Raw genomic sequence first — 70,238 nt, 5'->3', positions numbered from 1 at the left:
GACGAATCACCACGTCATTTTCCTAGTCGCCATACAACCCCAGCGTTGTGTCTAGCTTTCTCCCCCATCGAATGCAACTCATTGAGAGGCCAGGACACCCTGTTCGGAGTGTTTGACTCGACCGATTGAGAACACTGATCTCCTCCAGCATCAATCAACCATGAGCATCATGTATGACCGTCTCCCTGTTCAAATTTGCTTTCGGATAGTTCAGACCATGCACCTGAAGTGTCCGATACCACAAATTAGATCACCGGTCGCTTATGTCGCATTCCCAAACACAACATATGGTCATCTCCTTATTGATCGTAGCCGATCAATTAGTTCATGCCACCATATGAAGTGTCCAACTCCATCGATCAAATCCTGTTGATCACCGTCATAGTCCACCTTGCATCAATGTCCTTCCCTAGACATCATGTGCAGCAGATGTGATCTGAAGCATCTCCATCGCATCTCTATCGATGGATCTTCCAACAACGCCAAACTCTAATACCACTTGGTATAAAACTTTTCTTGAAATCTCCATTGGAAAATGAACGCAAAAGTGTGTAATAGAATATTCAAAATTGACAACGACACCGAGGCATGACATTTATAGTGCATCAGGGTAACCTAATCCCCAAGACACTGACTGTGGGTGTTCCTACTCGATCTAGTATATTTATAGCATATCAGGGTAACCATAACTATTGACTGGCAACACCACCGACCAGTCGTACCCTCAATTATGCTAAGGTTATTTTATTCATTGCGCGGTTATAATTTATGCATCTCTATTTAAAAGAGACCATAGGATAGAGTTTAACTTAGCTAATATCCTAACACATGTTACAACTCTAAGTCATATACTGTAATCGATTACGTACATATATTTGACACACATTTTTTGTTAAAAAAAAGCAACACAAAAGCAATTTTTCGATTCCTCTTCTATCTTCACTTATGGTCATTTGTGGAAGTAGATTTTTATCCTTTAAGGGGATATGTCTCCTTGTTCATTGCATCATGCAAAAATAATGTTTAAAAAGTTTAGAATTCTGAAAAAAAGATTACCATTTCGTGTCCCTTGACAAAATATGTAAGATCAAATTTGATCCATAGATCGATGACAGAGAAAACGATGATGGACATAATTATAACTGTATTTATAAGATATATATTTTTAGGGAAATAGGGATGATTGGCAGTATATATTTACCAACGTTAGCAAAAGAGGATGGATATATATAGAGCAGGAGAGAGATATAGGAGGGCTGCCACTGGGTATGCATTACCCATCCTTATATCCATACCCACACTCTTGGTACGGTATGAATAAAAAATAATTACCGATATAAATTTTAGGTATGGGAAAGATATTGCCTACTTTAGCTACTTTATCTATACTACACATTTAGTATGTATAAACTCAGATCTAAAACTTTTTAACTCATGTTCACATTAAAAGATTTGGAGTGATAATTTATTACGTTCCAGAGCAATTTTGTATAAATCTCGATCCATTTATACACGTGGGATTCACATATATCCATTATCTTGCCCATTAAATTACTCACTCATGTGATTTGAGTATGGATAATAATATCTTTAATTATCTGTATGGAAGGCCTATATGAGTGGAAAAGGTATATGAGTGGAAAAGGAAGGAGACGATGGAGAAATTAAAATAAAGTCTCGTCAACATGCATGTATTGAGGTTGAGGCTGCGTGCGAAGTGCAAAAAAAAGGTTGCGACAGTTGACACCAGATTAGGGCACATAAAAAGGACTATTATTGTTGTCTCTATCACTATATGCTCGCTGACGTAGAATAGAGACAATAGGAGAGAGAAATGCATTGTTTTGTATGAAATCAGCAAAACATCAACTCTTGACGCATAAAACGAGGAGACAACTAGAAAATCTGCTTTGTACGTGTGCTGACTCTAATAAGAGACGGCGACTAGATGGAATGCGAACAGAAAATTAATTAGTCTATAATTATTAAGACTCGGCTTGAGAGGTTGTTATTTGTATAAAGAATTTTTTTTCTGACTTGACTTAAGATAGAGCCCATAATAAACGATCTACCATTAGACATGCCCTTAGGATATATAGATCCCTATCTCTCATGGACACCGGAGTTATATATTTCAGTACTACAACAACAAGCGCAAAAAAATTATTACTGCTGCATAAATTACAACAATATTAAATTCATTTTCTTCCAAAGATTACAGAAAGCCGGCCAGCGACGTCCTAATGAAATGGGAAACACTAGCACTACCACGCCCGGCCCAGCACGGACAACCAGATATGGTCCAGCACGGGACTTTCATCCCCTCATCCGAACCCACGAGCCATCCTAGCTTGTAATAAGTATAACTGAAACGGTTAATTAATGATTAAAAAATAATTTATAAATAAAATTTGTATGTATGTGTTCTTATATCATTGAAAAACCGAGTTAGGAAAATAAATTATAATTAAAAACTCTTTAAATTTAAGTTTTTAAATTTTAATTTTAGTTTATAAGTGTAAGCGAAAAGACGAGACCCACTGCCTCAGCGCGGTAGGTTCCTTGTTCCATCCATGCTGAAATGCAGCAGATAGTGAGATAGATGCTTCCTGAGTGCCTCATCATATACGGTACTCCATCCGTTCTATATTATATGGAATTTTGATTTTCTGTTTGCAATCTTTGACTACTTGTTTTATTTAAAAATTTTGAAAGTATTATTTATTTTGTTTATTATTTTCTTTATTGTTAAAAGTAGTTTAAGTATTACTTATAAATTTTTATATTCATACTAAATTTTTAAATAAGACGAATAGTCAAAAATTATAAATGAATAGTCATGTTATGGGACAGGTAGTACCTATGTTTGGTCCACTCATACATGTACATGCACCCCAGCTGCAGGTTCAGTGCCCACCCCCTCCTGCTACTGGCTAATGGTACATATAGTGTACCATAGATTGCATGCCTGCCCAACCACTTGTATGTAAGTGGAAACTTAACACAGACGCTAGCTGAATGTTTTGTGCTTTAGAAAGGATAAAACATATTATGTTATTTTTAGAATAAATAGAAAAATATTTTTCATGAAACATGTGACCATCTTTTTTATATAGGAAATATCCATATCAATTTGATTTTATGTTGATATCCATATAAATTTGATTGATTTTTAATATTACGAAGTTAATGGGGGTAAATTGTAAAAAATACAATGGAAGTAGGTGGTGGTGACAGCCCGCCACCACTAGAGGCTTTTATAGCTGTAAAGATATATAGCTTGTTTTGGACGATAAATGGCATGTTTGGAACACATGAAAATTCGTGATATTTTAGTGCTGTGTTTTCTATTGGAAACATGATGATAGTTGTTATTCGTAAAGACGGTAACCTTCTCCTATATTTCAGCGCCATGTTTAAGATAGATGGTTGAGAGAATTATTATCGATGGTTATTTATTTGATAATAGGATAAATTTAAACATTTTTTAAAAAGTAAACATAATAAACAGATTAAAACAATGGTCTACAAAATGCAGTAAAGGGAAGGTTTTTTTTCAAAAACGATTTTTTCGAAACACAATCAAATAATCAGTTTCAATAACTGAATAAATGAGCCAAAAAGAACCATGCCTAGATAAACAAAAGGGGATGACTTTTCGATAGCTACACCAAAATGTGTGGAGTGAGGAGAGTTATTTACAGGCGGCTAAGCTAGCTGCTTGGTGGGCTAAGGGCTAGCTGTAGTACTACCAGGGTTGGAGTCTAGCGAGAGCCACCCTCTTTCCACGTAGCTGCAGTGTGCCATGTGTGTAAGTGCTGGCATTGCCCCTTCGATTGGACACTCCCTTTGGTTGGAGTGGAGGTGACCATCTTCTAGAAGGGTGGTATGTGCTGTACTTGCACTTAACTGTAAACTATATACACACACCCACTCTATTAACTTCACGAGTCATAATTACTTTTACTAGTGTAGCTCTGTGTTATTTTAAGTTCGGTTGGTAACTATCGTGAAAAATCAATTGATATTATTTATAAAACAACTTTTTTATAGACAATATTTTAAAAAAATATTTAAAAAAACTTACTGTTCAGCGGTTTAGAAAATAAACACGTGGAAAATGAGAAAATATAAGTTGAGAAGGAGTTACAAGTTACTAGCATGCAAACGAGAACACAGAATTGCAAAATAGGAGGGGGAAAGGGGGATCATGGTAACTCTCATACATTTTTATCTTTTTTTTTGGGTTTTTGGGTTGTATAGGAATGAGGTTAAAGGTCTGAATCTTCTTATATATATAGTTGAGTAATTGACAGCGGCTTTCTATGTCTACAACAGCTAGTATATCCCTTAATTAAAAAAACAGCTCGATCCTCTTGATAATAAATATTTTCAATAAAATATATATTCTTCCGATCCATCTTGCAAAAATACAGTATGTACCAGTGGTATTTCGAGGCATGCATTTGGACACATGTATCATGAGCTTGTGTTGCTGTAAAAAAAAAAGAAAAAAAAAGCTATCAAGTGGTTCACTTCAGATCTATCCTTCCTACGCTTGACTCTCAAGTCCAAATCAATGAAAGCTCTCTGCCTTAAAAAAAAAAAGGGTCTTATTTTCTCCCTTTTAGTGATGCTTTCAGGTTGCATTCGCTGGTTGCTAACAAAAAGAATGTTAAGACCACTCTGTCATAACAACCTCAAAAATCTTGATTAGGACAGTTAACCGCGTCAACACAAACACTCAACCTTCCCCAAAAGCGGCAATCAAACCACCAATCCAGAGCCAAATTACACAGATCACACCACACAAAACTCCGGCTATGAAACTAATAAAAAATAAAAAATATTTCTGCCCCTTTTTGCCATCTCATTTCAGTTATTTGTAACTGTAACTAACATGAGCATATGTTATCTTCTTCTTTCTCTCCGAATCAATAATGTAATCCACTATATATCCTTTTCAGTTTTTCTCCCGACATGTTAATTGGAAGTTTCTTTGGAGGCCCCTCCATTAGTGTCCAGGGAAAGGACTGCAGGTTGATAGATTTGGCTCACCAACTGCTGCTGCTGCTGAATTATGTACTTTCAATTATTCGCAGCTTTTTGCTGGCGATCAAGCTTATATGGTTATCACTACTGTATGGGGGAAGAACAGGACGGCTCTGTTCCAGCTAGGCTGCTTCTTTGCGTGCCTATGGACTATGGTGAGTGAACCTAACCAAAGTGTTGACTCTAACCAACGACTTAATATTGCAGCTTGTTTGTAGCAAGAAAAACTTTGCAAGGTTGGGATGGCATATACGATAATTGTAAAATCTCGGGTGTCTCGTAACGTGTCACAGACACAGACATATAAGACCTGAATATCGATCAAGCGAATGATCATGATATTTTTGGATTGTGAATAAGGGGTTGCATTTCTCTTTGCTTACATTGTGAAAGGGTTGCTTGTGTTTTTTTTCCTTGACAATTTTATGGTATCTTATACTACTAGCGGTACAGTAGTTTAGTAAATTTAAATCTAACTTTGTATTTTTAATAAGTATATTAAATATTTTATTTAAAACTTTGGTAATATATCTTACCAATTTATTTATTTTAACATGATATATAACTTATATATTTTAGTTTCAATTTTACCCTATAAAATTTATACTACACCTACTACCGGTGTAGTATAATAAAATCAGATCCCTTGGATCTAAAGCAATGTATGCTCACAATCATTTAAGGGTATGTTAAAAAATATTTCTTCTGGTGTATCAAATATATTGGGGTTGCACCCTTGAAATTTTTTTATTTTTAAAATTTTTTTAATAAATAATTTTATTACTAAACCTTCCGGAAAAATATTTTCAAAACTGAACATTTTGGCCACGCCATTGCTGGTGGCGTGGCAAGACAACGCTGTCACGCCGCATGTTCGGACATTGTCAATAGCATGGCAAGACAATGTTGTCACGCCACCGACAATGGCGTGGCAAGCCGTTTGGCCACGCCAATGTTGGTGGTATGGCCAAAAGGTTTATGGGGTGAAAATATTTTCTCCGGGGGTTTAGTAATAAAATTATTTTAAAAAAAAGTTTTTTAGTAATAAAATTATTTTAAAAAAGGTTTAAAAAATAAAAAAGTTTGTGTACCCTTCTAAATGGGCTGAGAAGATCAGAGAAAAGCATAAGTAAACAGAGAGTGTACCTACCACTGTCTTGCTCGGCACTAGCCGTTGAGTTGCTGGCAGTAGTTTGTCTTCGATTCAGTATTAATATATTTGACAGTGTCTTCCATACTAGAGTAATCAAGTATCTAATCAGTACATTTGCAATTTGCAAATAATAAAATGGGATGCGCACCTTTTTTTCCCGGCCTCCGCAATATTTGCAGCATGTGATGTGCTCTGGAATCTTGTGATTGTGCCAGAAAGTGTTTGCAGCCAGCCAATGCATGTTCCTCTGATCTTATATCCTCGCCTCTGAGCACTGGATCAGCATGCGTTAGGTTGACCCCTCACATGCATGCACAAAATTAATAAATTTTGCAGACTCTTTTTTTAGTTGAGAAGAAGTACTAATTAATTAATCTGTGCTTAGGAAACAATATATGGTCAGTTTTCTGCCAACTTGGTTTGATTAGTTTGCACTTCCAATATTTGGAAAACGTATCTCTTTAATTTACTTGTGAATAAGAATTACTAGTTGCTTTCAACTTTGAAATGATTTCATATTGAATGGGTTTTGGCACGTCGATGACCACAGATATCACCTTGTTTGACTAATGTTAAATCTCTATCCAAACTCCCTCTGCTGCAGGAGGAGAAAAATAAATACTTGAGGCGTGCTTGCATGTGTATGGGTCTTCCAAACCGTGTCATGGTTGGACAAGCATCTGATGCTTTTCTTCCTCTTCTTCTTCTTAACAGCATTAGTCCTATATATATATAGCCTGGCATGACGATTTTAGCCAAGACTCTTTTTTTTTTGAAGAATAGTGAGTACTTTTTCTCTCTCTAACGCATCCATCTTCAATTCTTCATATATAGGATGCCCGTAGTCTGATCATTTTTTTTTCGCAACAAAATTAAGTAAAATAACAAGAAACTAGCTAAAATCTGAAAAAGAAGAAAGAGAATCTTCTCCCAACCTTTTCATTCTAGAACTGAAAAACAGTCCTTTACAAATAACAGTTAGTTACAGGAGCAACCGACATTTGCCTCTGTCCTCTAGCAACTCAAATTAAGCAGAGAATCCATGCATGCATAAATATTTTTAATCTGAGAGTGGCACGTCCTACCAACTCGTTTGCTCCTCCATTATATGCAAGCATTCAGTACGTTCGGCCACATATATGAACAGAAGCTGATAAGTGACACTCCTATATGGAGTATGTGGCTACAAAACTAGCTTAGCTTGGGGATGCATTTGCAGTTGCAGCAGCGTGTTGGCCAACGCGGCCAACTAACAGTAATGGCTCAACAACCTTCAGCGCGTTAGCTGCTTTTAATGGCTCTAGCCATTTTGTGCTCGTCATCTTTTTCTTGGGTTGGAGCTAACTAGCTAGCAGCATGAAGTTGCATGACATTTTCTGATAATTTTTCTACTTCCTCCACAAGGGTTATAGATGCATAACCCTGTTCACTCGAGGTTAATTTCATTGTCTATAATAGAATTAGTTGTATATATCCGACTAGTTGGTATAAAGACCATAGGTCATGCCTTTATATTGAAAAAAAATACTCCATCATGTAATTAGTTTTATCTAGTTAACCGGTGAAAGCACGAGCACTTGTATATTTTCGTTTTTTATTATACTTATATACCAAATATTTAATTTTTAACCTTAAATTTAAAGTTGATTTTTGGGTTTTTTCACCGAAGCGTAATTTCCCGCATTAATTTTTAGATAGCTAAGAATATATATATATATATATATATAAGTTTTATTCATAAATTATTTTTCTATACAAATATATCATTTGGTTTTTTTATGAAAAACTAAACAATCACCCCCCTGGAGAGGTTGCACTTAAAAGCATGGATGCCATTGAATGGACAGTTGAACAAGCAGGGCACTAGAGAAAAGGCAAAGGAGCCAGCCGGCCGGCCGGGGCAGAGCAACACAACCGATAAAAGCGGCCATTTTTTTCCCCGGCGTGAAAAGCCGGCCGGCCGGCACCGATCGAGCTGAAGGTGAACCTGGTTGGCGCAGGTACAGATCCAGTTAATAATGGTGCAAGATCGCAGAAAAGAGAGGAGAAAAACAGCATCTCATTATGATCCATCATCTACCCCAGGAATGTAGAGTGTGACTATGCTCCTGTTTGCATCAAGTGGTGGTAGGCCAGGAGCTGCAGGACTTTTGCATTCAGACAAAACCGGCCGGGTAAGGGAATTCTAACCGGTTATTATAATCTAAACAGTATTACAATTTGGCCTATCAGAGTCAGCTGAAACAAATAGATAGATGATTGTAACAGATTATTATAATCTAAAGCCCATATTACTATCATACGGCAAGCTCGTCTAAAGGTGTTTTTTTAGATTATTGTATGGTTAAAGACTCATCTTTCTTGGATACTTTAAAATAGTTACACATATTTGTCATTCTTTTCTACTTTAGCTAATAATAATCCAGCTTACAGTAATCTGACTCAATAATGCAGATTATAATAATCTCTAGCTGAAACAAACAAACAGGCCTTAACCCATACTTGCTAGTGTTTTTCCATGATCAATAATTTTATTTTTTTAGACATTGACAATGGTTTATAGTGAAGGCGACGGTAGCGGCGGAGCTCAAGTAGTTGCGTAACCTGCCAAGGAACTAGATCAATCACTGACTACAACAGTGAAATGGGGCTACACCTAAGAACCTACACCAGAGAAGAAGAAATTAAAACCATCTAAAAACACCAAGACATAAGAACATGATTCATGTCAAGCTTAAGACAGTACAGTCAACTTATAAGGGCATGAGCAATAGAAGTCTCTCAGAAGTTATCTCAAGAAGAGAGTGTGGATAATCTTGGTTATATTACCTCATAATATACAATGGTTTTGGCTATGTCAAGATGGCTTAACATTTCAGTCCTCTATTTCTTCAAATCAGCCTACAAACTTTACCAAAATATGATACTAAATATGCAAAATAACCTATAGGACCAACAAAATTTATATCCATGATCTTGTCTGACGAGTCAACCCCATTCCCTATCCTAACGACGCCACTGCCCTTGCAACCTTCCTCTTTAGCCACCATCGCGTAACTTTGCCTCCTTGCCACCAAAGACATGGAGGCACCTCCACTAAGGCAATCATCGACTCAAGCTACCCCTTTAGGAGCAACAAACATCTCCTCCTCCTCCTCTTTTGGATTCAACGGTAGAGTTTCACGATCGGCGTGGATCGAGGTAGTGGCGCTAGGTCCGTCTTTGGGATGCCACCGTTGGCAACCACAACGAGGTCGGTCATCTTCCCTATAACCCGCGAAGTGATCGTATTCACTGGCAACCAACCCTTGAGGGGATGGTACACTCACCCAATGCAATTTCTAATCATGGTTCACACGCAGGCCAGAATGGCTTCTGAAAGGCACACAGCCCTGTAAAGCCATTGCTCTAACTAAGCTAGTGGCTTGCGAACAACATGAAGTTCTAAGGGTATTCGCTAGCACACAATTCTTACATGTAGTTTTTAGCGACCTCGAGCACTCCCCTTATGAGTTTTAATGACATGGACTAGCCTATTCTTACATGTAGTTTTTAGCTACCAATAAGCTTTTATAGTATACTCTTCATCGAAAAGATAATGAGAAAAATCCCTACATACCCTTAAAAACTTGCTCAATCCCTTCCATACCCCTAAATTTTACCTCATCCCTTACATGCCCATAAGTTTTCGTTTCAATCCTCTCTATACTCATTTATGATATTTGATAATTAGTTTACCGTTAAATATTTTTAAAATAACTATATCACCCCTATATGCTTATGTGCTACATACTCTATAAATTTTCATGTGAAAAAAATAATTACTAAAATAAAAGGGATATAATCATTTAATACCAAAATTGAAAAACAAATTTTGAAATTTCTTAAAAATTATGATTAAATCCATACATTAGTTTCACCAGAAAATTATGAACTAAAACTATATGTTATTTAGGTAGGTTGAATTTTGGGGAAGATGTACAAAATTCATTAAATTTGATTTGAAGTTTATTTAAAAAATTAAAAAAAATTAATGTGATAAAATAATTTCATCCCCTTTGTTTTATATAATGAATCTTGTTCTATTACATATTCATTGAAAAGTAATTTCTAGATTTGATGCAAAGCTTAGTTTTTTGCAATAAATATTTTTAAAAATTTTAATGAAATTATGTTTTATTTTTCTAAAAATTATACCAAATATTTATTCATCTATCCCTTATTGTGTTTCACAACCTAAGTAATTTATACATAAAACATTTCTAGCTTTTAGCAATATAATAAGGACAATAAAATCATGGTCAAACTAATGGTCAACTAACGGAATGATCAAATAAAAACTCAAGGATATATAAGAGATCAAGTAAATCTCAGGGGTGTAGAAAGGATTAGATGAAATTATAGAAGCATACATGGAATTGGCCCAAAAAATACAAGCACTGTCCTATGATTTTATAAAAATGTGTTCTCGGTTTATGAAAGATAAAACATTTTATGATTTTATAGCTATTTAATATGCCTATGCTATTTTTCAAATCTCAAAAATAAAATTTAGTTTATTTATTTGAACTAGAGCCGGCTACCGATTACGCGTGGACCGACCATGCACATCTCTACTATTTAATAGTAAAAATGATAAAATTAAGTAATTTCATGAACCTCTATATATAAACATGTTTTTTTAAAAAAAATATTCTCTTCGTTCTATATTATAAGACTTTTTAGCGTTACCTAGATTTATGTGTGTACTAATGAATCTAGACACATACATAAAAATATACATTAATACATAAATAAATCTAGTCAAACCTAAAAAATATTATAATATAAAACGAAGAGAGTACAATTTAGCTAGTTAAAAAATATACAAGTAAAACTAAAGAAGTAATGCGAACTAAGTAGAATAGAATAGACGAGTAGTTGCGGAACAGCGCTCACTTCATTTAATAGGTTTTAATACGGAGGGCCCTTCCTCCCTAGCGTGCAATATCCACCGGATTCCCGCGGCAGTTTACCACAGAGAAGAAATTGCTACCGCTGCACTGCACTGGATCCATCCCAACCACAGCGCCAAACCACACCACCTCACCCTGCATTGCAGCAACTACCCGCCACAAGCACCACCTCCTCACTGTCTCCCTGCACTGCACTGCCACTGCCACGCCGCAGTTTATATAAAGCAAGCAGCAAGCCGCCTCGCTAGAGCTTCCCCCGTCTCTCTCTCTCTTTCTCTCTCTCTCACCGCACATGCGCGGCATTGCCGTCGTCGCCTCCTCCTCCTGCTGCCGACACCCGCAACACCGCCAGCACCAGCAAAGGCTGCCGCCAGCAATGGCGCCCGGCCGGCTGCAGCTGGCCGTCGCCGTCGTGGCGGCGCTCTGCCTCCTCGCGGCGGCGCCGGCTAGGTGCCTGGCTGCCCGGAGCAAGAAGTCGTACGAGGCCATCTTCAGCTTCGGGGACTCGCTCTCCGACGCCGGGAACCTCATCGCTGACGGCGTCCCCAAGGCGCTCACCACCGCGCGCCCGCCCTACGGGATGACCTTCTTCGGCCGCCCCACCGGCCGCTGCTCCAACGGCCGCCTCGTCGTCGACTTCCTCGGTACTGCACTGTACTACATGCATTCCGGCTTCCACCTTAGCTTTTAGCTGCTCATCCATGGCGTATGTCTTCTTCCTCCTCCTCCCTTGGCCTCGTCGCCTCACGTATTATTCTTTAATGGACTGATTCGCAATAACCAATAGAAATGTCTCCGTTACTATTAAAAAGTGCCAATTTTGGGGGTGTGAGAGTGAGATGAGACCTTGCTCTGACCTTGGTCATCATGCAATTGACCTTTCTTTCCTTTATTTATTTTACTCTCAACTAATCAAATTTCTCTTCAACCTTTTTTATGTTCAGTCTTTGAAGCCTAAAAAAGATGCAGTTTTTTTTTTCTGGTCGGTGAAAATAAAACCTGTGGTAAAAGAGCCTGTGCTTTGCGATGGTGAAATTATTGCTGCCTCTCCCTTTCTGCGACAACAAAGCAATTGATTGTGAACTAAAGTTCCTTTTTTAAAATTTCTATCCCTCCTCCTCCTGAAAAGAATCACGAGCTGCTGTGGTGATTACTGTTGCAAGGTCTCTCCATCGACAGCTTATCTGTTTCTCAATCGATTGCTTGACTGCATTGTGATACATTGTCTGCTTTTGTTCAGAGAAAAAAAAAAAGCAGAGCGATTTGATTCCAAAGTTGCTGTGTTCTTTTTTTCTGATGGGGAGAAGTGATTCTTGACTTGCAGCCGAGCACTTCGGGCTGCCGCTGCCGCCGGCGTCGAAGGCGCACGGCAAGGACTTCAGCAAGGGCGCCAACTTCGCCATCACCGGCGCGACGGCGCTGGAGTACTCCTTCTTCAAACAGCACGGCATCGACCAGCGCATCTGGAACACCGGCTCCATCAACACCCAGATCGGATGGCTGCAGGACATGAAGCCCTCCCTCTGCAAGTCGGAGAGTGGTGAGAAAAAGAAAACCCAAGAAATCAATGGATTTCTTTCTTTCTATCTCTTTCTTTCTTTCCTGAGATGATGCAGTGGATGAACAGTTTTGTTTGGTTTGGCCGTGTGTGGTTGGATGCTGCAGAGTGCAAGGACTACTTCGGCAAGTCCCTGTTTGTGGTGGGGGAGTTTGGGGGAAATGACTACAATGCCCCTCTCTTCTCCGGCGTCGCCTTCTCCGAGGTCAAGACCTACGTGCCCCTCGTCGCCAAGGCCATCGCCAACGGTGTCGAGGTAAAGATTTACCCATGAATCTGATGAATTCCATATAATTTCCTAGAGCAAGATGATACTTGAGTTGCATCACATAATGCACATGCACAAACATATTGCTGAAGTAGTGAAGCAGCAGCACAAATGTACTACATTTGGAGAGTACTGCAAACTTGTGTCACTGCAGATCTCAGATATGTCATAGCTAGACATTGTCTAAAATGATAAGGGCAAAAATAAAACAGCACGGATGAACACGGTATGTGGTACAAATTGAAACTTGTGCTCATGATCAAATGGGATAGCTTTGGAAAGTGTTCAGGAAATACTTTGGATTGGATGCAGTAAGTTTTGACAGTGCTGTGTTTTATTCGTCAGTGAGATTTGTGAGTAGATTGGCTGTTAGGTAGGCATTAGCATAGTTAATACACATTTTAATGCTCTGGATCTATGGATCTCAATGTGATGTTCAGAATAGTCAACTGGGATTACCAGTCCTATTGACACTAAAATAGCAGGATAACATGTGATATATATGGTACCAACCAGAATGGTAGAATCTATAGGCTAGTCAGGCACTTAACATGAAATCGCTATGGCTGCAATGCTTTGAAAAGGAAAAGAAACTTTGTTTTTCACCTGCATAGATCACCTCTACATATGAGTGACAGCATGGGGTTGTACTTTGCCTACCAAAATGAGTTAATCTACAGTGCATCAGGTTGTTGCTTAGTGCAGCCCCATGTGATGTGTAGGTGAGGAATTTGATCTACAGCATGATTGCACAATGAAGAGAATGGGCATGCAAAAGTTGTGGCTGGTGAAAGTAGGGAATCATTTGTTATGTGCATGCCCATCATGAAACGGCAGTCACATGAAAAGGTTATAGAAAAAAAATAGATTGTTTCCCCAAAGTTTAAGCAGATGGAACAAATTTATTAGTAAAGTAGTGATGTTTGTTCTATTAGTATAAACCGATGGTTTTCGAGTCGTCATGCGAGGAAGTGTTTGATGTGCACATACTCTAGGAGTGAGACTAGTTTGCAAGTACAGATTTTCTTTTTAAGTAGACACCAGATTTTGATCTATTGACCGAATTTATTTACTGAGATGAAATCTGAAACCTTCTGTGTTTATTTTATCAGAAATTGATCGAGCTTGGTGCAAAAGACATGGTGGTACCTGGAGTTCTCCCAATTGGATGCTTCCCCTTGTACCTGACACTGTACAATACCAGCAACAAGGCAGACTACAATGCCCGCACCGGATGCCTTCGGAGATACAACCGTCTTGCCTTCCATCACAACAGGGAGCTCAAACAGCAGCTTGATGAGCTTCAGAAGAAGTACCCAGAGACAAAAATCATGTACGGCGATTACTTCAAGGCGGCAATGCAGTTTGTCGTGAGCCCTGGAAATTTTGGTGAGTCTTCCTCGATGGAGTATGTCGAAAACTTTAGGTAGATATTCAGGAGTTTCAGACAACATATATACTTCTCTTATGAGTTATGAAACGCCCGAAAAAATATCAGTACTAGTCAGTATACAACATCAGCTGTGGTTTACAGGACTGAACTTTATGGTTCAGATTTGTATCACCATATATCATGGTCTAAAACACTGGTGATGTGATGTTGCAGGTTTCAGCTCAGCTATGCAAGCTTGCTGTGGTGCTGGAGGCGAGGGCAACTACAACTTCAACCTGAAAAAGAAGTGTGGTGAGGATGGTGCTAGTGTGTGCTCAAACCCGTCGTCATACGTGAGCTGGGACGGCATCCACATGACCGAAGCTGCGTACCGCTATGTTGCCAATGGCTGGTTAAATGGGCCATATGCTGAGCCCCCAATCCTGAAGTGAGAATTGAGGTTTTTGACTGTATGTAACAGCTTTGCTGCATTGTTGCTGCTGCTGCTAAATATATGATAAATGAAGAGAGCTTCAGTCACTGAAGAAATTAAGTTATATGAGTAACAGTTGTTTAGTTTTTCTCTTTTTTTTTTTCATTTGGAAGAATGTATAAACTGTGCCAGTATAGATATCTTCCAAAATGGATGGATGAACTGGTGCCAGTATAGATATGTTCCAGAAACTGAGAAGCTGTAGTACAGATGTACCATGTTTGACATGTTTCATGATTCTTTTCATTTGTCAAAAAACTTTGGGTAATATAATTTATGGCAATAAAGGGATCACAATTGTGCATCTATAGCTCTCTGCCTCATGAACCTTTTGTAATGTGTTAATTAATTATTCCATCCTGATCTCTCTTTGCATCGTCGATATACATCTTCAATAACCGAGCTATCAAAGTGTGATACAAAGAAGACATGATTCCCTGGCTTGATGGGTGACACAATACCAAAGAGCTTCAATGCTCTGATAGGTGCCTAATTGCTAATTCATATCTCAGCTTGGAAGAACTGAATAATTGCTGAAATGGACCCAAAGAAACATCAGTACCACAATGCTGGTAACAAACAATCAAAGAAGATGCACGGATTAGGAACCTAATCCTCCCACAATTTTCTCTGGATTGGAGTGCAAGACTGCAGGAAATCATCTCAAAAGGATCATCATCTGAACATCCTCTTGGGTGAAGAACACATGATGGTTAGTCTAGCAACCGGCATCATCTGAACATCCTCTTTAAAGCCCAAGAGGGTACAGCACAAACACCATTCAAGAGTACAACACTGTAACACCAACCCCAAACTCTGAACTTAGAATGATCTGTCACAACTTGCAAGCCTGCCTCTGTCAGAGATCGGCACGTACTCCTAACATGGCGAAATTAACGAGGGAATCTGTTGGATCTTACAAGGGATGGGGATGATGTGTACTATGTATGGATGGTCCAGATTGAACCCCACATGATGGAGTAAATGAGGATCCATCCAACCACTCGTCTGTCACCTGCTCTGAACTTCTGAACAAGTGAACATGTTCCTGCATCCTCAAGATGACTTCTGTTCTTGTCTTCATCAGCGTAAGATGTACTACGTACCCTAGTGACAGTAATTACTGCTGCAACGCACAGTTGACATTTCAGTGTACGTGGCCAATGGAAAGCGTCGTGCCAGTACGTTCTGGGACGACGTAAAACTTTGAGCACACGTATAGAATTGAATTATACAAAATGTCAGTACACAAGCTGGTGACCGATTCCAGTATCGTATTGATGAGGGTAATATCAGCCCTGTCGATGTTCTATGTGACAATACATGACAATAAATACATAGAGTGGCAAGTGAAACTTCTTAAAAATACAAAAATAGGTCTTTAAACACGTTGGAACAAATTAGCATGATCAATATATGAAAAAATTGGAGGCTCTAATTTTGTGGGGCCATGTTTTGTAACAGAAATTAAACATGGTTATCGACTACCCTGAGTAATAGCCATGTCCTTCACGAGACCATCCTAGTAGCTTATTTAAATTTGGTCATCCATATTTTTATTTGAATAATTATCTAAAACAGTATTATGCTTTACATCTCTTTGCATTATAGCAGATCATCCATATATGACATCCTTCGTATCTCTTCGAAGAATGGAGAGAGAACATCCAAATATAAAGTTTCTCTCTCTTAATATGGATGACATCCAAAAATAGATAATAGGATTAATGTTCTATTGAAGCTCAATTCTTAGACTTCGTCATCTATTTTCAGGATGGAAGATGAGATAGATGAACTATTGTAGATGCTCTGAGTAGTAGTACCATTTTTTTCCATTACCTCGCTCAGTTACTATCAGAGTTGTGCAATGCCTTTATGGTCACGGCAGTAGTGGCATATCCAAAAAAAATTTATTAAATAAACTTTTTAGCAAGTAATTTTATTACTAAATCACCAGGCAAAATTTTTTCAAAACTAAACCTTTGGACCACGCTAGTGTTGATGGTGTGGCAAGCCGTTTCACCACGCCAATGTTGGTGTCGTGGCCAAAAGGTTTATAAGGTGGAAATATTTTTCCCAAAATCTTAGTAATAAAATTATTTATTAAAAAGGTTTAAAAAATAAAAAAAATTAGCAGATCCACGTATCTTCCTGCTTATACTTATAAGTTAAAATTTACTTTGAGTTGATATAGGATCTGTATAGTAGTTTATTTTCATGTTTGCTTTTAGTTAAAATACACGTAAATAAAATATTTACCCATAAATTATTTTTTAAATTGTTAATAATGTGTTTCGCTTAGCCTTACAATAAGTTGCGAAAACTACTCACGGTGGACAGGTCGTGGTCGTAGGTCACCCATGACATCGAGCAGCCTACATTGACAGTAAGCACGTCACATCTTGAGTTTATTCAACTGTTTGAGACGGATTCCGTCTTCATAAGTCTACGCGTTTAATAAAATATCATTCAAAAGATTAACATATACGAATTAGGGCATTAACAGCACGCACGCAACGTGACATTTCATCGCAGCTTGCTTACTTGACCCTCTTGAGTTTTCTTTTTTTCTTTTAAAAAAAGGTTCTTCACTACCATCGACGGCTCTATAGACCCTACCTCAATTTTGGTTATGTTTATAGTTATATGTCAAAATTTAAAATTTTAACCTTATATTTACAGTTACTTTTAGGTTATTTTTCACCGAAGTTTATTTTTTACGTTAGTTTTTAGATCTCTAAAAATATATATATATAAAAGTTTTATTCGTAAATTGTTTTTTTTAAATATATTGTTTGGCTTTTTCGATGAAACACCAAACAATCACGTAAGAAAACAAAAATGGCATTTGTCCGTGCCGTTTATTACTGGCGTCAACTTCTCTCCTCTCCGGGTCAAATGTGACAGGATCAAGACAAAGCATGTGCCGTCTCCTCGTGATCGCTTCATCAGCTGCAACTTGCCACACCGAATACATTTGATAATACTGTTTTCTTTTGGATAGGTAATTAAATACGTACAGCAACATAAATTGAATATATTTTTACCTTTCTTAAATACAACAAACTTTAGTGAACATATATAAAAGTACAGGGTCTCAACACTCATGGTTATCTTTACATATGTTAATTAAAGACTCCTATAGAAGTTCCCATATCATTCCTGCAAGGATGAAAAGGCTGGAACTTCCCACATTAACTAGAAAATCTACAAATTCTCATCATAAGCAGAGAAAAATTAAGAAAAGATCTTGGTAGTCAAATACTCAAATCTATATAAAAAAATGTAATCAATAGCTAAGATTGTTACACTTGATCGGTTACTGCATGACCAAACCTTAAGATGATTGAGAAGCATCATATCCGTGCTTTTAATATGTTTGATGCAGATGAAAGAAAAAAGAAAAAGGCGACTAAATCATGTTCAAGAATTAATTCACAGGCACATCTGTACAGAAGGCTACATCATGTTCAAGAATTGTAGTCATGCCGATTATATGACCGGGAAAATTCCGGAAAATTGCTAATCACGATACATTTGACACAGAAATGTCAGCAAGCCCAGTTACATGTTTCGGGCCAGGCCCACACCAAGTTGCCTCCATTCCATTAGTCAGGGCCTGACTGGAATCCGAACATGGGCCTGGCCCATGCCATCGCCGGAGACGACGATGCACTAGCATTTTTTTAGCGTTTGCCATCCGTTTTATTTAAAAAAGTTATAAAAAATAAAAAAATTAATCATATGTAAATATTAATCATAAAAAATTTAAATAAGATGAAGAGTCAAACAATCTATCTTATTAGAAAGTAGATTTATCTTGATATCGGGGTAGCATGGTACTTCTCTCCGGCTGGGAAAACAAAAGCAGCCAAAGAACCGATAACTAGTTTAATTCGGGTTGTTGACAGGTGAGGTCTGTCATGATGCCATCCCCGCGGATCTGGATTTTCATATGAACTAACATATATTTATATATGCGAAAACGCTACGCGGACGACTTGTTCCATACGAACCTGACGGCAGCTGCACACACACGTGGCCGACCGCACCAGCACGTGGACAGAGTCATACATGGTTGGTACGACACCCTCGTACGTATAGCGCCGCTCTTATATATAAATTCATTTGTACCTATGTATATATAGCAAAAGCTAAATATCTTATAAGTTGGAACAATAGTAATATTAATTAGTGTTTTTAAGTTAAGTTTAGGGTTCGTGTAGTATAGCTCTGAACTTCAGATCTTAGCTTCAAACTCTAACTCCAGTGAGAGCTGCTACTGTGGGAGCTGGAGAGCAGATCAAAACTGTTTGGCTAGCTTGATCTGTTCCAGAACTCCTAAAAGAGAGGATACGGAGTATATTGACAATAATACCCTTATGGATCATATCGAGACATGATTAAGCCATAATTTAATTATGTTTCTTTTTCATATAATTAAATACCGATTATTTTTTTAATTTGAACAACACAACTATATGGTTACAAAATCCTATATGACAGTTAACATATAATATAAGTGTTTAGTAATAATATATAGTCCTATATGAGTGGAAAATTCAAGTAATTATAATAAAATAATAAAGGGCAGTGGGTCTTTTGGCGTTGAGTGGAGCTATGGAGCAAAAAAAACCCAGCTCCACCCTTGTAGTTCATTTTTTAGGAGCAGATCCGCCAGCTCCGCTCCAAAAAAGATAGAATTGGTACCGTTTGGCACAACTTCGGCTCCAAATAAGTTGGAGTTAGGAGCTGAGCTGTGCCAAACGGGCCCTTAATACCGTTGAAATTGTTTAATATCGTGAAGCTAATAAATAATGTGTCGATTAATTCTTGATACGGGAGTATTCTCTTTTGTTCTCTCTTAAGACTTATGTACAAGTTGCTCATTATATATATAGTTGGCTATAAGGCCCGAGGCCCAACAGCACCTGGCCCGATGGTTGGATCGTGCCTAGGTTGTATCCTCGGCATGCTGGGCTGGTTCAGCACGGTCAGGTTCAACAAAAAATATTTAGAGACCTAAAATAGACTTAATTTATTCATATATGGTCTAGCCCCAAAAAAATATGTAAAATAGACTTATTCTAGCCATATATAATACGACCCAAAAAAGAGAAGAGACAAATAGGCTTATTTCAACAGCCAAAAAAGTGAGGGACAAAATATTGGGTCGTGCCTGGACCGTGCGGTGCCGCCCGTGGGCTAGCACGGTATGGCCCGGCATGTTGATTGGGTCGTGCCAGCCTGATATATTTTGGCATGGGCCTAACCGTGCCTGAACCGTACTAAGCCGGGCAGCCCATTTGGCCACCTATAATTGTATATGAGGAAGCTCGTCTCTTCATCCCTTCTCGAAATCATCTTGTTTATTTGTTTTATTAACAACCAAGTCGTAGACAGCAGGACTAGGTTATAATGAACCGAGCTCGAGCAACCTCGTCAATCTAGGCTCATATTCAGTACAACCGTACAAGCTTCAGCCGAGTCTATTTCTCCTTCGATCTTCCAAGTAAAATCGATTCGAGCTTATTAAAGTTCAAGCTCAGAGCATGCAAATATGCAAACTGTGCTGCAAATGGTGAATTCTTAGAGCACGTATAGTAATACACGGTTAGCTGGCGAAATAAACAGCCACATCATCCGAATCCAACGCGAAGGAGCGAGAAATCAAGAGAGAAGGAAACGTGCGGGTCACGAGTCGCTAGCTCCCAGCGTCATGACCGAGACAGAATGTCCATTCTTAGCCTATTGCTGACGATTGAGCCGGCGGCCTTCTCCACCCGTTGATCCCCTGCTACCTTCCTCCCATAGATATGCAGCAATAATGTATCCTTTGCACATGTAAACATTAATTGCTGAGATGTTTCAATTAGCCTATCTATCAGCCAACTTATAGCCAACCCATTATTTGGATAAGCTTTTACAACATGGGTAATTGACAAGGCAGTGGGTTTTAGCCGACAACTGGCTACATTATTATCCTTGCTCTTAGGACATGTACAACAGTAAGACAATAGCTGTCTATATACATCCACGTCAGATTTATCATCCTACGTGGCATTATTAACTCAAGAAAAACTTAGAAGTTATCTCTTCATTCGTTTACTGCTTAGGTACGTACTCCTAGGTTACGTGCAATCATTTTTAGAAAAACTTTATGCATTGGTTGCACGCAACGAATATAAAACATAGAAAATGATGTATTAAATATTATTAAGACAGCTAAGTAGATAACCTATTGTATAAGTTATCTGTTTTCTTATCTATATATATAACTTATACAAAGCAACGTATATGACCTTAGTGATCGATAAACTATCCCATGTCCCTCGAGATTTGCTGTACCGGCTATTATGTATTCCCATCATGCATGCAGCGTGCCCAAGTTGGTGTTCCACTTGTCTGCGACCACCGTTGCCATTTGTTTTGCCGTCTCGTGTTGTTGTCACGTTTTGCTACCTCTAGTTGCTGCAATGATCTTGCATCGGAAGCGTAGAAAAGCAAAGGCCCCCCAAAAAAAACAAACACAAGAACAAAAAGGGTTCGCACGTGAATGACTTCTTCCCGTGCATCTCTCTCTCTCTCCCGGGCACACCAATGCTTCCGCACGCATAAGGGAAAAAAAAAATAATCTCGACTTGTGTAGCAGCTGAACTGCTTTGTAGGGTATTGCACCAGATAGTAATTTCTTGATACAAGTTGTACGAAATTTGATGAATTTAGCGAAGTGAGCGTAGATTAATTGGTTAGATTTCACATTCATTTTTAAGTTACAGATTTCATACGGTGCGTGCATATATGTATATATCTAATTGCCCCCTTTTCTTTTCTTTGATATGTCCGCTATAAAATCGCCAAGCTTAAGATACCCTGGTATATTTTTTACGGAGCTCGCAAGGATAAGATTTGTATACACATTTATAATAACCCGCGCGTATTTATAAGAGCAAATGAGTCTAAGCTGCGTTTTTTTTTCTAAAAGAACGGCGAAGCTAGAAAATTAGTTCATTAGGATCGGAATACACTAATCTTACTTAATTCTTAATATTATCTTAGTTATATAAACTATATAACAATGGATTTCGTCGGAGGTCATCAGGATCGGCTGAACCCGACGATTGACTATAGCTTGCCCCTGAACTCTCCATTCAAAGTAATACTCCCTCCATATATTTTTATATAACGTCGTTGACTTTTATGTTTACATTTGATCATTCGTTTTATTAAAAAATATATAATTATTAATTATTTCATTATAATTTAATTTATTATAGAAACTTTAAGTATGACTTATAATTTTACATATTTAAATATTTTTATAAGATGAATGATCAAACATGATCCAAAAATCGGCTCTATCCTTAGGGCATACACTATGGAAGCTACTCGACCGAGTAATCTCAGCAAAAAATGGTACCACTTAGGATACTACTTTTACAACGCATGTGTCTTCAGGTGGGACCCACGTAAACTTTTTTTTTTACCTCAGGCGCTCTCTCTCCTCTCTCTCTCCGTCTCCACCTCTCCCACTCCCTCTCTTCGTCTCCCTCTGTCTCTCTCTTGTTTGTCTCCCTCTCTCTTCCCGGCGACGAGTCTCTCTTCCTGCGGCGAGTCCCGGCGGTGGCAGCTTCCCTTTCCCACGGAGCTCAGCAGATCAGGAGTGCGGCTGCGCTCCGACGAAGCTCGGCGATGGGGTGTCGTGGCAGCGGACGCTTCCTCTTGGCGGATCTTGGCAAGTCACGACGAGTCTTGGCGGTGGCCGTTTACCCAGAGGCTGTGCGCTGACAAAAGCTCTGAGAAAAGCTGCACTTTCTAGCGAGGAATGCGTGCCCATGCAAAGGAAGACGAGGAGCTCTGCAGGGGTACAAGGTGAGCTGAGCTGGAGGGGAGTCTTTTAGCTGGATGGGTGAAACCACGTGCATGACCTTACTAAACCTAGATTTTCTCATTTTTCATACGCATATTTTTCAAACTGTTAAATAGTATTTTTTAAAAAATTTTCTATAAAAATATTATTTTAAAACTCATATTAATATATTTTATAGTTTTTATAATTAATAATTAATTAAATATGTACTAACTAATTACTAATTACTATATTTTTGCGTGGGAGAACTCATCTCGTTCCCCTCGTCCGAAAGCGGCCGTAGTATTTTTGTTCCAATTCTACCGGGGGTTTGGCGCAGGCGCACGGTGGCTTCTCACGGCGGCTCACCGCACGCCACGCCACGCCACCTGGGGCCGGCGCCATTTTATTTACCTCCGGCTCCGGCGCGAGCTGTCTCCTCGCCTCCGTCACTCCCACACCCGCGTCGCATTCAACGCGCCACCACACACTACTCCTCCTCTACTCCACCGCGCGCGCAGTCAATGCGCCACCGCCACGCCACCCGCGCACTTCTGGCCGCTGCTGCCGCTGCCGCTGCCGTGTCCCCCTCCTCCCTCCACCACCACAGTCCAACCCCGAGACGCCGCGCCGCGCGTGCGACGGCGTGAGCCTGCGGGGACGCGCGGTGGCCGCGCGTGCTACTGCCCTCTCTCTCTACAAGAACCCGACAAGGCCACGGCAAAGCTAAGAATCTCAACGCCACGCGCCCGCGGCAAAACCCCACCCGGAGTAGCCTTCTCTTCCTCTTCTTCCTCCTCCTCCTCGCCGAGACTTCCAGCGGCGACGGGGATGGCGAGGGCGAGGAGGCGCGGCGCCGCGGCCGCGTGGGCGGCGGTTCTTGCGGCGGCGCTGCAGGTTCTTGCGGCCTCGGCGGCGGCGGGGGGGAGGTACCGGGCGGTGTTCAATTTCGGGGACTCGCTGGTGGACGCCGGCAACCTGGTGACGGAGGGCATCCCGGACTACCTCGCCACCGCGCGCCCGCCCTACGGCCAGACCTACTTCGGCTACCCCACCGGCCGGTGCTCCGACGGCCGCCTCGTCATCGATTTCATCGGTAACACACATTCCTTTCGCCGGGCTTCCTTTCCCCGCGTTCATCACATCATCTCTTCGCTCAAGATTTGACGGGTTCGTGTGCTTTTGCCCTCCCTCTCCAGCGCAAGAGTTCGGGCTGCCGCTGCTGCCCCCTTCCAACGCCAAGAACGCCAGCTTCGCGCAGGGCGCCAACTTCGCCATCACCGGCGCCACGGCGCTCGACACCAAGTTCTTCGAGAAGAGGGGTCTCGGCAAGACGGTCTGGAACTCCGGCTCCCTCTTCACCCAAATCCAGTGGCTGCGCGACATGAAGCCCTCCTTTTGCAGCTCCGCCCAAGGTACAAGAGGAAGAAGAAAAAACCGTTTCTTTACCTGCTACATTCCATTCCATGGATGCTGATTTGTGATTTTGATGTTCCCCATTCTTTTGTTGGTTGCAAAGATTGCAAGGATTTCTTTGCAAAGTCTCTGTTCGTTGTCGGCGAGTTCGGTGGAAATGACTACAATGCGCCACTCTTCGCCGGGAAAGACCTCAGGGAGGCCTACAATCTGATGCCTCATGTCGTTCAGGGCATATCCGATGGTATTGAGGTAACAACGTCTCCTTTGTTGCTGTTCGAAGCTCTTGTTGTGTGGAGCTCTGCTCTAATTCATGGTGCATATGGCAGCAACTGATAGCCGAGGGGGCAAAGGACTTGATTGTGCCTGGAGTGATGCCATCTGGGTGCTTTCCAGTGTACCTGGCCATGTACAAAGAACCCAAGGAGGGGTATGGTTCAGGTAGCGGTTGCTTGAAGAGGTTCAATACATTCTCATGGGTGCACAATTCAATGCTCAAGCTAGCGCTAGAGAAGCTCCGTGCCAAGCACCCTGGGGTGAGGATCATTTACGGGGATTATTTCACTCCAGTTATCCAGTTCCTGCTTCAGCCTCAGAAGTTTGGTGAGTTCCTCAGCTCTGTCTTATGTTCCAGTAAGGCGATGAATGCCGTAATGATGGTTTGTTGATTTGATTGGCTCCTGCTGTTGGTTTTTTTAGTATAATGACTGATACGACAAAGAATTAGCCTTGTTAGTGCTCTCAATTGGAGAAGCATACCTCACATTCCTGAAAGTACTGTATTCAACATCACTTTATCAACCACCACAGTTACCAACTTGTGTTCTCCTGAGAAGCGATGCACTAAATTATAGTTTAAGAATTTAGATATAGCTATCAATTGTTTAAAAATCTTATCCAGTGGCATCCATGTATTCAAGATAAGACAGATCATGCTCTGAATACTCATCTGGGAAGGGTGGTAAATAAGTTGCTCTGAATACTCTGGGTACTGTTTCCTGCTCAAAGTTATGGGAAAATTGTCCACAATGCTCTAATTATTTTCCTTCTTGTTTTGGCACTTATAAATCATCTATTTCTAGTTCTTAAGTTCTTAGTTGCCCATTTTCTCCCAAAACTTCACAAAATTTAGGCAATATCCTTGCAATTAATCTGGGTTTTGAAGTAAGGTTTATTTTTCCCAACAGCATGGGCAGCTCAGATCTCTGACCTTAGCAATTAAGTTATTGAACAGATATTTCAACTTATGTTATGTTCAGCCCATCTAAAATTTTGAAGTCACATCTTGAATTAAGAAATGAGAGATGTTTCCTCTGGAAATCTTTATATTTCTAAATGAAACTTTCCCTTTAGTCCTTATTAGTGTCTGGAACTACAAGTACCAGGGCATCACTTAGTCGGCTGACCAGTCAGCTATATTTTCGTGTAATGGCTATCTTCATCTCTTTGGTTTAACCCCCCTGTAGAAAAAAGTAACATATACTGCTTGCTACTTGAGAAAGACATCAATCTTGGCGGGCCTGATATTCTTATAAGAAATTTTGTAACAACATTCTGAATGATTAGAGAAGGCTCCATATTGGTGACACATCTATGTCACTGGGAGAATCTTATATTGGCCGTTTTGGGACATCAAGAGATAGGCACATATTTGTCCATGGGCCTATTACCTCTGTATTATTGGTAATAGCAGCATGGTTTTCCTTTATTTTATCGAATGGTTTCTTGAAATTATTATTTTCTTGACAGTGATAGTATTTGTCCTGACTTCTTGTTGATAAGAAGGCGGTGCATTATTGCTCATATATGAAGGATATGAATTTATTCCAAAAAGTATACCTATGGTTTTTTTTGGCCAACTGGATCCAGGGAGTAGGGACCTCATGATTCTGCTCTTAATGCAGGATTTTACAAACAACTGCCTAGAGCATGCTGTGGTGCCCCTGGGACAGGACCTTACAATTTTAATCTGACAGCCAAATGTGGTGAGCCTGGTGCAATTGCATGTACCGATCCTAAGACACACTGGAGCTGGGATGGTATTCACTTGACAGAGGCCGCATATGGACATATCGCACGAGGTTGGTTGCACGGGGCATTCGCAGATCAACCGATCGTACAGTCTTCTTGAGGTTCAGAGTGGTTTTGTCCATTGTACCTCTAGAGTATCAGAATAGCACATGAAATTGGATCAGAAAGTTCTTTTGATATAGTTGTACGTATATCTCCTTTGATTCATTGTGATCAGGTAAAAAAAAGAGAGAAGAGTTGAGATAGGGGGGGCTCTTAAAGCAGGATTTGTTCATTTATCAGGTGAGGTGGTATAAGCAAAAAGTGTATTGCACAAAGTGGTTAACATATGATACAGAATTTCTTCGTGTGTAGCATCTATCTATCTAATTAAAATCCAGTATTGTTTCTAACTTGCAATTTTACCCGAATATATTGTCCGCCTTAGTTTACTTTTTACATTAAGTGGTCGCCCAGAAGTACCTGTTCTCCTTTCTGGATTGTTGGAGCAACATGGCGTGGTTCTTAGGGAAGAATCTGAAATTAGTAGTATCAAATTGGCAGTGACTTAGAGGGGGAAAACTTATGCTTTTCATGCTGTTCTGTTGAAAGATGGTAGTGTGAACCTGATCTGTATGGTCCCTTTATTGTATTCCATGCTTGTTTGCCGTTTGTTGAACAGCTTGCAGAGGTCCGAGATTAGTGGGGAGACAAGAAGCTTCAGCTTGCAGACTAGCGTGGATCCCACTATGCTTCTGTAAGTGATAAGCTGTGTAGAAGTTTCTGTTGTGCAAAACAAAGTACTAATTGTGATTACCTGGCAGGTAAGGTTTTTATTCCTGATGAAGCAAGGAGGCATACGACATATTTGTCCTGTATATTATGCATGCTGCATCTTAAGTGGATTTGTAAATCAAAATGGATTGGTTAGAAATTCAAGAATGTGAAGCATGCATGTACTATATACTATTATGGTAGTTGTATTTATGTGAAGCATTTTATGGGGAAGGCCGGGTAGCTGGCCGCGATCTTGTGCAGCACAGGCAGAAAATCAGCTGGTCCTGAATCCTGAAGTTTCCATCTGAAATACAGTGGGGTCCTCAACGGGCGCAGCTAAGGTCCCTAGAGCTATCCTATTCTTCAAAAATAGAAGAGAAATTAAGTTTCTATTTTCTCTCTTCATATCTCGACATCTAACCTCAAGGAAAGAGAGCAACAATAATATGAGAAAGATGATTGCAAAATATTAATAAAATATATATGGAGATGTAATATGAATGTTTTATTAAAGTGATAACTCATATGAAAAGAATATATTTTAGATGATCATCTAAATGCCAATATGGAGGAAGGATGCCAATATAGAGGAAGGATGATTAAATTTAGATAAGCTACTAAAAATACCCTTATCACCAAAAAAAATAGAAAAAAACAACACTGAGACGTAGAATTTTGGTAACTAGTTCAACCTTGGATTCAACTAACCAAATTTTATTTGGTCAATTCAGTCGCTAGTATGTCTTAGAACATTCGCAATAATTCATCCAAATTTAAACATCCATATTATCATTTAGATGACCATCTAAAATAGTGTTATCACTCTAACGAAACATTTATATTACATCATCCATCTATTTTTTTTATAAATATTTTGTAATCACTTGCTCTCATGTTGTTATTATTCTCTTCTATTGTGATTGGACGCTGGGATATAGATGATGTTGAGATATAGAGGGTCTGTTTAGGGTAGCTTTAAACCCTGAGAAGCAGTTGCTTGGTAGCCAGCTTCTGAGAATCTAGAAAAGCTTCTAAAACTAGCTTCTCTAGCAACGGATTCTCAAAAGCTGTGAACTGTTTGAGGCAGCTTCTAGCAGAAGTAGCTTTTATGAAAAGTTACAGCTAAGAGAAGCTTTCCCAAACAGGCCCAGAGGTAGGAGAGAACATTGATATTTAGAGTTTCTCTTTTCAACATGGATAATGCTTTACTTTTTAAGGATGGAATGGAGTATCTAATAGAGTAATATTTTTCTCACATACTCTATTTCTAAAATAGAGGATGAAATGGAGTATCTAAAGAGTAATATTTTCTCTCACATACTCTATTTCTAAAATAGAGGATGGCATAGAGTATCTGCTAGGAACGTTCCACAAGGGGCAAAACCTAGCCCTTCGTACCCTAGCCTTGCTGTCCCATCAACACCTTAGCCTGCAATCGACTCCCTTACATCTCCTTACACAGAAGTTGATGAGGTGACATTGTCGACCTCCTCATGAACTCCATCATACCACACCACCATGTAGTGCTATTAGTTGACTCTGGCACTCTGCTCCTATGATGCAAGACATGGTCATGGACATCGTCCTCGTCTCCTCTTAGGCCAGCTAGTGCCTTCACCCCTATGATGTGAATGTGACGATCGATGGAGATAGTAGGGGAGAGTGCGGGTGTCCAAATCTAGCTATGGGTTATGGCGGAGGTCTAGAGGAGGGTGATGGCCTCTGGATCCAATGGTGGCGGAGAAAGGCACAACTGCAAAAGTGTTTGCATCTAGCATTGCCGACTCAACTGACAGTCCTCGGCCCAAGCGCTACTCTCATGTCTCCCACCATGCCTCAATGCCTCTATATTTTTATATGAATTTTGCATTATGAAAATGGGGACTATTTGTGTTTTCTTCATCTATGGTATTGCTGATGATTTTGTTTGCGATCAAGACTAAGACTAGAGATGAAAGTGGTACGGATAGTTTCCGAGTTCTAGACCTATTTTTGAATTCAGATAGTTTCGGTTCGGATTTTCTCGGATTCGGATTCGGATTTGGATATTTTTTATCGGATACGGATTCGAATACGGTAGCGCTGTTATCTGGCGGATAGCGGAAACGGTCGGAAACTATCCGGACTTTTTACCGGATATCCGCAGCTCTCATATGCCATAGCCCATTAACTAAAATTTGTTAAGTCCAATAACACATAACTAGTTAACCCAGAAGGCCCATGTGCTGTGCCTGTTCGTGCGTGCGGTGCGGCCACCCCTGACCCTGTGCGTGCGTGCGTGAGAGGCCGAGAGAACGAGAGGCTGAGAGGTAAGAACGTCGCGCCGCCGCCCCTGCCCCTGCCGGCTGTCGCCGTCGCCTGTCCTAGCCGACTCCACCTTCCCTGTCTTCGTCCTCACCGCCCCTCCTGCCGTCGCCGACCTGCCCCTCGCCGTCCTCCTCGCTGTCTCTGCCGACGGCACCGACCTGCCCCTGCCGCCGTCAACCGTTGCCAGCCATCTCCACCTCCCTTCGTCTTCCTCCACGTCAGTTGCAGCACCATCTCAACTCACCGATTCAGCATCTCGACAGGTTTGTATGTCTTCTATTAATTGGCTCAGTGGCTAATACGATTGTTTTTATGTGCATGTGATTGAGATGTGGATGGTTTTTTATAATGTGCTTCATTGGAAGTGAATTGTACAACTATTATGTTAGATAAATAATAAGCTATATCTCTTCGTTAATTTTAGAAGCTCGGTTTGAGGGGTTTTTATACTTTGATAATTATTCATTACCGTATCCGTTCCGTTTCGTATTCGCTCCGTATCTGTATTCGGCAATATTCGATTCCGTTTTCGTATCCGGAGTTTTCGATTCCGATTCCGAAAAAAAATATGAAAACGAATATGATAGAGCTAGTTTCCGTCCGTATCCGATCCGATTTCATCCCTAACTAAGACAAATTGGCTTGGTCTTCAATTTCATATAAGGTCACCCGGTCTTGAGTTTCCAACGACCAAAATTTCACCAAAAGAATAAAGATCGAGATCGAATTGCTTGGTCTAACTGAGTGCTTACCTTTGGTCCTTAGAGCAACCCCAATAGACTATCTAAATCAGGTTCTCCAAATCCTCATATAGCTAACTCTTCGACCGATTTAGTTGCCAAAGTTGTTACTCGCTTCAACAATTTCTGTATAAGCCTCTCTAAAATGACAGTGGGACCAACATACTAGCCTCTGATTCCATTTTTCTTTCTCCTCTTTATGCACTCTATTATACAATGAGCTAATAGTGACACTATGAAGTGAGGAGCTGGATGAGAAGAGGCAAATACAACGGTGCGGGAAAGAGCATGGAGGTGTGGATGACGATAGGAAGGAGACAAGGAAGACGACATAGGGAGGGGCTAAAGGCAGAAACAACAACATAGGGACGAGTTAGATGTCGGGATGGCAATACAAGGAGAAGCTATTTGGGAGAAAAATTGCGGGTGCTTCTTAAGCTGGCGAAGACGACAAGGGCAATGGTGGGGTTGGGCTAGATAACCCATCTCAAAAGGAGGTTTGATATTTTATACATAGAAATTATAATAAGGATAGAAACATTCTAGTTTAAACACAAGATCAAAAAAGAAAAATTTCAAAAAAAAGGCCTATTTGGATCAAGTTCGCGTGAGCATGCATGATGCCTAGAGGCAGGGGCAGATCTAAAAAAATATTAGAAGAGGTTGAACGAAAGAGAACTAAAGACCCATAAACGCTAATGTCTGCTTACTACCCTTCCTTCTATTTAGGAATATCAAAAAAAATTTGTTAGGAGGGTTTCGGCACCGATCGGGTAGGGGACTAAAGCCCACCTAGCCCCGGTGGTAAATCCGACCCTACCCGAAGTCAGATCCAATCCAGTGAAGGAGTATGGGTTAATTGTTTTCTTTCTCCTTCGTCTACTTGCTCTTATTATTTTTTCTTTTTTCTTCTCTATATCTCTCTTATTTTCCATAGGGATCCAGCGGGTAAGGGTGTTTGCCTCCCGCACCCATGCTAAATCCTGTTAAGAACCAATCACAGATCAAGTAATCTTATCACACGGATCGCTAAGGTGGAAGACACAAGATTGATAACATAGATTAGTTAAGGATTAGTGACATGGATTAGTATTAATTGTCGGATTAGATCATGTTTTCTGTTTACCCCTTTGTAAAGAAACCGATATGCAGGGAGATGTATCTATTCGTGAACCATGCATTATCTGTCTTCTTGACGTCGGTTCAACATGTATAAATAGACAAGATCAATCAATGGAAAGAACACACTTGTATTCATTTGTTTCCTCTTGATTACACCCACACCGAACAATTCGCCCCTATGACACCGAAAAGTCTAAGCTTCTAGAGGTAATTTATAATTTACTCTACTTTTTAAAACTCAACATCGTACTAAATCATAGGGTAATCTCAAAATAATAATACTAACTAGAGTCAACAAAATTTAACGAACAACCTATTAGGGACCGTTCCTAAAACTAATCAGACGTACAATTAATTAATCGATGTGTCGTCCGCTTTCTTCGTAGGAAGACGACCACAACATAGTACAGTAGAAATCAAGTAACACTAGTTCCGATTGCAAGAACATATAGGAACAGATACAAATCGATGGAATCGAATCGAATCGAATCGAATGAGAGTGGCCTAATTAACTATGTAGTTAAGGTTAAGCACGCCTCATCTGCTACTGCTAGCTAGAGCATGGCGTACAAGATGTGGTTCCAGGCGTCGGGGAGGCCGGCGACGCACCAGTGCGTGCAGTCCATGCCGTCCCTCCCCGGCCCGCCGTACACCGACGGGTGCGCGTCGATCCTCAGCTGCGACAGCCACGTGATGTCCAGCAGCGACACCGCCGTCGACATCGACCCCACCACCCCGCGCACCACCACCTGCTCCGGCAGCAGCACCACCCCCGCGCCGCCGCCGCCGTCCGTCGCCTCCTGCAGCGGCCGCGTCTGCCGGTAGCATCCCCCGTTCCCCGCCGCCGCCGCCGCAGCACCGCCGTTGTCTTGCTCCTCGTCATTCGATGGCGACGACGACGACCTGTGTGTATGTGCTCGTCGATCAAAACCCACCCAGATCCATCGGATTGTCCATTTCTCTAGGCATTTTATTTTGGAGCTAGATAGAAATGTACTGACGAGGAGGAGGAGGAGTAGTGGCTGGGGGAGATCCCTTGGTAGAAGACCCTGGTCCGCGAGGTGTCGATGTTGGCGTCCACCCAGCGTGCCCATGTGGAGAGCCCCTTGGAGAATGCCTCTAGCCTGTCCATGTCTCGGTACGTGCTGTTCCCCTCCTGCACGTACTCCCATCTGCACACACACATACATATGCATATATAACCATCCATGAACCAATTACGTTTTATACTATTTTTGTTCCATGTTAATTATAAAACACATTAAACACCGCAGCCGTTAATCAATTAGGTTATATGTAAGTCTGATGGTTGAGTCGTAAGCATACCAATTTCCTATTTGGTGGGTGTACGCACTACGCGTGCGGTGTGTATAGCTAGTGTGTAAGTAATGTTACGTACACTTGGCTGGCGCCCCTGTAAGTCCACCAGTGCCAGGTGTTGAAGACGAGCACGTCGGCGCCGAGCCAGGCGCTGGCGTCGCGCATGGAGTCCAGCATCAGGACGCGGCCGAGCCCGTCGCGCTGCGCCACGTCCACCAGGAACCTGCTGTAGTAGAGCACCACCGACACGTCGTAGTCGAGGAACCGCACGGACGAGACCGGCTCGCCGGAGGCGAAGGAGACGCGCCCGGCGCCGCCCGGCGGCAGCGCGGCGTGGAGCATGCAGGACAGGGACGCCCACTGGTTCATGCTCAGCGAGTCCCCCACGAACAGCACCGTCTTCCCGCGCCACCGCCGCAGCAGCTCCGCCCCGTCGAACCTGCATTATATATGCAGCGTGAGTGAGACAGCATGTAGATGCGGTGGAGGGTTGGTAGCTAGCGTAGCGAGAGCTAGACGACGGCGGTGCGAGCAGGCAGGTCACCGTGGGAGGCGGCAGGCGGCGGGGGACCAGCGGAGCTTGAGGTAGTCGTCGTCGGGGCGGCCATTGCGGCGGCAGTCGAAGACGTCCGGCACGAAGGGGCAGCGCGACGCGTCGTATAGAGGGTACGACTTGTCCGCCATCCACCTCCCCTGGAACAGGTCGCACCGTGCCGCCGCCGCCGCCGAGCTCCCGTTCTTCCCACCAACGTCCGCAGCTGCCGCCGCGCCGGCGGCGAAGACGACGAACACAGCAGCGAGCACGTTGCAGGCGGCGGAGCGAGCCAACAGCGCGACCGGCCCGTTGCCCATAGACGACGACGGGGCGGCGCGCCGGTCAGGTGCTTCTTCAGCCTCGCGCCGCACGCACGCACACGCGGAACGTCGGTGGTATAGAATGCACATATATATGGCCGGCGTGGCGGTGGCGGCGCGAATGGTCGTCGATGGTGGATCGCTTCGATCTGAAGCAGGCAGAGGCAGACGGTTTCCGATGCTAGCCTATGTACTTGGAGTGGAGTTGAAGCTACTGAGCGAGATTATATTGGCCAATCCCAATGTTAACATCATCCGTTCCATATTACGAGGTGTTTAGCATTGGATGGATTCATTCATAAACCACTAATATGTTTTATATATGTTAGAAAAATTTATATTTTCAAATTTATTAGCAACGATAAAAAAACATCTTATACTCCCTCCATATTTTTATGTATGACACCGTTGATTTTAGGATTACGTTTGACTCTTCGTCTTATTCAAAATTTATATCCAAATATGCAAAATTATAATGCATACTTAAAGTTCTTATAATAATAAATCATATTATAACAAAATAATTAATAATTATATAATTTTTTCAATAAGACGAATAGTCAAATATGGAGATAAGAGTCAACAGCGTTATATAAAAAAATATGAAGGGAGTAATATAAAACGGATTAGCAGCTACAGTTTCTTCCAAAATCTCTGCCTCAGCAAACAGTTCAAATTATCATCTAGCGATCATCTAACACAGCTACAGCTTTTAGTAGATTCTGATAATACGTAGTTATATGTAATCCAGAAAATGAAAGCCATAATTGAACAAACTTAGATTTTCCAAAATTCTCACAAGCTATCATTTTTGTCAGGTGTTTATCAGTCTTAAGTTCCCTGAACAGAACAGGAGCTTAGAGATTATTGATATTCCTCACGATGTAAGTCTTTCTAGATTCATATTAATACTAATGGATCTATATATATATATATAATATTTATCTATCAATAAATCTAGATAAAACTAGAAACCTTTGTGGGAGATGGGATCAACTGGGCGTCGTTGGGGCAGGGAGAATGACATGGACTGGAGATTGACTAATGTCTGGGGAGGTAAGAAGGCATGTGCAGGCTACGCCCTACTGGGGGTGAAATTATAGTCCAGCGTGGATCTCAAAGCCAAGTGAGATATGATCCATGGATCAGTGTGTATACCAAAGCACGGCTCCCAGCAGCAGGAAGAGATACTGGTAACAGAGTACTGGTATTACTCAGTGATTTTTCTTTCGATAATACTGAGCCACAAGTAAACACCACAAATTACAAACACGAGTATAATTTTAATTAAAAATAATACAAATATAAAAATAATATAGAGTGGTCTTTTGTGCCCTCTTGGACCCTAGTACTACTGTATCTCATGTGCATACAAAAAATGGTTATGGAGGCAAGAAAACTATTCGTGCAGTAATTGTTCGTGTAATTTCAGGTTTATAATTTCTCTATTCTCGATGAACTTGCATCCATTTGCTGCACGATCTTGCTGAGTTGGTGGTGCATGGTGTCGGTGAGACTTGGAAGGCAACACATCCGTTTCCGCGAGTTCTTCTCTGCTTCAACACATTACACATGCATTTGTACAATGGAGGAGGTAAACAGAAACGCAACACATCGCTGCTGCCGACGAAGATCATAAAGAAACATTTCTGAGAATCTGTGTATGTTTCCAACGTTATCCTATTGTTCAAACAAAATGGTAAGTTCAGTGTTGCATGGAAAAGATGGGCAGCAAACGGGAACCAGATCCTGTACAGCGAGACAGAACCACGAATTTGAGATATCCTATTACAGTTGGATTAGAAGGCAAGGCTGAGATTCATTGTTATAATAATTACTACAATAGTGATCAGTATTTTAATAAAGTGCTGTATCTACCGTATTCCGACACTATTCACAGCGTCAATTCACTATTTTCCTCACATAGAGAGCGCCCTCTGCAGCACCGTTGAGGAACCATACCCGGCAGCAAACTGCATCAGGATTCAGGCTTGTTTACACTGCTTTTACCTGACGACCTCTGGTTTAGCACAAAACACAAAAGAGAAAGAACCCTGGCGCTCTTGGGTGGGTCTTTGGCCATCCCTGATGATCTCTGGATAGCAATACGCCCACAAAGGTATCATTTTTGCAACTTTCAAACACAAATAATTTTCGTGAATCATATTATATCACTGTACAACCCCGCACCATTTCTTCAGTTCATTGCAACTGCTGCAGAAACATGCACCATGCAGAAACAGATGTCTTCGCACGAGGATCTTTTATTATTTTTTAAACATTTTCATGTTTTAAATATGGGTTAGAAAGAGAGGTAAACACGGCCTAGATTGAGGGGATTCATGTTCACACTTATAGTTCTGATTTTTAAAGTCGGAATAAACATCCAAAATGATTAAAGCATTGGACTAAACTTCAAATCCAATGACCACCGAAAATACGTACCCAAAACCAAAAGACAATTTCAATTTGATCCCGCACAGTTGGAAGACATACGGTCTCATGTGCATATGTAGTAAAACACAACAATAACAGTGTTACTGTTGCCCACTGTGGCAATGCCACAGTGCACGTCATCTCTGGGCATGTTAGTCCAAAAGGGGCAAACTGAATGTCTTGCCATCAAACGGGCTCAGATCAAATTAACAACACTAGCGGAGGGCGCGCGCTATGCGCGCGGTACTAATATGAGATCGCAGAGCACCATTTGTAGTAGCAGATGTATATAAAAGAGATGGTTGTATTACACAGGCATACATGGATAGAATTAGGACATAATAGATGTGTTGCATGGTGGATGGTCATAATTATACATAGACATGCTGGTGCACTGCACTACCAATGTGCGTGGCATACAGGCAAAACAAAACGTCTTTGTTCATGTTGGATACATAGACATGCTGGTCTACTGCATTAATAATGCGAGTGGCATAGAGGAAAACAGAGTCTCTTTGTTCATGTTAGATGTATTTAGAAGATATATATAAGGTATGGTGTCGTATGTAGAGGGCGAGCAAGATAATAACATGGCCATTAGTCAGATCTGGTTTATAGACTAACAGAATAATTTACAGATAGCGAAAGTGCAGTTCCATAGTATATACAGCATTAGCTACACTGGTAGCAATACGTAATAAGTTTGTACGCTGATTAGAGAAGATCTTGGTAGCTTTATACAATACATAGAGGTTTTTAGCAAAAGGAAGGATAGGTATAGAGCCCATCCAACAAGGCAGTGGATTTTATACAAAAGGGTAAGATTTGTTTGTTCGTTATAATGTCTGTTGCGGTCGACATGGTAGGATATAGACAGGACTCCAAAAGACGTGGCAGATGGTGTTTATCAGGGCTTACTCGCTGCAGTGAAAAATGGGCAGGAACATTACACCGCATGCAAATGGAAAAATGTAGGTATGTTACTTTTATCTGTAGCTAGCTACTAATACCTTGAGTCGGTACCACTCTGTTTGAACAAATTTTTTGCAGCTGGAGCTGGAGATGTAGACCGTGTTCTAATGAAAGAATACCAAGGTCAGCTTTGAATGTACGCAAGGATGCACGTTTGTAATCGATAGAAGAATGGATTCATACCTTTTGTTTGCACTGGTTTTTGCTATTACAGAGGACTGTGTAGACTGCGCAACATGTAATGGCACAGAGACCTATCTTGCCTTGGTAGGTTAGCATGGGATGGATAGAATGCAGTCTAGGTAAAAGAACCAAGGAAAAATTATTACCTTTGTTCCTGATGCAGGCATGGTTGGTGTAGCAGACGATGGATTAGACAGGTGCTTTGCGGTTTTTTGGTCAGGACTATCAGACTTGCAAGAAATGCAGAAACACTGAAATTAGTCTTGTGGATACCAAAAGAAAGTACTTGTTGATTACCAGTGTTTGGGGGATAATACCTTTGCATCTGTTGATGGTTGGAGCTGTGGCGATGGCACTGGATACACTGATACAATATTTTTCCTTTTTTCTAGGCTGACTGAGCTCAGTTTGCTTGTTGGTGTGTTGTCCCCTGTGGAAAGGACTGGGCTTTTCAAGGGGGTTGATGGAAGTTGAGGTACCAGGATAGTTTCTTTCTCATTATCTAACATATGAGAGGGGCCTGTCATTTCGCTAGTTAATGCAGGTGCTTTGAGAGAGGATGCAGAGTCTGCTGATGCACTGGCTGATGGTGACTGGGAGGTACTTGGACAGGTTAGCATCAGTGGGGTAACCAAGGAACTGGAAGACAACACACTGTTAACCTGCAAGGATTCCTGGTCTCTTCGGAGAGTTTCCTGTGTGTAACTCACATTCCATGTAAAAGACTGATCAGTAAGACGTAAGATTTCATCTGGGATAAAATCTTTGTCTGTTGGGTTTTCTTCAATTAGAGACTCAACAGGTCTACGAATAAGGCGCTGCGCTGTTTTGCCAAAGATGATAAAAGTGGTGCTGGCAGTATTATCAGCAGCTGTAAGAACAATCTTGTACCTATGCAATGAAAGCAATGTGAGCATGAGATATTTACTGAAGCGAGTAATACAGTGGGAGCAAAGTCACAGCCATGAGAAGAATTACCTTGCCACCGGTGTGCCTATACTAAAGCATCCAGTACATCTGTAGCTTGAACCATACGGTTTAGAAGTGCGATAACATATGTCACATGAGTTATACCACCAGGAATTCTCACTGCATATTGTCTTAATTGTCACGTTGACTATGTACTGAGCTCCCTATAAACCATAGAAGTATTATGAAGAGAGGCTAATCACAACCTGTAGCAACGAAGGCAACAACATGTAGAGAGAAGAAAATAACCTTGTTTTTGTGAGGATTATTGGAAAGAATTTCCTCGATGCTTTTTTGCTCGGGATCCTCTTGTTTGTATCTTGACTGTGCACTGTCGGCCCACCTGATTGGCTGAAGCTTGTAGAAAAGCTGGGTAGGTGTAAACCATGAAACATTTTATGGTGCTGTTTGGTTTGCGGGCTGCAAAACAGTATGCAAAATACGCTAGTGAAAATAGCATCACCTTTGTTTTAGTTTAAGAGCTTCCGGTGTATCAAGATTGATGTACCACTTGCAGGGTGCACTCCCAGTAACTGTCAGCCCTGAAACATATATTACGGACATGTAGTAAGCGCACACATGGTGGAATGCAATATGTAATGCTGTAAGAAGATGGGATGGCTGTACCTATGCCTCTATAGTTTTTGACAAGTGTACCTATAAACACTGCAACCTGAGGTTGTGTTTGCCCAGCCTTGTATATACTCTCTGCATCAAAGGCAGCAGCCCTCTGTCCCCACAACGTCACCGGTAGCGTTGAGCCGCTGTATGTGTATATTTGTGGGAAAATTTGTGGTGTAATGTTAGGCAAAAAACGGTTACTCTAGTGTATGGATTAGCCTGTTAGTCACAAATGAAGAGAACAATGCATAATAGCGATGTATTTAACATGCACAAGAATAGTTGTTTTGGTAAATAAACCTTGCATTGCAAATCTGCAGAGTTCTCTTCAGGCTGTCAGCATTTCTAGATTTAGGCCGGAGTACAGTTGTGTCGCCTATTTGGGTGATCAGACCCATAACATCTACTTGTATAGGGCATTTCATCAAGCATGTCGAACTAAATAAAGAAGACATACATAACTAAATGTATGTGCACAACCAACATACCAACATAGAAGAGATTTCTATCAACGAAAGAGGAAATGTCTTCGAACAGCGTGAGCGGGAACGTGACAACAGGAAATTGATCAGGAACATGGATGCGTTCTTCAAAGGATGTCCACTTTGTTAATGATAGCATTAAATCATTCCCTACTGGCCTATATGTCCTAGTAGCTTGTTTGACACAGAAGGAGTCAATATAGTAAACCTTCCCTTCATGTAACATTGACTTGAGCCTTTGAGCTGTTGGTGGATAAACCTGTGCATGTATACTGGCTCCCTGCAGCTAAGATGATTGTGAGAAAATTGCATATACGATAGTATAGTTAGGTAAATAGACTGTAAAGAACACAGAGAATGATGGATGACCTTTTCATCTAGGAGGACCATGTTGCTGTGTATAATTTTTGTGTCATCATTTACATCGCAGAAGTCCCACAGCCTAGAAACCCTTGCGCAAATCTTGGCGCCTGTATCTCCAATTGAAAGCTCCGAAATAAGACTATGTGCCATAATACACCTGTATGATGGATAACGCTGGTTGTTAGCACATACAGAATATCATGATAATGTAGTTGGAACGAACGATACAAAGGCAAAGTCATCATGCATGGAGGTATACCGTATCACAAAACCGTAGTGTGTTATAGGCATATATGTGCAGTAACAGGTATAATGTACAAACAAAAAGAGGGGAAAGTAATTGCTAGTTGGCGTGCGCTTGAGGCTGCAAAATATAAGAACGTGAAATGTTAGAGTAAGAGGTATATCCGCTGCAATTATAGGATACGAGGCAGCGCATTAAAAATCACCGTTGCCTGTGTAGCCGAGAGTATCTCGGTATAGACTATATTTTTTGCTTGATTACCACACGAGTTATCGCTATCCTCAATCAATATTATCAGGCCAGATCGACTTGTTGCTCTCGAAAAAGCAACGTACAGCTGGCCATGTGTGAAAACCTGTCTTTTTAAGTACACACCAACATGGTGTAGTGTCTGCCCCTGGCTTTTGTTGATTGTCATTGCATAACAAACACGTATAGGGAACTGACGTCTTTGTAGAGTGAAAGGCCATTTCATCTGTGTGGTAGCAAGTGCAATTCGAGGTATGTACACAGTGTCGCCTATATTAGAGCCTGTTAATATGGTGCATCGCAGAATTCGTTGGCCTAGCTCATTGACCCATAGGCGAGTTCCATTACACAGACCTATGGATTGGTTAAGGTTTCGAAGCAGCATGATAGTAGCACCCTGTTTTAAAGCAATCTTATGAGCAGGAAAGTTAGCACAGTTAATTGAATTAAGAAACTTAGGTGGGTAGAGCAAGTCAAAGTCTGGGATCTGTTCAGAGCATTTTGATATGGTGTCGCAGCTAAGATATATCACTGAATCTCCTGGGAGAAGACCTATGATGTAGTCATTGATTTCGTCGACTGTTGTGTTATTAGGGCAAACTATGGCACGCGAGGCAAGGTATTCTGGATCATTATTATATGATAGGAGAAAATCAGGGTAGACCTCATAAACAATAGCAGCTATCTTATCACCATCAGTTCTAACAAGGAGGTCATCAGGAATTGTGATCCAGCAAGGAGATGCGTCGTTCGCTGTTGCAGTCACGTTTATGGTTCCATTACCAACTGCCAGAATAAATTCACCAAATTCTTGTAGCTCTTTTCTTTTTTCACTTGACAGAGTTGTGTTCAACAATCTCATATTTATATTGAGAGTCAGTAAAGTAACATGCTTCCATAGGTATGAGTTAACGATGGATGCATTGACGATAGAAGAGCGCGAACCTTTAGGCACGACAGGTAATATTTGTTTGAAGTCACCACCCAAAACAATGGGCTTTCCACCAAAAGGGACAACAGCATTTGGAGGGTCAACCTCAGAAAGGATATCACGTAACGTCCAGTCTAACGCTTCGAAGCATTGCCTATGTGTCATTGGAGCCTCGTCCCATATGATCAATGCAGTTTCAGTTAATAGCTCAGCAAGCATATTGCCTCGTTTTATATTACAGATACTCGAATCATTAAGCTCAAGTGGTATCTTGAAGCGAGAGTGAGCTGTTCGACCCTTTGGGAGAAGCAGAGAAGCAACCCCTGATGATGCTACAGCTAGGACAATCTTATTTTGTGATCGAAGCTTTGCTACTATTGTATTCCACAGAAAGATTTTCCCTGTCCCACCATGGCCAGAGACAAAGAAGAACCCAGGTGATCCAGCAACTACGCGGGAAACAATAGCATGAAAAACAACCAGCTGGTCAGGATTTAGTTGATCGATGAACGATTGCGCCTGATTCGACAGCAAAAGCGGATCATGTGAGAGCTCATCATCGATTAGTCTATTCGATGTGTGTAGGGATTAAACAAAGGATGGTTGTGGGAGGTCAAAATGTGCAATGTTCCCACCAGAATTTGCAAAAACAACCTTTAGCTCGTGCAAAAGAAGGTTAAGTAGATGTTCATGAGAAACAAGGCAGTGCGGGTTACCAAGTTGTTTCTTTATTCTATCATGTATATCGTCAGTCATGTGAATCCAGTATTTATCGAACAATGATCTAACATTACCAACAGAACAATACAAGATGACAGTAACGAATAGCTGTCTCAGCTGACGAGAGGAGGCTGACACAACAGCCTCGTCGAAGAGCAAGTGCCACTCATTATCATTTTCGAGAAGGCCACGCGCATTACATGCTTCCCTAAAGGTGTTGTAGGTAATGTTATTGTAGGTTCGAATATCACTATAGCTCTGTGCACCGCAGACAATCATCAACAGCATTCGCAAATAATATAGCTCACCCGCAGTTGGGTGCGCATAATAGATACGACCAATTTTGGGAGAAGCGGTTCGTGGACGCCAAACTCTATGTGAAGAATCCCATGAATATTGTCGAGGAAATCACAGTATGTTAGCGTTCGTGCAGCATGGTGTTTCTTATTTGCCTCGAACCATTCAGTTAGCATGGACTTTTTGGCTGCAGGACTATTAAGGACAACATGCAAATCGGATCCTCTTTCATATCTAACATAGTTTTGGCTAGGTAAATGCACAACCAAACGTTCAACGACGGGAATTCTATAGTGGATATCAAACTCGAATTTGCGATGCAGTGATTCACATGCTGACAAAAACCTAGCATCCATATATTCCAAAACCTCATTTGGGGGTGCGAGATCATGAGTTGGTGATATGTTTCCTGTCGGAGCTGTAGTCTCAAAATAAATCTTGGCTCGATCATGTCCCTTAGTTATATATTTGAACAGATATTTTATCGTTAGATTTGTTGCACCATTCAACATTTATATGGGCCTGATATTTTTTAAGAAGCGCAAGATTGTATGGCACAACAGACCTATTATCCAAAGCCACACCATTCTTGACGATGGAACGGCCATCGTTGCGTCTTCTATATATAGCAAATCCAAATTCATCGATGATCGTTTCGTCCTGGAAATCTTTTGGGTAATGCTTTGAACATCTATCATTTTTCATGCAAGGACAATGTTTGTTAGCATCACCACATGGCCCATGCATCATAAACTCGCTAACTAATTCGTATCCTAGCCGATCAGTGTCATAGTCAGGTATCTCAGCACAAATAAACCCATCTATCAAAGATGCTGACACGTCAGCAGTGTCTGCTGCCAGCCACACCAAGCAATGTATATGGGGCATGCCCCGCTTTTGGAACTCAACTGTATAGAGGACTGGGATAGTTTTGTAGGTATTAGCATGGACAAAACTGCAATAAATAATTCTACGACAATAAATAAGTGTAGTCTACCTGCTGAAACCTTGCCAAACGTCCTTCCGTCTCTGATGTCGGCAATAAATTCATTAACCTTCATATTAAAAACACGAACAATTATGTCAGGTCGATCAGATGGCTGCTGGCCAACCTCAAATCAAATCGCCTCGCTTATTTCTTGCCATTTAGAATTGTAGGTGTAGGTCACAAATAAATCAGGCGACCCAAAGACACGGCATATTGCCATCACATCTTGATAATTCATGACCATATACCGCCTACTACCAGTGAAACTAGCATGAAGTATGACACGTTTACCAATAGAATCGCCATTCGTAATACCTCTATCAATCACATCGGCTATTCCTTCAACTGATTCTGTTCGAAGGTCATCTTGATGTTCAAGTATAAATTTGAGTCTATTAGTCTCGATCGTTGAATAGACATCTACATCTGCCTGGTCACTAAGTCGTCCATAGCATGTCAAAGGATTTGGCTCATTAGGTCTGTAGTGTACCATGTACCTATAGTATTCAAGCATCGTAACATACTTTCTGCCAACTCCATCATAGTCGATGTATTTTCTACCAAGGTGAAAGCCGCGCTCGCCATAAGGAAATAAAAGCAGATACTGCAAAGCCATGTATGATGGGTGCAGTGAAGAGACACGATGCAACCCGAAATCTCTATCATGGACAAGAATATCAAATCGATACTCGCCAGCATCAAAATCGCCTACGATATTCGCAGCCAGCTCACCACTCGTTGGCAGATTATACTGGACATCGTCTGTTGCATTGCACCCTAAAAGGCACAAAGTGATTCTTTGGCCACCATGCTCAGACAGTCATGCTCTAGCATATCTAAAATTCTGAACCAAACTATTATGGGCATCAAGCATAGTCGATAGAGCACTAACAATATGGGGGTCGGGTCTCTCCGCATCGTCGCTCTCATTTTCAAAAAGGTTTATTCGATTCTGTATTTCATTTTCTTGGTCGTAGATATAGAGCTGAGCAAATTTAGGCGCAGATCCATGTGATAGAAGCAGAGTACCAATTCTATGGTGCACGACACCGTTTATTTTGAAAACATAGGGTGCATTTCCAGTGTTAATGGACTTATCAACGCATGCACCCATCGACGTGAAAGCAAACAATGAATTATACGATCTTATTTGTCTCAGAAATCTCTTTGATCGTATGTCATGGCGTGTTAGCAGTGTAGCTAATGGTTCAGGGGGAGTCTGTAACGGTGCAAGACGTATTTTTCCACCCTTGCAGCAGAGATTATAGACAATTTTCCTTCTGGACATAGCAGAAGCGCTCTTTACCCTTTCCTGGTACCAAAAGACAGCACGACAATATGGACACTCATATGTTGGAGGGCCATAGTATGATCTATGAGGGTACTGCATGACATAGATAGCCATCGTCACAATGATGGAGCGCAAATTAAAATAGCATACACGGTATAAAGCACGAACCTTTGAGCAACGCAACATACTCCTTACTCACGCGATGCGAGCAATCACTGGGCTGCCCAACGATACCTGCAGCGAATCCATAACTTAGCAGAAATGCACACATAGGCTAAAATATTGCTAACATAGTATATTTAGAACGCAACATACCGCTACGACCAACCGTGGAAGGCGCAGGACTATCACCGGACCGAAGCAAAGAACGTCGTTGCCTATTGAATCTAGCCATGGCAGAAGGAAAATCCAGAAGTGAGCGTGCCCTTTTGGGTGCGCGATCGGTAGCTGGTCGACATAACACCGGTATCGGTCGCTGCATATGCATGGCTGATTGGCAAACCAAACGACCTGCAGACTGCTTATCTCCACCCAAACGAAGCGTGCATGCACTGTCAGCATGCTCAGCTGACATCGTGAGGATGTAGTCTAGCATAGGCGAAAATTACAGACAAACAACAATAACGTACGCAAAACAGCAAAATTATATATAACATTTAGATAGAAACAAGGACTTATACAATCACCATAGCCGTAACTACGCACCTAAATAGCCAAGATGCTCACTGTCTTCAACAAAAAAACCAAACCACAGCATACAACATGCACGAAAAATATTATTACACTCTGGTGGTGTGGACCAAGAACGCAACAACAAGCGTGTGATACAGCCACACGCCGATAGCGCGGCATCAATAGCATCTCGCGCCAATCTTCTATAAGCCATATCGAAGGAAAAGTGTAATCGTCAACTATAAAAGCGTATGAACGTTGCAAATACCGAAGAGCCTCTCTAGCTGGTTCATCATGCGCGCAACTATAAGGCTATAACCCAGAAAAAGATTGGCCGTAACTGAGCCAGACTCTGCGCCAACGGAACGGCGAGCTCAATACCAGCCTTAAGGTTATTGCATGAATCGAACTCCCACAGATAGGACGGACAAGGAATCATACAATGCTGGGTAGCCTGATTGAGAAGCATAACGCAAGAATCGTGAACGGCAGCCATAAGAAGCAGTAAATAGACACGCACTCAAACAACGAACGCACGAAGGCTAGGAGCAAATGGGCAAGGTATGAGGGTGGAAAGAAGGGTAGCACAACTAACTGAACGGTGCATAGATAGCAGGATAGATGGGTGAACCAAGCATACAATCTCCTATATAGCCCGACAGATCATCCAGAGAGAGCATGGCTTAAAATAGGCAACGCAATGGCTAGAACGACTGAGCGAATGGATCGTTAGAACGATACACAGCGCCCATACAGGGCAAGAGGAGCATCGTAAAGAGAGCAGCAGCTAGTGTATATAAGCATGCAAAAAAGACAGGACAACCGATAAAGAAACGAAAATAGCAGCGCGAACAACACAGACAAGGAGCAACGCAATATAAGCAGACCGAGGGAACAACATTGTAGGCGCAAGAGAAAGAAAGAGCAACGGAAAAATACTTGGTATGAGAGCAGCGTAGACAATAGCAAATGCGATCACCAATCCAGACCGAACCAAGGCGCCCTGCGCGACCAACCAGCAGCACGAACGCAGAAACAGAACCGAGGGCACGCCGACAGCAGAGGCAAACTGAGCAATGAACAACAGAGAATGTTCTTATACCAAAGAAGAGAGGGCAACAAAGAGCAGGAATAAGCGCAGTCAGAGCGGAAGATGAGAAGCAACAATACCTACCAGCGCGCAGACCAGAATGGACGGAGGCAATCACGAGCTCTTCAAACCCGAACCAAAGGAGCGCAGCTCCATCCCCCTTATGACGAAAGCAAAATCACAGGCCAACCAAGAGCGAACGCAAAATTAGAACCGACAAAATCTACCCGAAGAGCAAATCACAATAGAAAAACAGTGAGCAACCCAGGGCTTTGTACAAAATCCTCGCAGGCAGCAACACGATCGGTCGGTCGGACTCCAAACGCAAAAGGAGCAGGTCAGAACGAGAGCATGCGAACCAAGAAAGAAAGAAAAAATGAAGAGGAGGAAGCAAGCTATGCAGAAAGGTGGAGCAAACCATAAAAGCGGCAACGACGTTAGGCACGCGAACAACGAGAACCCACAGGCAAAACAAAGAGGCAAGAAGCGGCCCCGCAGAGGGTGACCCCACCCATCATCGGCAGTGAGGCAGGAAAAGAACGGAGATGGCCCATGTAAACGTCACAAACTGTCAAACTTTAAATGCGGCAAAGCAGGCGGCAACCCCACTGAGAAATACTGTTGTCCCAAAAAAACAAATCATTTGGTTTTCGTATCAAACGTTTGACTGACTGTCCTATTCGAAAAATTTTCAAGCATTTGTAAAGAAATTAGCCACACTCAAAGTACCATCAACGATTTAGCATCTAATAAAAAAATATGAACCACAAACTATTTTTACAAATAAGACGAAGAGCTAAATACTGTAGGAAAATGTGAAAGATTAATTTATTTCGGGGCGGAGGGAGTAGCAAATGAGAAATAAAATGGGCTCACGAGGCAGCGAGAGTTCCCATGCAGGGGCTATGCACCGGTCATAGGGCAGAGAACAGCAACCAATAGGGAGGCAAAAGCACTGACCAAACGCACCTACCTCTGCATAGGCCATGCAGAACCATGAGAGAGGGAAACGTAATAGACCGCTGGACCAAACCCACAGCAAAAACAAAGGAAAAGCAAAACCAGCAAAGAGACCGATCCATGGAACAGGCGTACACAGGTAGAAAGGAGGAAAAGAAACACACAAGTACCGACGCAAAGAGAGGAACCGAATAGACCTGGCGCATAGCAGGTAGAGAAACAAGTAGTAAAACCGCCAACAAAATAGTGAGACAATACGCGTAGACGAAGTCCACATAACCTGTGAGAAAATGGTGAGCAACAAGTAACAAGGCATAGAGAGGGATCAAAAAAGAGGCAAAGCACGGCAGCAGCACAGACAAAAACCGCAACGCCCCAATGCGGCCCATCGTGCAGCGACATGGCGCACCGTGCACCAAGCTCAGACGAGGGCACGAGCACGCAGGGGGCATGCGTCGGGACAGGCCCCTGGCCACGGCAGCCAAATTGCTGCGGAGGGCTCAATTCGGGGAAGTCTTTAAGACTTTAGATGATACTAGGGGTATCCGTAGACTACATGTATACATACAGTCGTAGGGGTATCGAATAGGAAGGAGATTATATCTGTATGGTAACAACCGGAGTTGGTAACTGTCGGATTGCATGTCGCACGTACCGGATCCGACTTGTAACCGAATTAGGATAAATCTTAGTCTTATCAGATTAGGACTCTACCATATCTGTAAACCCTATCCCCCACTATATAAGGGGGTACGAGGCACCCCGCAGGGGGACGGTGACACATACATCCAATACAATCGCCAAACAGGATTAGGGTATTATCTCGCTAAGTCAAGAGCCTGAACCTAGATAAATCGTCTTCTTTTTCATACTAACTATCGAGTTTTGAGCCCAATAGCCACCCTATAAGTTTATTGCCGACATCACTCGCCAACAGTTGATGCGTCAGGTAGGGGGTGTGCTATTCTTTTTTCTCCAATGTTCTTTTCAGCGAAGCTCGATGGACTTCAACCCTAACGTCATGAAGAGGAAGTTTCCACTAGGTTTGATCTTCAAGTTCGTTCGGCGTCATCCAACTCCAAACCGACTAGTTCGGTGCGCTCTCCTACACCGACTTGAGCTCCTCCGAATCTGACGACGAGGTTTGCCGGTTCGAGCTCGACAAGGATGCACCAGATCAAACTCAGATCCAATCTGGGTCACACGATACTGAGATGCCATCCAACCAACAGGCTGAGCACGACGTCATCTTGATGGAGGTGGAGATCAACCCCATGTTGGTGCTGACCGGCCCGATCGATGCCACTGACACTCGTTGCAGCACGAGAAGCTTCGTGCCACCAAGGGAGATCTTTGCCACCGTCAAGCCGATCTCGGATAACACCAAGAACCGGCATCAAGAGGAAGAGACAGCTTGACTGGCCAAAGAGCGCTGACTCCAAGATGAGCGCGTGCGCCAGGAACGAGAAGAGAGGGGTCGGCCTGCGACCTAATTGCATGTTGAGATGCAAAACCAATCTCAAAAGATGCAGCAAAATCTACTCCAAACTAAAGTGGAGTGGCACAGCGTCTTTAAGATGCCCCAGCAGAACGCCCGAGTGGCTGCAGACCTACTCGGCGACGTGATCCAGCAGCTTCCCCAACAAGATCTGCTGGTGGTCGATCGAGACCACTAACAGGATCAAAGCCATGGCAACTACTGCTGCGATCAAGCATTCTCTTCAACGCACCTCGGGAACACCAGTGACCCATTTGGAGGCTCAGTTGTCTAGGTCACCTCGATCTAGACTGAACGTCTATAGGCAGCCAATTGGATCACGACCACCTATCAAAAATAGGTCGCGCTGTGGATCTCCTGACTCTACACAAAGAAGGGACGCTACCGACAGGCAACGCCGTATCGATAACGAGATTCGCCGACTGGACCGACAACACCAAGATCTCCAAGCAGAGAAGAGGCACCTTCACCAAGAGGACTCCTCCGACCTCCGCCGCAAGATCGAACACCAACGTCGAGGTCGTAGAGACAGTCGTCGTCAGGACCGCGACCATCGCAGCCATAGTCAGGGGTCTAGGCATCAATCACCCGAGAACTCTAACACTAACATGACTGACGGTGTCCTGGTCTAGGACATGCCGTCAGGTCCATATGAGTCAAAGATATATATATATTTGGTAGAAACTCTACAAATTTTGGTTGATCGGTAAAATTAAAGTGCAAAATAATTGGGTCGGTTAATAAAATTTTGTATGTAAATGAAATATGTGATTGAAAATATGGTTAGTAAAATGTAAGAATTTTTTTGTGTGTGATGAACAAGTAAAAAAATGTAAGAAAATTGCAGCTGAAAAGGTTAGTTTCGGTACTCTTTATAGGGTAATATATTAAGTTAATTAGCATGAGTTGTATGAGAAGCATTGGTTATAGAATTAATAATAGTACAATATGAAGACATCAATAATAAATTAGTTAAACTATGTCTGAAAGTATAATTGAATTATTAATGTTCATACATGGCATAACGAGAGCATACATGACATGCAAATAATAATTGGAATAACATGTTGCGGACGTGGAAGACTATAGATGAGCATGCATCGTCATGCTTGTCTTGCCCTTACTGTTGGACGAGGCACCTCTTCGGTCGAACTCCAAAATAGCATGGTTATACTGCTCAGTACTAGTAGTTCTAGCTCTTCCGTGGGTGAGTACCTTGATTTCTTCATGTCTATCTATTGTGTGAATTCACACTTTCTGAAGGGTTCCTATAACTAGAAGTGGAACAAAAATATTGTATTTATTGCGAACAAAATTTAAGCATAATATATAGATTGTTTCTAAAGTTACCACAAAATCATCATCACTAATGGTTGGACAAGTAAAGAACCCTTGACCCAAAGTATTTTGTCTTATGGAACTAACAACCATGCAACGTTCGCCGCATCAACACAAAGACGTTCTAGGCTATGATAGTAGCATGCAAGGTTGTACTCTCTTGTCATGTACTTTGGCTTTAGCACGCCATTTGACTTCCTCCTTTATCCTCATGTATCGTCCAAGTGTTTCATCGGGGAAAATCCATTGCTTATGGGTGAAGTAAAGGTTAGGATCAAACTCCAGGTTTTCCATGTCGATCCATTCAAAGAATGGACACCTTGTAGTACGTGTCTTTGAAAGAAACTTATAGCTTTAATAGACAGACTGTAGCATAATAATTTGACAGAGTAGCGGTGTACAGTTCATACCTTTCGAGAAAAGTTTGGGCATTGCCAATACCTCTACCTATAGTATCTAAGGTCGAAGATGCTCTAAGAACATCGATCACCATGTAAGCACAATAGACTATCATTCCATGGTGGCAATAGCCAAGCTCATGGATCCCTTCTCCAATCTAGGTGTTCTTCGAAATATTTTCTAGGAGCCATTGTAGTTGGATAGTGAGGTGGAGAGTGGGGACTTGTTGGACTTATATAGCATTGGTAATATGAAAGATAGCATATCACGTTGCAAATAAAGCGCCAAAAGTTGATTACCATGTTATATACTATATGACGCTAATGGTAGTGCCGAAGGTGCACTGGTAGAGTCCTAGCACGAGTAGCAGGAAGAACCGTCATAATAAAATAAGACAACATAAGTTGCTTGTTATCACATTCTATCATATGTTTTCTTATTAAAAAAATATTCATATGACATACTATTAGATTTTTTACTACTAAATCAATAACTAGTATGCAGTGAACATTACTATATTATTAAATATAACATGGTCTGCTACAATACTAATAGTACACAATAACTAAGGCTAATTACATATTAGAAAATAATTTAGATATTTAAAAAAAATCTTCCGCCACATGCGCCTCCTCCTCCTCCTCTTCTTATGCTCCTTCAGTCATTCTCTTTTTCGTGCACCCGAGCTACTCCTCTTCATCTCCTCTCCTTTCTTTCTTTCTCTTCCTTCTCATCCACGCGAGCTCCACCTCTCTCTTTATTTTCTCTTCCACGGTTGCTTTGGATGCATCGCACCCTATTGTTCAGCCCGTGCTGATTGGTTATTTTTGTTGACTATGTAGAAACCGACTGGACCTATCGGCCGTTCGATGAACAATAGGTGGTCTAACGTTCTGTCCGTGGGTGACATGTACATGTGACGAGCCCAGAGTAATACCTATCGAACTAAACGTTTGGTTGGTGGTTAAGGTGGGATGTGATATATCCATCCATATTTTTGGGATATGGTGATCCAGTTTTATGTTTGGTTAGATGGATGAGATGATCCAATTTTTTGTTTGGTTGGATGGATGAGGATAGATAGGATGGACATATTAAATTACTAATAAATAATAATATAAATTAATCATCATACATTTTATCGTAATTAATATAAATTATCAATTAAATATATCTATCATCATTAATTAACACTAATTTAAACTTGGTAATTACTAATTAATGTCAAAACAAGCTAATTATCACTAAACAATCACTAATGATTATGGTTCACGAAGGTGGATGAGCTAATCCGGCCAATTTGGCCGGATACACCCATCCAACATCTTCGTAGAATATTCTCTTTCTGGACCACCATATCCAGTTTCGCCAATGAACCAAACGCATCGAAAATCTAAACGGCCATCTCCTATCCATATATATCCCACCAACCAAACACACCCTAAACCGGCGGAGAGGCCCATGTCAGCCAGCAGCCGTTTGACAGTTTCACATTTTTGCAATTTTCCGCTACACACCCACATGTTTTCGAATTTTCATTAAAATACTATAATTTTTTTAAAAAAAATTGCTGATAACGCTGGTGGAATGGAAGCGTGGAAGGGGCGAGAAGGAAGCAGCGAGAAAAATGGCCACGCGGCCACTCGCCTCCACTCTCCGCCTCCAAACCCCCTCCCCCTCCTCCTCCGCCGCCGTGCCTCCTCCTCATCTCCGCCGCCTCCAAACCCTAACCCGCGCGCTCGCCTCCTCCGCGTCCGCGTCTCCTCAGGCCGCTATGGCGCCGCCGCCTGCCAAGAAGGCAAGCGTCTCCCCTCGCTCCCCTTCTTTTTTCTTTTGTCCCCCCATCTCCGCTTGGGTTTTGCGATGGCGGGGGGTGTGGTCTGCTTCTTCCCTGACTGGCCTGACTGACCGGCGTGGTGCAGGTGCTGGTGCCCATCGCGAACGGGACGGAGCCCATGGAGGCCGTCATCACCATCGACGTGCTCCGCCGCGCCGGGGCCGACGTCGCCGTCGCCTCCGTCGAGCCGGGCTCTACGCAGGTCGCCGCTGCCTGGGGCGTCAAGCTGGCCGCCGACGCGCTCCTCGCCGACCTCGCCGATGCCGAGTTCGACCTCATCTCTCTCCCCGTGAGTCACCCGCCCGCACCGCTCCGCTCCGCTCGTCACCGTCTTACCTGTACATGTTGTGAAATGTTCTTCTGGGGACTGGGTGGCTTCGGGTTGCTTCCAATGCTGACAAAGTGAAACTAATCCCATTTCCTTAATATCATTTATGCCCGACCTAAGCACAAATTTGTGAATTACACATGAAGTAGTGCTCTGTTGTGCTACCGTGAAATTGTCATAAAACCATCAATGTATTGCGCATTTTGTTATTGGATGAGATCACCAGTGCACCATATAAGTATTAAGAGTATAAAAAGGTTATAACCACTCGGATGTCAAATTGTCAACTGAATTCTATCTGTTCTTTCTTCATTTAGGAGGGTAAATACCACTATTTTCAGAAGCTGCTGGCAAGGAGGAGCTTTGTTTTAACTGTACTCCATGCGGAATGTGAATGTGCCATCTCCAGCTGTCATAAATGCAGCAGGAGCATTAATTTAGCATCCGATTTTTCTATGGTGGAACATGTTTATAACGGATTTTATAAACGGTTAAGGCTGTGTTCTGTTGCCCCGGATTATTCCTTGGCTTTTGCGCACACACTTTCCAAACTGCAAATTGCTAAATGGTGCTTTTTTTTTTAAAAAAAAGTTGCTATATAGAAGTTAATCATCTTATCTTTGCATAGTAGATTTTCAATTATATGTTAGTTAATTTTATCATTTATACTATTAATAGCTATCAAAAAAATCAGATAATCTTTCATTTTTCATCAGAAAAAGAACACAACCTAAGTATACCAATGACATAGCTGGTGTGGCATTCTCAGATATGGAACACTTAAGATTTAAAGATACCTAATGTTAAATGTGTATATGGTTTGCTTGAGCTAGTAACCAGAAGCACAAAATTCAAGACTAATATTGATTTACTGTTTTTTAAGATTTTTGTCCTCGATAACATTTTTATCTGTAACCTAAGTCACTGACTGTGATCTCAGTCCTGATTTCGCAGCATTTTCTTTGCTAAACAGATTACTATTTTTACAACATTCATTCCTTCCTTGATACCTCAATATTTGTTGTTGTACCATGTACATGATTGTTATTGTCAGTTATGCTACTCATTTGTGACTCCTGAAGCTCTGTTTTCTGCTACACATGTCTAAGGGGCCAAGAGCTTTCATTCTGTCCGGGAAAAGGAAGTGGTTTGGTCCATGATTTTCTCCTGTTTATATCTGACATTTAGATCCTTTTGGGGTGCGTTTTGTTCAGGGAGGTATGCCAGGGTCTTCCAATCTTAGAGACTGCAAACTTTTGGAGAATATGGTTAAAAAGCACGCAGGAAAGGGCAAGCTTTATGCTGCAATATGTGCTGCACCAGCTGTTGCTCTAGGATCATGGGGTTTGCTCAACGGATTGAAGGTGGTGTTTCCACCAATAATTGGTTCTTGCGTGCACAATATTATTACTTTTCAGTTCTTAGAAGCTTATTTTACCTTTTATGACAGGCAACTTGTTATCCTTCATTTATGGATAAACTTCCTTCAGAGGTGAATGCTGTAGAATCAAGGGTGCAGATTGATGGGAACTGTGTGACCAGTCGTGGACCAGGAACAGCCATGGAGTATTCTGTTGTTTTGGTGGAACAATTATATGGCAAAGAAAAAGCTGATGAAGTTGCTGGCCCAATGGTATGAATTGTTTTGAACATTGAATTCTATACAGTTGTTAGCAATGCATTTTCTTGTATTCCTATTGCAGAAAACGTATCTGAGAAAATAATTTGGAGGTTAATATTTGTATTCTGCATTTTAGAGAAAACTTTATCTTCTTGGAAGTCTAGTAAATTCCTGCTTAGCTTAGAAGTGTAGTCTACCTGTTTTGACCCATAATTTGAAGTTTGGGGATGACATCTGTGCTCATCATTTTGTCTGCTAATTTATGCTTCATCTTCCAGAACTGATTGAAAAATATTTGCCTTGTCATGCCTGTTAAATCATTTGCAACTTTATTCTACTTTCGTTTGATATCATTCTTAAGATGAAGATGCTAATGCATTAATATTTGTTTGATGGGGTGAGTCATGATGGAATTTCAATCTTCTTACTCGAGGTATTATAGTTTATTCTAAAACTGGAAAACATTCTATTCAAAACAATTGCCATTTTGGAAATATAGAGAACATCCTTGGCCTTAAAAGCCTTTGCTCCCTGTCATCTTATTCCTAGTCGAAACTGGTTATTACAGTGGCATGTAAAATTTCTTGCATGTGTTTATAGAATTCATACATGAACCACACAGGTTAATTTCGATTAAGTAGTTTCTTTCTGTGATTACTTATAATGTTCTCTTGTTTTTTTTTTTGCTCTTTTCTTCTTTCAGTATTGTTTACATTTTTTTCACAGCTAATGCTTGCATTAAATTTAATGATTGCTAAGGTTATGCGCCCTCAGCATGGTGTGGAGTTCTCGATGAAAGAGTTGAATTCAACTAGTTGGAATGTTGGTGAAGCACCTCAGGTATTCATTGTTCACTGTGGAAACTATTTGTTACATGTTTTTCTTCTATTGCACGCCAATGTATACAATATGTAAAAATTTAGGTCCCATGGAGGGTGTGTTTGATTTGTAGCCAAACTCAACCAAACAAAAACAAAAACCTGCAATGCTAAATTATTAGTCATTTGTTTGGTTTTTAGTCAATTGTCATGCCATATTATTTGTCTTAGGTGTATACCAAAATACTACATCTGTCCCAAAATAAGATCAATTTTTATCATTCTAGCTTGTCCCAAAATAAGTTCATTTTCGAGTAATCATTGCATTAGTGTTTGTGAATTAAGGAATAAATGCATTGGAAATACATAAAGTAGGGAATAATTCTATTGAGATTTGATAAAATGGAGGGTATTATAGTCTTTTTGCTTTTGTATTGATATGTGTGTGATCAGTGAAAAATGAAGTTATTTTGGGATGGATGGAGTAGAACTTTGGCAACAAACCAAATGAAGTTCTTGCCAAAAAAATCGCCATGATCAATTCTTGCCATGCCAAAAACATTGCCAAGGCTAAGAATTGGCATTGAACAAAAGAAGTCCAGAGTAACAATTTGTAGTCTGGAATGTTTATTCTTGGTAAAAATATCGCACGAGGACTATGCAGTATAGCAGTACAGAAGGTAAGTTTCCTGGTAACAATATTTGTTGGGTGGTGTAACTGGCAAATAAAGCTTCTAAATACCAAGAGGTAGGATAAGGTAGTATATGGTAAACTGAGCAAATTTAACTGACAATAGAAGCCAAATCATCTTGAGTTGGCAAAACTTTTTCTGTATTTAGACTCTTTTCATCCACTGTGTGCATAGTCATGCTAAATTACTAGATTTGATAGATTTAAGATGAGGACTCGGTACTGATACATATAGTTTATCTGTTACTTTCAAGAGTTTCTTTGAGGAAATGTTATATTTCAAGCTGGATTAATGATATGAAAGGAGGGATATGAGTTGGGGTTTATAATGTTTTTTAAGGATTAGCAGATGATTAAAGATAAACCATAGTAGCCACCATCAAGAAATTAATATGCTTTTTTTTCTAGACCATAGATCGGTTGAAGTTATTTGGCATGGAGCAACAACTTACAGGTTCAAACTATGTGTTGCTGCTTTGTTTCACTGGCAAAATCTTAATCTTGTGCTGCAGATTCTTGTACCAATTGCTAATGGGACAGAGGAGATGGAAGCAACCATGATAATTGACATACTCCGAAGGGCAAAAACAAATGTTGTTGTCGTGTCCTTGGAGGAAACTTTGGAGATTGTTGCTTCCAGGAAAGTGAAGATGGTTGCTGATGTTCTGTTCGATGATGCTCTTAAGCGGCAATATGATCTCGTCTTGCTACCAGTAAGTCTAGTGTATCAATGGGCAAATGTTTATTTTTAGCCTAATCCAAGAATATAGTTGATTTTTTACATTAAACTAAAAACAAGATATTTTCACTCTCAACTTCTGAAACTAGACAAATAAAATACTCCTCCCTATTGTATCGTGGATTTGGTTGATAAGCCAACAAAACGTGTTTAATAGATTTCTGCACTCGCAAAAACCACATCCATATTATCAAAAGGATAATTGAATATGGTTTAAGGTGTTTGTCTGGTTAAAATTTGATAGTAAAAAAACTGTTTTATTTAACTTTAGGTAAAAAATGGACTTCAAGAAGTATTTTAAGGGAAAATTGTACTTGAGATTAATTTCAATCAACTAATAATTTATAATCTAGCTATCTGGTTATATGACTTTCCATGTTTTCTATAGGGTGGTCTTGGTGGTGCCCAAGCATATGCAAAGTCAGACAAACTGATTGATTTGATCAAGAAGCAAGCTGAGGCAAACAAACTATATGGAGCTATATGTGCCTCCCCAGCAATCGCCCTTGAACCACATGGCCTGCTGAAGGTACAGCTGTATAGCACTCGAGGAACATAATTCCTTGTGGTGCAAACATGCAGAAACACTATTTCCTTCTTACTGGGATGACATTTATGTTAACTGGTATACAACATGTTTTTGCATCAGGGAAAGAAGGCTACATCCTTTCCTGCTATGTGGAACAAGTTCTCAGACCAAAGTGAATGCAGGAACAGAGTTGTTGTTGATGGCAATCTAATCACCAGCCAAGGTCCAGGCACATCCATGGAGTTCTCACTCGCCATAGTGGAGAAGCTCTTTGGTCGGGAGAAGGCCCTTGAGCTCGCCAAAACCATGGTCTTCATGTGAGTTCCGTTGCCACGTCAAGTCAGGCTGTGTTTGGTACTGTTTGTGAATATATGAGGCATGCTTTGCTTGTAGCTGGTGTGGAATGTACTTCATAATCTTTTTTTTTGCCACAATAACGCACCATCTTGTTATGGGTACAAATGCAATAAAAATAGATGGGGTGCTATGCTAATATGATGATAGTACTATGCTATATGATATATATACCTGACTGTTCATGGCCTCGTAGGATCTTGGACATAGAACGCCTTCAAATCTATCTATATCTATATATACGAATCTTGGCCCGATTCTCGTGCGTTCATTGGGCCACGTGGCACCCTGGTGAATGCCCTGGTGAATAAATATCTCTATACATACGTGCGCCCAACTGTTCAAAACGGATACATGGCACAATGGATAGGATGGTTGGTTTTTAACCATGAGGTTTTGTGTTCGATCCCCAGCGAGTCGTTTTCTTCGATTTTTCCTAGCTTTTGTCCAGCGAAAGGAAATTATGTTGATATCTATATTTTACTTCCAAATTTATATTTCTGTTTGTCACCTAAATAAATATAAATTCTCAAAATAAATTAATTTATTGTGATTTTAGTGCTGATTATTATGATTGTTATACAAAGCTAACGAGCGAATATATTTCTACATATAAATATTTTATTTATATATAAAGTTTATAAAAAAATGATTTCTTAAAAAATCAAGAAGGCGTTTCACCTTATTAGGATAGTAATATAAATTCTCAAAAATAAATCATTTTATTGTGATTTTAGGGTTGATTATTTTGATCGTGGTAAAAAGTCAATGACCAAAGATATTTCTACATATAAATATTTTATTTATGCATAAAGTTTATGAATAGAGAAATAATTTCTTAAAAAATCAAGGTGTTTCACCTTAATAGGACAGTAATTAGCGCATGTGCCTAATTAATTGTTAACATCTAGATTTTAGTTCCAAATTTATAGTTCCGTTTGTCACCAAACATAAATTCTCAAAATAAATCATTTTATTATGATTTTAGGGTAGATTATTTTGATTGGTGTACAAAGTTAACTAGCAGAGATATTTCCACATATAACTATTTTATTTATGTATAAAGTTTATGATAGAAACATTTTCTTAAAAAATCAAGAATGTGTTTCACCTTAATAGGATATGAAATTCTTGTCTAAATTGGATTCAATCCATTTTTTTAGAATTACACGATATACAAGGCTTATATGGAGAGAATATGAAATTCATGTCTAAATCGGATGGAGAGAAGAATGACTTGCATGGGAAAAGAAAGTAGAAAAAAATAAAAGGAAAGATGATAAAATAAAAAAGATAAAATAACGAGAAAGGTAAAAAAAATTAAAAATTAAAAGTTTCTTATGCAATATATGTCAATATTTAAAATTGAATATTTGCATTGGATAAAAAAATTAAAGAGTAAGGACCCATAGAACTTGATTAAAAATAACATAAAAAGTTTTAGTGTGCCACCATCGGTTTTTAATGTGTTTATAGTATTGAGAATAATTTAATATTCTCAATTATAAGCTTTCCGATGCAACACATGTTTCTCAAATCAATTGTATATGGACCATACTTGCTATTCCCAACTCGACATATAATTTATTTTTAAAACTTATTTTAATTTGCACAATTAAAACTAACTTAACCCAGTGCAAAGCACGGGCGTTTCTCTAAGTGTATATCTTAATGCAGATATCCACTATTTTAAAATCATTTTGTGTCTGTTTATAGAGTAAAACAAAAATTTACTATACAACAAAGTAATATTTAAACTATACCATCTACTTCTACAATATAAAACTAAAAACTCATTAAATTATCAAAGTAATATACACATGCTATAGAAAAGGAGAAAACTTCATTTAGGGGCGGAGCTAGAAAATATCTCATATGTATCATCGATAACAAAATACACTAATCTTGCTTAATTTACAATATAATATTCGTTGCTTAAATCATTGAAACATGTATTTCGTGTGAGGTTGTTGGGTTCGTCTAGCTCTGACAAAATACTGTAGTGCAGCTTCATTACCATTCTTGAGCCAATATGTTAAGAAAACAATTAAATAAAAGATACTTTAAAAAAAATTGACTGGCCCAACAGCTGGCCGCACAGCAAGACCATGTTTTTTATTTAAAATAATTTATAACAAAATTAAATATACATTTATGGTTCCCTATGAAATTATCGCTCGGCATTTGCCGCACGACATTTCTAGTTGGTAATGAACTTGAAGCGGACTCCAAGTATCTTCTTAGCATCAACTGAACCCACCTTCACCTTTAGGGAAACCACTGCTATATGGATTTTATATATTTTTAACTTTTATTATATAATTTATAATAAATTATTATAAAACTTATTTCTGACTCTGAATAGATTTGGCATATTAGGTGGGGTTGTGTGATAAAAAAGGTTTAGATTTAAATTTTCTTTGATGGGTTTAGCTTGAAAATAGAAAAAATGATTTAAAAAATATTATCTGTTTGTTTAATGTTACTCCCTCCGTTTAACTTTTTAGTCTTGCCTAGATTCATATGGATGCTAATGAATCTAGACATATATTTAAATTATATACATTCATTAATTGATGAATTTAGACAAAGTTAGAAAGACTTACCATATGAAATAGAGGTAGTATAAGATATTTTTCTTTTTGTAGATTTATGCAGATGGCAATGAATATATATATATATATATATATATATATAAAATAAATATATTGATATGTGGATGACGAATTTATCTATAACCAAAATATCTTATAGTATGAAATGAAGGAATTAATATAACTCTCTTACGAGAGTTTTCCCACCATTTGGGACTAGGCTTGGGTGTCGGCGGGGGATCCAGAGGCCATTTGGGATGGGGGTTGGGGGTCGACTTGGGGGATTTGGAACCTCAACAATGTTCAACGACACAATACTACTCTTTCTAGAAATTGTTAGTGTAGCACATAATATCAAAAATGTCTGTAAAAGTGTCCCAAAAAAAAGAAAGTTTATTTTGACTCAAAACAAGATTTCTAGAACAAAATGCAAAAATGAAGAAAAAAAATTGGAAAATCATGAAAACTATATGCGAGATTACTCAGGTTTATAGTTGTAAACCTCGTGTTATGGAGCCTTTTGAAGATGCTTCCCCTATTGCTTCTCCTAGGTATAATCTCCGCCATTCGTCCAAAAGATTGCTATGGTTATGTTGCTGTTGTCCTTTCTAAACCTAGTTGTTATCACGATGCTATTGTTCATCAAGAATGGCAACATGCGATGGTAGAGGATCTTGTTGCAGTTGAGTGTATTGGTGCTTGCGATCCTGTTCCATTGCCATCTCATGGTCGTCTCATCCCCTATAAGTGGATCTATAAGGTTAAGACTCCCTCTCATGAAACTCTTTGAATGATATAAGGCTTGTCTTGTAGCGCGTGGTTTCCAACAGGAGTATGGAGATAATTACGATAAGACTTTTACTCCTGTGGCTCACATGACCGTTGTTCGAACACTTATAACAGTAGCTTCTGCTCGACATTGGAATATATTGCAACTTGATGTCAAGAATGCTTTTCTCAACAGGGAATTGCATGAAGGGATTTACATGTGGCCACCTCAAGGCTATTTTGTTCCTGAGGGTATGGTTTGTCGTCTTTAACATTCTCTTTATGGATTGAAGCAGGCTCCTTGTGCTTGGTTTCAGCAGTTTTCCTTCGTGGTCACAGAAGTTGGTTTCTCAACTAGTGCTCATGATCCTGCACTCTTTGTTCATACTTCGCCACGTGGTTGCACCATCCTACTTCTTGATGTGGATGACATGATAATCACTAGTGATGATGATGAATTCAATGCTTTAGTTAAAGCACGTCTTAGTGAGTAGTTTCTTCTGTCTGATCTTGGTTCTCTTCGCTATTTTCTTGGCATTGAGATTACCTCTACTCTTATGGGATTTTATCTATCTCAAGCCAAGTATATTCGGGATCTTCTGGATAGGGCTTCTCTCATTAATCACCACACGGTTGAGACTCCCATGAAACTTAGTCTTTATCTTTCTGCCACCGATGGTGAACCGTTAGCAAATCCTACTCGCTATCGTCACATCGTAGGGAGTCTTGTTTATCTCGGTGCAACTCATCCTAATATTTCATACTCTATGCATATTCTTAGCCAATTTGTTTTGGCTCCCAAACAACTTCACTATAGTCATCTTCTTCGGCGCTTCGTTATCTCTGTCGGACTCTCTCTCTCTCTCTTTTCTTTCCTCATTCCACATCTTTACATCTTCAGGGTTATTCTAGCACTACTTGGGCTAGTGATTCCTCCAATCGTAGATATCTTTTTGCTTTTTGTGTTTTTCTTGGTGGTTCCCTCATTGCTTGGAAGACCAAGAAACAAACATTAGTTTCTCATTCTGGTGCAGAGGCTGAGTTACGAGCTATGACCCTTTTGACAATAGAGATTACTTGGTTACTTGAGGATTTTGGTGTTCCTGTGACTTCACCGACTTCTTTATTGGTATTTCTATGCTATTGGTATTGCTTGTGATCCTATAAAATATGAGCTCACTAAGCATATTAGTATGGACCCTTATACTCAGACACAGGTATATGATCAGATGGTTGCTCTTTAGTAGGTGCCTTCCAAGTTGCAGGTGGTTGATTTCTTTACGAAGGCATAGACTAGAGCTCAATATAGGTTTTATCTATCTAAATATTTTGGTTTTTCACTTTTCGGTCTTCTTTTGTCAATGTACATATTTCGGCATTTGCCTTCAAATGAATACAAGTGCTATTCATAACACTTATGAGTTTTTTTCAAAACATTCATTGGTATCCACTAAAAACCATAGCCACCATAACCAGCCCCTTAACAAGGTTGAATCATCAAAGGGCAGTGTCTGTTGCTGGTGTCCAACAAGAAAAACCACAGGAAGTGATACTAATTCATAATTCCTTCATGAAAATAAACCATATGAAAACTTCAAAAGAGGTGTTTGATTACAGAACATGAAAAGTATATTATTACAAGAGTCAAAGTACTCAAAACATGAACCATGATCTCTTGGTTTATTTTGTCAAATCTCCATAGGAATTTCAAAAGATATAATTTGATGCTTTGTGTTAAAGGCTCTCTTAGGATTTTTTCTAAATGATTGGAATCCTCCAAACTTTCGATGTTTTTCCTATAAAAGAAAGAAATCATAAGAAGATATGCTACGAATTATGATGAAAGAGGTGGAGGAACAACTAATGGCGAGGAATACCCATTTCACAAATCTATGTTGATCAAACAAGTATCTGATGGTAAAAAACACGTGGTCTAAAATACAGAAAATTAGAAATGACATCACAAAAGGGGATGCACAATTCATAGCAAATAATTGCCACAAGCCATATATCAATGCCTTTGTGTTGGTCTAGGTTTGCACTAGACGTCGTTGACTTTTAAGCATACATTTGAATATTCATCTCATTTAAGAATTTTATGTACATATGTAAAAAATCCCGCCCCATCTATTGGTGGTACTAGTTCCGCGGGAGGGGCAGGGTTTCGGTGCCGTTAGCATGGGTCCGGCTATCGATCACAAGGGTCTAGATACGGGTCTCGAACGGAAAAGTATGCTACATATTGCTCTGCTCCAGTTCCCTCTGCTTACACCTGGTCAATTCGTTGATCGCCCCTCTTATTTCTTATTTTCAAAAGGGCCCTGCTCTCGTCTCTGCTGACGAAGCCTTTATCTTTGTCTCTGTTATCCTCGTACCTGCTGATCAGATCTCTTCGACTGATAGAGTCTATGCTATTGGTGAAGCTGGTTCTGCCTCAACAACAGGATCTGCAAATGGATTTTCAACTAACAGCCTCTGCTTCAATTTGTGATGAAAGGTCAACTAGTTTTCACCGAATCTTCAATTACGCACCGGTAACTTTTTTCCATTTTGACCTGTTATGTTCAGTTCCGAAGGCAAAAAAGTAGACTTTCCGAAGGCCTAAAAACTATTCTATTCTAAAGTGGAGAAAGCGGAACCTTTCTTTCCCAGAGCGCTGTAAGCCCTTCTGTCCCGCTTTGGGCCTTCTACCTGTCGAATCCAGACCCTGCTGGAAAATCAGCTTCAAACGAGGTTGCTAGCCCCCCATTCCCTCCCCTCTTTTTTCAATAAGAAAAAGTAGTAGTCTTCCACGGCGGTGGGGTCTCAATGGAGGAGAACTTTCCTGTTCATCCTACTGCATAGGCAAGATCTCATCCTTCGGCGAATCTAGGGGCTCAGAAGAGTGCTCCCTACGACGGGAAATCGGGGTCCAAAGACTATCTCTTCGACGACATGGACACGGGGAGGCGATCCGACAAGAGAGATGCAGAAGAATATGCCCTCCTCAACGGGTCAAGCCCTCGCTCAGAACTAAATCATCCTGCGGCACTCACTGCATGAGCTCATAGGGCAAGATGAAGAGAAGGAGAAAGGCTAAAGAGATCGTCAACTTCACCTTGGCATGCTTCCATCAGCGCTGAAAAGACAACATTGAACGAGAAGAGAACTAAGGCAAGGCTGGTGATGTGCCACTGTATGGGGATGTATGGGGAGCTCTGAGAAAGTAGAAGTGCTTTCCTTCACGCTGAGCGTGAACTCTCGATTTCGCTATACGAGGAAGATTGCTTATGACATCAATTAGCTAAGTCCGTCTGTCGAAGAATTTCTCATTGCATTCGATGTTTAGAGTAATAGTATAGAGTGTTTGGTCTCGCTTTCAAGTTGTATCGGCTGGCAATATGCCATAGCGGCTGGTTCAGAATATCCCCCTCGCGAACCTCCACCCGCGGACAAAGACTCCAACCGAAGCACAGACCTGAGAATTGGTAGTCGGAGAATCAGTAGCATGTTTTTAGTACCTTTAATGATAAATCAATTAACAAGAAAATAAATGATGATCACATAATTTTTTTGAAAGATAAATGATCAAATGTATATAAAAATTAACGACGTCATATAGCAGTAAAAACGGAAGTACACTATACCTGTCAAGCAGAATGCCAATGATAATCAGGTGCAGATAATTATCGTACTTAATTATCCTTTTAATGTTTTTTTTAACATCCACAATCTTTGGCAACCAAACTGCTCATAAATCCTTTTAATGTTTAAACAGAGAAGGGGCTACTCATACTCTAGCCTAATGATAGAGCTTCCTGTTCAGCCCTACTGTTGACAATCGAAAAAAATAATCTTTACCCAGAAGCTGAATAGCAGATAGAAACAGAAACTGTAAGAGCAATGATAATATTATATTTTTCTCATAACATAATCTCAGGCAAATTACAACTAATGAGAAGCAATAAACATGCTCATAATTTTGTTTCTGTCTCGGGTATTTACATCAGTGGCTGACCTCTCACATCAACTGATAATCCAGCTACAGGGAGTCTCCAACAAATAATTAAACGAATCAATCACATATGTACATCGGCATTGCCAAAAGCCCCAACCACAGTTTGGCAGGGCAAAGAGAATAAAGGCAGCCTCTGAAAGCCAATCTCCCAAGCAACATAGGCCACCCCTTTTTTCTCCATTACCTCCTCTTCACATCTCCCTCAGAATATTTCCATTTGATTTTGTTTAATTCCCTTCTCTCCTCTTTTTCTCCTCCTCTTTTTTGTTGTTGCAGGAAAAATAAATAATTTAAGGAATAAAGTGCATGTCCATGTGTGACACAAAATGGGCTTGTCACACACATATTATACATATTAATTAAATTTTGATATCTATTTACACTCTGTGCCAACCCCAAGATAGTGCCTTCCACATCCCAAAGTGGCCTCTCTCCAGCTTTTCCTCTGGGCAACAGCTGCTAGCTTTAATTTTCCTTTTGCCTTCTGCAATGGCAAATCAAAGAGGAGCACTTATTATAACCACGAGTGTTTTAGATTGTCCTTTGGTGTAGTACATGTTGTGATCCCCTTTGTGATGTTTTTTTTTCCTTCTCATTTCCATTGGGCATGTGAAAGGGAAAGAAAAGTGCCTTTCCATCTTAGATGGCTGGGGTATTGGGGATAAAAAGATTCAAGAAAGGGGGTTGTGTCATGTAGGATAAGATGGCAATTGGGGTAGGACATGGGGGCCATACCTTGAAATGGTGCATCTTCCCTTTGGTCTTGGAGAGGCTTTTGGTTTCACAATAGTCAAAGCCATTTTGCTTATGCCAAAAGCTCTCCCCCTTAATGTTGAGCTTGCATTTGGGCACTGCTATCCCAGTAAGAAAGCCTGGGAGATCAGTAGGATGATTGCCATGGATGAGAGGAGACACAGGCCACCAAAGTTCTTCTTGGCATCCTGCACCACAAAAGATGATGCATGCTTTGTTACATAAAGCTTGTTTACAGAACAGGAAATGTTATGTGCCTGAGTAGTACTACTTCTGTGGACATGAACAAAAACTCTGCACAGATTATACAGTAACTGAATTTACTAAACAATAGGAAACAGAATCTATCCTAAATCTCTTCTGCTGTTTTTCTTTACTGAATTACAGGAGCATATCTAGTTTGGACAGATTGAGCAATCAGGAACAATTAATTCTCTCTGATCATTCCAGGAGATATACATAATCAGATAGCTAGCCTCTTTCGGTGAGTTTGTAGACTAATTATCATTAACCATCATTTAGCTCCACTACAACAAATCTTTGTGAAGAAGAATCGCATATACACCTAACGCCGATTGATCAATCATTACAGTTTGCCCCTAAAAATGGTTATAAAATCGCGTGAAAAAGTGCATCCTAAAGGAACACTTGGGAATTATTCTTGTGTGCACAAATGCACAAAGAATATTAACAAATGTGTCCTCCTTGTTGGTGATCCCATGTATTTAATGAAAACAAATGGACGGCCTTACAATTTTGACTTGCACTGCATTTTCTATATATTATACTGATCCGATCCTTGGCAGTGTGAATTAACTCGACCATATGTAAAAGATCATATCTCTTCTTTGTGACTAGCTTTTGGTGAATGCATAGGGATAGGATGGCTTGATGATCTTGGCGGTGCTATCACTTTAAGTGAAAACAAGGGAAAGAATAAGTGTGCACAATGCAGCTAGGTCAACGAAAAACTTCTGCCTAATTAAGGCACAATAGCTGCTCCCTCCTGTTGGTTTCGTGCCAAAAAGATGGCACTGTTTTCTTGCATGGCATAGCTCTAACTCCAATATTTTCTTTTGGCGCTGGGAGTGTTTAGGTCTAATTACTGATGGATTAGGATTATTATGTGTGAGATATATGTAGCTAACATTTTAGGGTAATTTAAGTTTTTTGCATTTTAGGATGTTTTAGCATTCTATATATTATGTATAAATAATACTAATAGACATATAAATGAAACGTGTATATATATTGATTAATAGACAATTCTTGAAAAACCATGACATTACCTAGCTAGCTAGGCCAATCTCAATGCGTAGTTTCATAAGATCGTAAGCTATGTAACTCCCTTATCTAATGACATTGTCAAGTTAATAATTTTGATGATGTGACATCCTATTTAATATGTATAACACCCTTATAAATCATGTATTCAGACTGGCTTAGGCCCTTAAAGGGTAAGGACTGACCGTGGTCCTGGTTGCCGGCGAGGCGGCGAGGGAGAGCGAGGCGGCGGAGGTGCTCTGCTGCTGCTGCTGGAGGAGGCCGACGTTGTAGACCATCCTGCCGTCGGGCTGGTAGAGGCCGTAGTTGCGCTCGGAGGTGGGGCCGGGTTTCATGTCCTCGTTGAACAGCGCGAAGAGGTACACCTCCAGCCGCTGCCGCGGCCGCAGCGGCGTCCCCTCCCCGGCCGCCTGCCGGAGCAGCAGGTTCCGGTTGTACGCCCGCGCGTTCTCCACCGTGGCGCCCACCTCGTCGGCGTCGCCCTTCGACGGCCACCCCGTCTCCGACACGTACACCGGCACGCCGCCGTACCCGAGCCGCGCCGCCGCGAACGCCACCGCGTCCACCTGCGCGTACAGCATGCTCGTGTACTGGTACCGCGTGTACGGGTCCACCGCCCCGACGTGGTACGGGTTCGACAGCGCGTAGTCCAGCGACACCCTGCGTGCGTCATCATCCATATTAATAATGTAATTATTCATCCATTCTCTGTATACCATTCTGTTTTCGCTGCTCCGGAGAGGGTTTTTAATCAGCGGCGGATCCAGCCAGCAAGATCAAAAGGTTAAAACAAGTTAGAATGATTCTTAACCCTCTTTTATTAATCTTTGCTCTAAAATTTTAGGGGATCTTCATAGGGGCTTCAATAGCTTTAACGGGAATAGCGGGGCTTGAGCCTCCGCTGCCCCCATGTTAAATCCGCCCATGTTTTTACGTGCGGCCAAAATATATTTTTACTGAAACTAAATACAATATATCACCTCTAAAGATAAAGATAGAGCGAAACTTGTTTAAGTTTAATCAGGTTTTTATTTAGAAAAAAACATAACAACATCTATGAGTATCAAATCAGTTTCGTTGTGTTTAACGTTCAATATTTTTTTGTTGCATTTTTTAAAAGTTGGTCGAACTCGAAAGATTTTAATTTAGCACCCAAAATGTTTTATAGTATGGAATAGTAAAAGTAATTTATATTAAGAGAAGTCGATGTGGCAGGACAGCTAAGAAGTGGTGTGCCAGTGTGGCAGAAGGTATTAGGAAAGAAGTTTGGCATGTAACTGCATCTGAACAGATCAACTTACTGCGTACATGTGACTGTTTCGGTGTTTGCGTGTATGGTGGTTGGGTAAATTCTTTCTGGAAAATTTTATAATCTACCGTCCCCTTTATGTAAATAAAACATCAATGAGTTTGGTGTAAAGTTGGCTGACATAAAAAAAGTTTACCACATGTGAGGGACCGGTAAAAATACACTAAGCATAGTTAAACATGGTTTCTCTTATCATTGGATTTGACCGTGTTTTTTATGAGAGGCTTACGGCTTGACTATACAGGAATAATATATAAAATGGATAATCCACTACTAAAAAGTCTTTTCATGTCCAATTTGTTGACCTACAGTTTTTAAGCCAAAATAATTCTAAGGTAACATTTTTCTAACGTTTTCTTTAAGGGACAAACGCGAATATTCAAAAATAGAAAACCATAACAAAACCGTAGCGAAAAATATGCATAACAGGGGCGGAGACAGGAGTAGACAGTCATACTCCTAATCATAAATATGCATAGAATTTCTATTTTAAAATTTTAAGAACTAGAAGATAAACATATAATTATATAAATTCAACTAATTGAGCCCTGTGTTTGAAAAAATTTTGGCTCCGTCACGTCTGGTTTTGATAAAATCACATATCCAAACAACCAAACAAACAAAATGAATACTTAAGGAATTCTGAGAAAGCAAAAAACAAGATGGAGGGAAATGTATTATAAACAAAAGAAGAAGAAAGTTGGGGAAGCAGGGGAAACCTGGTAGGGTCGTCCTTGTAGGCAAAGTAAGGGTAGGCATTGATCCAGAAGGGCGCGTTCGTCTCCGCCAAGAACTTCAAGAACTGCGCCATCAGCGGCGCCACCTCCGCCGTGAACACCCCTTGCGACGGCGGGTACGACGTCGCCAGCACCGCCAGCGAGTTCGCCGTCGAGACGTGCACGTAGCCGTCCATCCCGAGCTGCGCCAGCGCCGCGTGCAGGTTGCGCATCGCCGGCACCAGGCTGGCCTTGAGCGTCTCGTCGTCGTCGGTGAGCACCTCGTTGCCGACGGCGATCCCGGACACCCGCGTCGCCGGGAAGTAGGGCCGCACGCTGGACGTCACCCACTGCAGCGCCTGCCCGGGGCTCGCCGCCAGCGGCTGCACCAGGTCGTTGGGCACCGTCACGATGAGCTCGATCCCGGTCCCGGCGAACGCCGCCAGTACCTGCGGGTTGACGTCGTAGATCCGCACCTTGCCGATCCTCAGCGACGCCAGCAGCGACACCACCTGCGCCGGCGACGGCAGGTTGTTCCCCACCTGCCCGTAGTTTATCCCCAGCGCCGCCGTGCACCGCGGCAACCCCACCTCTGCACGCACACGACGACGCCGCCAAAACATTTATATATTTTTACTCTCTGTCTTTTTTCTTCATCATATAATCAAATATTTGTTTATTAATTAATACATCTGATCCTATCATACATTTTTTTTTCATCATATAATCGAGTCGAGTCAACTGTTTGGTTCGTAGCCACGGTAGTATTATTAGATATGTACATAAGCATTACCTAATGAGACGAGGATGCAAAGAAGAACACACAGCGAGGTCTTCATCGACGACCTCACCGATGTCAATGTCATTGTCGTCGTTGTCGTCACCGTCGCCGCCCGATCGATAGGGGAGGATGGGGGGAGATCGAGTGGGACGAGGAGGGAAGGGGGAGGGAGATAGGCAAGAGGGTGTGTGGGTATTTATAGATGGAGGAGGAGGAGGAGGCCTTGGAGTGAGCTAGCTGCAGCAGTAGGTTTGAGGGCTGAGTTAGTCTAATTGCCAAATAATTCCTTACTTTACTTGCATTGATAGAGAGAGAGAAAGAAAAAGCTCTGATTAACTGATGATGAGTTGGCTTACTATGATCGTTATTATATCGATGGATGGATCGTCTTCTTCCCTGGATATATGGCTAGCTTGCTGCTCTGAATTAAGTTTTGCGTTGGCTTGGGTGGTCTGAGACCAAAGCTAGCAAGCTACGTGCATGGTAGGTTGCCCCAGTGATGAAGCTAGGAAATGGCGGATGCTCTGCTAGCTCGATCATGGTGTAGCGGCAGAGCGGGAGGGGGGCGTACGTCGTTGTGCGTGTGAAAGCATCTGCAGTTTGCACCGGGAAAATGGCTACCGCGTTTTGCAGCAAGGAAGAGCTAGCCACACGTTTGTTAATTTTTCAGGCTAGAGAGTTAATTTTGTGGTTGGTGGTTAACTAAAATCAATCGGTCCATGGATTTCACAACTATTCAAGGTAGGAATCTAGCTTGCTGGCATAATTCATCTAACCAGTTTTTGTGTTAACGTAGTGACAACGAGCCTTTGTTGCATTGCAGCTGATGCTATACTTAAATATGCTACTTGTTTTTTTACCAATAATTAAGCAGTTTTTTCTAGGTATTTTATGACGTTCTAATAGAACTAATCTAGACGATTTATTTTTTCTAAACCAATTAATCAGATTTATTTATACTACCATATTAATTAATAATAATAGAATATTTTTTCATTGTTGTAGAATCTAAATCAATGGTTGAGATTCTTATACTGATGATAATAATGGTAGTAGAATAGAGCATAGTAGCCAAGCACCTTTTGCTGACTTTCTGCATCAAAGTGTAAATCAGGGTTTCTGATTAAAAAACGGACAGTTTCTAGCGAGATTTGCAATATGAGTGAATT

At 40.9% G+C, this 70,238-nt stretch overlaps 7 protein-coding genes across 8 annotated transcripts; 3 read left to right on the top strand and 4 right to left on the bottom strand.

Moving 5' to 3' along the window:
* The first annotated feature begins 11,419 nt into the window (after positions 1 to 11,419).
* LOC102713469 (GDSL esterase/lipase At5g45910-like) lies at positions 11,420 to 15,155 on the top strand. Its single transcript, XM_006656080.2, has 5 exons — positions 11,420 to 11,804; positions 12,485 to 12,700; positions 12,826 to 12,974; positions 14,099 to 14,375; positions 14,593 to 15,155. Exons 1-5 carry the CDS (start codon positions 11,453 to 11,455, stop codon positions 14,808 to 14,810), a joined length of 1,212 nt encoding a protein of 403 aa, XP_006656143.2. The 5' UTR covers positions 11,420 to 11,452; the 3' UTR covers positions 14,811 to 15,155.
* Positions 15,156 to 23,164: 8,009 nt separating this feature from the next.
* On the top strand, positions 23,165 to 27,669 carry LOC102702480 (GDSL esterase/lipase At5g45910-like). 2 transcript variants are annotated; one of them, XR_005812061.1, is made up of 7 exons: positions 23,165 to 23,796; positions 23,900 to 24,115; positions 24,220 to 24,368; positions 24,446 to 24,719; positions 26,021 to 26,429; positions 26,809 to 26,883; positions 26,951 to 27,669. XR_005812061.1 is itself a non-coding variant. In XM_040525326.1 (5 exons), exons 1-5 carry the CDS (start codon positions 23,532 to 23,534, stop codon positions 26,245 to 26,247), a joined length of 1,131 nt encoding a protein of 376 aa, XP_040381260.1. In that variant the 5' UTR covers positions 23,165 to 23,531; the 3' UTR covers positions 26,248 to 26,546. The 2 variants fall into 2 exon arrangements, 1 of the variants encoding a protein (XP_040381260.1); XM_040525326.1 differs by lacking the exons at positions 26,809 to 26,883; positions 26,951 to 27,669 and having other exon boundaries at positions 26,021 to 26,546.
* Positions 27,670 to 31,579: 3,910 nt separating this feature from the next.
* On the bottom strand, positions 31,580 to 33,244 carry LOC102702202 (protein trichome birefringence-like 38). Its single transcript, XM_006656959.2, has 4 exons — positions 32,937 to 33,244; positions 32,472 to 32,831; positions 32,070 to 32,244; positions 31,580 to 31,947 (listed from the first exon to the last, which is right to left on the bottom strand). Exons 1-4 carry the CDS (start codon positions 33,242 to 33,244, stop codon positions 31,627 to 31,629), a joined length of 1,164 nt encoding a protein of 387 aa, XP_006657022.1. The 3' UTR covers positions 31,580 to 31,626.
* A 3,353-nt stretch (positions 33,245 to 36,597) lies between these two features.
* On the bottom strand, positions 36,598 to 39,423 carry LOC121054714 (replication protein A 70 kDa DNA-binding subunit B-like). Its single transcript, XM_040525166.1, has 10 exons — positions 39,280 to 39,423; positions 38,917 to 39,190; positions 38,729 to 38,831; positions 38,435 to 38,571; positions 38,271 to 38,349; positions 37,549 to 37,729; positions 36,985 to 37,068; positions 36,839 to 36,882; positions 36,694 to 36,759; positions 36,598 to 36,604 (listed from the first exon to the last, which is right to left on the bottom strand). The coding sequence occupies exons 1-10, from the start codon at positions 39,421 to 39,423 to the stop codon at positions 36,598 to 36,600; spliced, it is 1,119 nt and encodes a 372-aa protein (XP_040381100.1).
* Positions 39,424 to 39,616: 193 nt separating this feature from the next.
* Positions 39,617 to 44,387, bottom strand: LOC121054713. Its single transcript, XM_040525165.1, has 7 exons — positions 44,309 to 44,387; positions 44,162 to 44,227; positions 42,858 to 43,479; positions 42,712 to 42,769; positions 41,352 to 41,675; positions 40,095 to 41,216; positions 39,617 to 39,637 (listed from the first exon to the last, which is right to left on the bottom strand). Exons 1-7 carry the CDS (start codon positions 44,385 to 44,387, stop codon positions 39,617 to 39,619), a joined length of 2,292 nt encoding a protein of 763 aa, XP_040381099.1.
* A 7,169-nt stretch (positions 44,388 to 51,556) lies between these two features.
* On the top strand, positions 51,557 to 57,038 carry LOC102701643 (protein DJ-1 homolog A). Its single transcript, XM_006656958.3, has 8 exons — positions 51,557 to 51,748; positions 51,873 to 52,076; positions 53,330 to 53,479; positions 53,566 to 53,748; positions 54,496 to 54,576; positions 55,758 to 55,958; positions 56,373 to 56,513; positions 56,634 to 57,038. The coding sequence occupies exons 1-8, from the start codon at positions 51,578 to 51,580 to the stop codon at positions 56,832 to 56,834; spliced, it is 1,332 nt and encodes a 443-aa protein (XP_006657021.2). The 5' UTR covers positions 51,557 to 51,577; the 3' UTR covers positions 56,835 to 57,038.
* Positions 57,039 to 64,149: 7,111 nt separating this feature from the next.
* Positions 64,150 to 69,220, bottom strand: LOC102701088 (glucan endo-1,3-beta-glucosidase 11-like). Its single transcript, XM_040525268.1, has 5 exons — positions 69,082 to 69,220; positions 68,292 to 68,880; positions 66,449 to 66,923; positions 64,962 to 65,167; positions 64,150 to 64,710 (listed from the first exon to the last, which is right to left on the bottom strand). The coding sequence occupies exons 1-4, from the start codon at positions 69,152 to 69,154 to the stop codon at positions 65,081 to 65,083; spliced, it is 1,224 nt and encodes a 407-aa protein (XP_040381202.1). The 5' UTR covers positions 69,155 to 69,220; the 3' UTR covers positions 64,150 to 64,710; positions 64,962 to 65,080.
* Between the last annotated feature and the right edge of the window lie 1,018 nt (positions 69,221 to 70,238).

The sequence above is a fragment of the Oryza brachyantha genome, chromosome 6 (genome assembly GCF_000231095.2).
Source record: "Oryza brachyantha chromosome 6, ObraRS2, whole genome shotgun sequence".
NCBI classification, from domain to species: Eukaryota; Viridiplantae; Streptophyta; class Magnoliopsida; order Poales; family Poaceae; genus Oryza; species Oryza brachyantha.
Note: the sequence above shows the minus strand (reverse complement) of the source record. Positions and strands in the feature narration are given on the sequence as shown.

Coding starts and splice junctions, on each gene's coding strand:
- LOC102713469 (XM_006656080.2), top strand. CDS start 11,453: ATGCGCGGCATTGCCGTCGTCGCCTCCTCCTCCTGCTGCCGACACCCG. Junction 11,805..12,484: donor CCTCGTCGTCGACTTCCTCG/GTACTGCACTGT, acceptor CTTGACTTGCAG/CCGAGCACTTCGGGCTGCCG. Junction 14,376..14,592: donor CGTGAGCCCTGGAAATTTTG/GTGAGTCTTCCT, acceptor GTGATGTTGCAG/GTTTCAGCTCAGCTATGCAA.
- LOC102702480 (XM_040525326.1), top strand. CDS start 23,532: ATGGCGAGGGCGAGGAGGCGCGGCGCCGCGGCCGCGTGGGCGGCGGTT. Junction 23,797..23,899: donor CCTCGTCATCGATTTCATCG/GTAACACACATT, acceptor CTCCCTCTCCAG/CGCAAGAGTTCGGGCTGCCG. Junction 24,369..24,445: donor GCATATCCGATGGTATTGAG/GTAACAACGTCT, acceptor TGCATATGGCAG/CAACTGATAGCCGAGGGGGC.
- LOC102702202 (XM_006656959.2), bottom strand. CDS start 33,244: ATGGGCAACGGGCCGGTCGCGCTGTTGGCTCGCTCCGCCGCCTGCAAC. Junction 32,832..32,936: donor GCCGCCTGCCGCCTCCCACG/GTGACCTGCCTG, acceptor TATATAATGCAG/GTTCGACGGGGCGGAGCTGC. Junction 31,948..32,069: donor ACTCCTCCTCCTCCTCGTCA/GTACATTTCTAT, acceptor TCGAATGACGAG/GAGCAAGACAACGGCGGTGC.
- LOC121054714 (XM_040525166.1), bottom strand. CDS start 39,423: ATGGCACATAGTCTTATTTCGGAGCTTTCAATTGGAGATACAGGCGCC. Junction 39,191..39,279: donor TGGTCCTCCTAGATGAAAAG/GTCATCCATCAT, acceptor TCTTAGCTGCAG/GGAGCCAGTATACATGCACA. Junction 36,883..36,984: donor TGCCTGCATCAGGAACAAAG/GTAATAATTTTT, acceptor CATGTTGCGCAG/TCTACACAGTCCTCTGTAAT.
- LOC121054713 (XM_040525165.1), bottom strand. CDS start 44,387: ATGGCTAGATTCAATAGGCAACGACGTTCTTTGCTTCGGTCCGGTGAT. Junction 42,770..42,857: donor TACACCTACAATTCTAAATG/GCAAGAAATAAG, acceptor TTTAATATGAAG/GTTAATGAATTTATTGCCGA. Junction 41,676..42,711: donor GTTTGGCAAGGTTTCAGCAG/GTAGACTACACT, acceptor TGCGGTGCACAG/AGCTATAGTGATATTCGAAC.
- LOC102701643 (XM_006656958.3), top strand. CDS start 51,578: ATGGCCACGCGGCCACTCGCCTCCACTCTCCGCCTCCAAACCCCCTCC. Junction 53,480..53,565: donor GTTTGCTCAACGGATTGAAG/GTGGTGTTTCCA, acceptor CTTTTATGACAG/GCAACTTGTTATCCTTCATT. Junction 54,577..55,757: donor ATGTTGGTGAAGCACCTCAG/GTATTCATTGTT, acceptor CTTGTGCTGCAG/ATTCTTGTACCAATTGCTAA.
- LOC102701088 (XM_040525268.1), bottom strand. CDS start 69,154: ATGACATTGACATCGGTGAGGTCGTCGATGAAGACCTCGCTGTGTGTT. Junction 66,924..68,291: donor TACAAGGACGACCCTACCAG/GTTTCCCCTGCT, acceptor TGACGCACGCAG/GGTGTCGCTGGACTACGCGC. Junction 65,168..66,448: donor CGCCGGCAACCAGGACCACG/GTCAGTCCTTAC, acceptor TTTGTGGTGCAG/GATGCCAAGAAGAACTTTGG.